Source organism: Mizuhopecten yessoensis, unplaced genomic scaffold, assembly GCF_002113885.1.
Source record: "Mizuhopecten yessoensis strain PY_sf001 unplaced genomic scaffold, ASM211388v2 scaffold4301_1, whole genome shotgun sequence".
Taxonomy (NCBI): Eukaryota; Metazoa; Mollusca; class Bivalvia; order Pectinida; family Pectinidae; genus Mizuhopecten; species Mizuhopecten yessoensis.
Window position 1 is genome coordinate 316,286 of NW_018405476.1, and position 72,089 is coordinate 388,374.

Here is a 72,089-nt window from a genome sequence, read left to right on the forward strand (position 1 = left end):
ATAGCTAGATCGTAAAAGAATATATAAGGACACCAACGTAAACAGTGTTATTAATAGCTAGATCGTTAAAGAGTATATGAGGACACCAACGTTAACAGTGTTATCAATAGCAAGATCGTTAAAGAATATATAAGGACACCAACGTTAACAGTGTTATCAATAGCAAGATCGTTAAAGAATATATAAGGACACCAACGTTAACAGTGTTATCAATAGCTAGATCGTAAAAGAATATATAAGGACACCAACGTTAACAGTGTTATTACTAGCTAGATCGTTAAAGAATATGTTAGGCCACCAACGTCAAATGTGTTATTAATAGCCAGATCGTTAAAGAATATGTTAGGACCCCAAAATTAACAGTGTTATCAATAGCTTGATCGTTAAAGAATATGTTAGGACATGAACGTTAACAGTGTTATTTATAGCTAGATCGTTAAAGAATATATTAGGACCCCAACGTTAACAGTGTTTTTAATAGCGAGATCGTTAAAGAATATGTTAGGACGCCAGCGTTATTAATAGATAGATCGTTAAAGAATATGTTAGGACGCCAACGTTATTAATAGATAGATCGTTAAAGAATATGTTAGGACACGAACGTTAACAGTGTTATTTATAGCTAGATCGTTAAAGAATATGCGAGGGCGCCATCGTTATTAATAGCTTAACCGTTAAAGAATGTAAGGACGCCATCGTTAGCAACGTTATTAATAGCTAGATCCTTAAAGAATAACGTTATTAATAGATAACCATTTAAGGATGTACTCTTCTGAGGTTTCAGTCACGTTCAAGTCTCGTTTTGATCTGGTGTCACGGGTTTTTGTAATATTTAACAAATTAAGATAGGTATAATAGCACACACACATCTGAAAAACATGTAAAAAACCTAGATGTCTGTTGTGTGTAGAACATTTTTTACAAGAATTTTTAAAAAATGACCAATTTGGCGGCCATTTTGAAAAAGTGTATTTATGTGAATTTCTTGCCTTCACAAAGGGCCAAATTTCACCGTTTTTGACACTAGACTGATCACTTAAATTGTCATTGTGTCACCATTTTTAACTGTAGCAGGTTCAATTTTGATGTACAATTTTATAATGTTCAGTATTATTAAAATAATATGCAAAAAAGTGGAAAGTTATATATTATTGATGTATTTTTTTTTACATATTAGGGTAACTGAAGCACTTTTGATTTTTGACCTCGAAAAGGTGAAAAATAACACAAATAATAATGGGACAAAAAAAGAAGCACACCGACCCCCCATTTTTGTGGCTGTTTTAGAAAGAGAAACACATTTTCTTTTGATTCATTGAATACTAAAAAAAGTTTAATACAGGAATTTTTTATATCAAGCGTTTAATCTGCAAAAAAATGGTGAAAAATGTGCATTTTTTCATAAAAAAATAAGGGGTAGGAATAACTAAAATCACATTTCTGAGTAAAATGAATAAGATTAAGAAATTTTACTTCCATAGTTTTAAAGAAAATAATATTTTTATCAATTCTACAAACATTCATACATATCTAATAACACACTTGAAAGAAATTGTATGAATTTGTTCTGCAAATGGGCAAAACCCGAAAATTCACCTAAAATCACATATTGTGTTCAATTGGTATCTTTGGCCGATCATAGCACAAAAACGAACACAAGGACATATATATTTTTTTTGCATTTTCTACTATGCCATTATCTCCTTTTTCCAAAAATCAAGATAAGAAAAAAAGTTTAATACAGGAAATTTTTGACTTCTCAGAGGTGTACATCCTTAAGAATATGTTAGGACGCCAACGTTAGCAACGTTATTAATAGATAACCATTTAAGAATGTAAGGACGCGAACGTTATCAACGTTATTAATAGAAAACCATTTAAGAATGTGTTAGGACGCCAACGTTGGCAACGTTATTAATAGATAACCATTTAAGAATATGTTAGGACGCCAACGATAGCAACGTTATTAATAGGTTAATCGTTAAAGAATATGTTAGAACGCCATCGTTAGCAACATTATTAATAGCTAAATCGTTAAAGAATATGCTAGGACGCCAACGTTATTAATAGCTAAATCGTTAAAGAATGTAAGGACGCCATCGTTAGCAACATTATTAATAGCTAGATTGTTAAGGAGCATATTAGGACAGTAACATTAGCAACGTAATTTATAGGACGCCATCGTTATTAATAGCTAAATCGTAAAAAAATGCAAGGACGCTATCGTTATTAATAGCTAAATCGTTAAAGAATGAAAGGACGCCATCGTTATTAAAAGCTAAATCGTTAAAGAATGAAAGGACGCCATCGTTATTAATAGCTAGATCGTTAAAGAATGTAAGGACGCCATCGTTATTAATAGCTAGATCGTTAAAGATTGCAAGGACGCCATCGTTATTAACAGCTAAATCGTTAACGAATGTAAGGACGCCATCGTTATTAGTAGCTAAATCGTTAAAGAATGTAAGGACGCCATCGTTATTAATAGCTAGATCGTTAAAGAATGTAAGAACGCCATCGTTAGCAACATTATTAATAGCTAACTCGTTAAAGAATGCAAGGACGCCATCGTTATTAATAGCTAAATCGTTAAAGAATGCAAGGACGCCATCGTTATTAATAGCTAAACCGTTAAAGAATGTAAGCACGCCATCGTTAGCAACATTATTAATAGCTAAATCGTTAAAGAATGCAAGGACGCCATCGTTATTAATAGCTAGATCGTTAAAGAATGTAAGGACGCCATCGTTAGCAACATTATTAATAGCTAAATCGTTAAAAGAATATGTAAGGACGCCATTGCTAGCAGCGTTTCAGAGATTATCCCACTGAAAACGGAAATTTAATATTTCATCTTGATCAAAATGGTGTACAATGCAAGGTTTCAAATTTAATACTGCAATACAAATGTGTGTCTACACATACATTAAAAATCCGTTATGCCCATATCAAACAATACGTTCGGTTCTTGTTTCAGCCATTCCATTCAGTTGATAGAAACTCGAGCCTTCCACGGGGATTTCGTTTTCGAGACAAAAAAATCCAACGTCAGAGGATGATACCAACATCAACTTTACGACAAATAAACAAGTTTCTGCTCCACATAATAATAGATAACACTTGACCTGTAATAGGTCAATCTTACTTAAACTTCATACTTTGCACATGTACGCCTCTTAGGAACCCACTTGTGTGGTGCTGGGCTTACACTTAATTATATAGTGTACATATAGTAAAGGGGGACATTTTGACCCACAAAACCGAATTCAGAATTATTATTTTACGTAACATAGTGCATAGCTGAAGTCGTTGACCTTCCTGAAATATATACCGGGAGTATTACCCTACGCAATGCCTTAGCAACGGTTTATTTTTCATGGCAAAAGGTTGGATTCTCTTATATGAGTACCATTGGGACAGTCCTATATGAAAGGTCCCTTGAGACGGTCTAATTCAATGTATGTTTGTAATGCTACGTGTGCTTTAAGGAAAGGTCGAGGTCAGTATGACGATGCATTGAAACCCAGTTTAATTTAACTCAAACTTCACATAGGGTTTCCTTGTCCAATATTTTTGCTCGATATCGTTTTTTATCATGTACCATAAAAGTCGCTATGACCAAGACGGAGAAAATGTTAGCAGTGTATCCAACTTCAAACTAAATGAAATTCATAATTGTTTAAACAATCAGCTATTACTATTAGTGATACACGTGCTCGCGCTCTGATAACGACATTTCAAAGCGCACCACTTGAACGTTTAGAGTACAAAAAGTACCAAATCCACATAAAACTTGAGGACACACTTTTCATTTTGCATGTCAACAAGATCTGCGATATAAATCGTCTCTGTCGTTATTGATAGTTGATGACAAGTTCCCACGATTAGTCAATAATGGATCCACTCGGAGTCCCACTTTAGATGTTGCGACAGATAGTAGTTAAGTAGCCTTGCGAGAGAAGCTGACTCATACGCTGGACCAATAGACCGTATTTCTTACTCGGCAAATGAAAGGGTTCTAGAAGTCCCCCGCTTGTGTATACTAGCCTACTTCCGGTAAGATCAAAGAACCAATTATGAACCGCAATTCTAGCATTCTTTATGATTTTGTTATCAATGCCGTGTAATGTATGTACATGTACACAAACAGTCCGGTTGGATTGTGTAATTCAAAATGGTCGCCATTAATTTAAAAAGTGACACTGGAAATAAATGTGCAGTATGTAATGATCGCCAAATTGGACGTCAACGGGCACAGACGAGTAGAGGCAGTAATGTTTCCAAATCTGACAGTCGATACTTAGTACCGTACACGTTTGTTAACCAGACAATGAAATAACATGTTCCTTTGGTTTGTTTTGTGTTTTACGTCCTATTAACAGCTATGTTCATTTAAGGACGTGTCAGGTTTTGGTGGTGGAGGAAAGCCGGAGTTCCCGGAGAAAAACCACCGACTTACGGCCAGTACCTATAGCGACTGCCCCTTGTTCCATATTCACATCGAAAGGCAATCCTTCTGATTGACTTGAAATTAGGCTAACTAGTAAAGTAATCCTTACTGTTAATACAGATGAATTCATGCATGACTGTTTTTTTTCGACATATATCAAAACTCCAGTTTTAACACTATCAGGTAACCCTGCAAAATGTATTTGATACAAAATAAAAAAGTTCAGCTGGAAATAATTCAGTGTTACACATTTTAGCTATATGTTGTGTGTCAGACGATGCTATATTTAAAGCGACATATCCACAAAAAATCTTACCCAATTCGCTGAATTGGTTGTATCACGTTTCCTTTCTTACCGATATTTTGTTCTATAAATAACCCACTTTTAGAAAAATCATTGATGGAAAGCCAGAGCAAATGTAAACAACAACAACACAAACCCTCTAAATATGCAAATAAGTAAGTAACATACACCCACGAGAGGCTACACAATGGGGTATCAGCAAAGCACAGGGCTGCGTTCTATACAATGATGTTTTTATGTGTAACAACAGGCGCGTCTCACGCTTCTTATTATTAGTTTGTCCTATGTATAAGAAAACATAATACATCCAATCATATGCTTTTTAAAACGGCATGCCAAGTGCCTCCGGTGTAGCCCCGATCCAATGAAGTCAGGTGTTATAGGACAAGGGGAAATGTCTCTTGAATGGCAATATGTTAAGCCTGCGAATAGATTCACTTTCAAATGTAGTGATCACGAAAAAGGAATCGTGCAGGATTTTATAGACGTAATATCCTGTTACATTTAAAATCCACAGCATTGCCAACAAAACAAGAAACGGCTTACACAAAAATAACACTGGAATCATGGAATCAATCATCTCAAAAAGCATTGGTCCTCGGCTGTACCACGGGGCTGTGGAGTATCTCCTTAGAATAAAGACAATTTAAAATTCTTAATTAGTTTTATACAGTGCAATACCTCAATTTGTTGATTCCCACCCCTGTAGGTCGGGGACAGAATATACCTGTTGTTTACCTATGTATGTTTTCAGAGACCACCAATGTGGAAACCTCCCGCAGAATCCGGGAGTTGTTAATGTGCCCTCCACTAAGGACTCAACCACGACCAAAATAAAACGGCTTCCTCTATTGCAACATTGGGGAAAACGGTTTAATTTTAAGTGAAATGTGAAAGAGTCCTTTTAATAAACAACACATCCTTTATAACATAAAATATTTCAACGTATGAAAAGTTTCCTAATTCATCAGGGTGTTCCACGTATGTAAGGCGACATCGTATCATCATTTGACATTGTAGCGTAAAATATGACAATAAACACAGACCAAAAGACTGTATCACATTTATTCCAATACAAGGAAGTACATAGATATTCAGCTAATTTCAAAGCTAAATGAAACTTTGCTAACATTAAAAATATAAAACTTTTCTATTCTGTAAATGCCAACTACAAAAGTATGTGTAAATCTAATATATTTCAAACGGTATAATATACGAAACACTCATCAACTAAAACGTCCCACAAATATTGTAGATCTACATTTAACTATAGGTTGACTAACATTTTTACAAGCACTACTATTGCCGAGACTCAATGCCATTCCATCACAACCTGCTGTATTTATTGGACATAAAACATGTATTTAATTGACACTTTACCATATGGTACTTAAAGCACTCCGGAACATAACAGCTGAAATGCATCAACGTTCGTTTTGATTACATAATGTTGCAGTAATTTTATTAGAAATACGTTTGACAACAGATGGATTTTAAAATATGCGGTCAATCAAAATGAAAGATTAGAAAAATTGCAATCTTCTTGGCAACAACATGGAAGGAACTATTAATACAAGTTCTATTGATGTTTGATATTCAACACCTCCATGTCTATCGGCACATCCTTCAAAACCTCCATGACCCACCACACAGATTTACCGCGGGTTGTTGTCTCCATATCGGGCTGCTTTAGCTACATTCCGTAAATACTCTTATGATTGTAAGGTTACTGAAGATATAAAAACATTCTTGAATAAAAGTTTAATGACCTGTAAATAATAAAATTGGAGCAATACCAGGAAAATGTCTAAACGAAAAAAAAGTCCCTTAAAATAACTTGTTTTAATTGACGTCATAAAGACATTATCAGGAAGATATCAGATATCTATTGCAAAAGTACATTGAATGCATTTTGTTTACCGGTATATCTAGTATCAACCTTTTCTGATTATGAACACAATATTATTATATATTTAAATGAGATTCAGGATAGTTCATCACTAATGTAAGGTATGTAACATAAAAGTGGACACTTTTAACTGTGGGACTCTGACTAGTACTTCTGTGGGTGTTGAACACAAGCTTTTGCAGTATCAAACAGGCTGAGAACATCAATGTTGGTGTTACTCGTTTAATGTATATCCTAGATACGCGCTATGACCCTCTTTTATATTTTCAAAAGACGGTCATCCCCTTCAGTATATCTGGGGTTGGCAGGTATGTATCTCCAATTGTTTGCTAATTCATGTTTTCTAATGGACAGAAATAAATAACAATGGACAGAAATAAATAAACAATGGCCAAATTGTTAAAAGTGTCTACTTTACATTACTTCCCCAAAACACAATCAATTTCATCAATATACGTACAATGATACGAGACACATGGTGTTTCATGCAGACATTATAACACATGTATACAGCAGAACTAATAGGTTGTAAACGTACATATACATTAAAACTGAATTATTATGAAGATGCTTATTACAAGTTTTTAAAACCACGTTGTTGTCATATGGCAAGGGATTGTAGTGTAAACAGTTTTATTTATAGGGAAACAATATTCTGTGTGGCTCTTCAAACCTGTGTTTTATTAGTGAAATAATTTCTTTGGTATAGGGTTCATTATAAGTGTGTTGTACCGTAGAGGATGTATTTTTAGATCCTCTTTGGTTTGTTTTAAACCTGTTTTACTGTAGTAGAGATGTGATGTCTGTGATGCCCACTGGTTCATGTAGAAAATAACTCAAGTGCCTGTGGTTTGTTTTAAACAAGTTTTACAGTAGAAAACTGATTTCTTAGGTCCCCCTTGAGCTTAATATAACCATATTTTACTGGTAGGAAGTAATTTATCAAGTATATATATGTAGGACCGCTGTAGTTCCTTATGAAAATGTTTACTGTAAGAAAACTAACTTCTCAAGTCCCCTTGCATTGGGTTCATTACAAACAGTTTTTTCCTTTTGAGAACTGATTTCTTTGGTCTATTTGGGTTGTGTTCTACTGTACCAGGCTTAGATATTTGTTATGTACTTTTAAAGTTAGGTGAAAAATGTTATAATGACGCTATGTTGTAATACCAGACACAAAGTTATAAATTAGATGATGTGACGTAAATATGTAGAAATTTATTTAACTAATGTGAAATACATGTTAAGAATTAAAAAAAAAAATAATGTCGATAATGGGAAGCAGAAGGGAAAACCCCAGTTAACAAAACAAATTATACAATATTGTTTGCCCATGTGACAAATATTGCACAAAATTGTATTAACATGCAGGAGAACAAACTCTAATGAGCGAAATATTTGTAGAGTTTACAAAAATAGGATGACTTGGGAAAGTGATATGAATATGTATGACTGTTGATTTTAATGCTTGTTTATATCAGCTGTACATGTAGCATTCCAGTCTACTGTTGTGATAACTGAGAAAATGTCCTAGAGGACTTGTTAGGACCTGACTCATCTATTCACAGGAAGAAGATGTCAAGTTAATTTTAATGACACAGAATTCTTCAATGAATCACTGAGTATACAATATTCACATTTCATAACTCCATAGCCTTGAGATTTTTTTTGTAATTCTAAAAACTGCATGAATGGAAAATTTGTGCAAATTCTCTGAAATAAAGATATAAATAGTCATAATTTTTCAGAAGGTTATTCACCTACTTCATAAGCCGGGAAAGAGATTATGGTTGAATAAACACACATAATGAGTACATATATCAAGATTACAAGCCTTTCACATAATAATAGCTTTACATGTGAAAAGGGTCTAGAATGCTGTAATGTATTTAGAAGGTACTAATGAAAATAACTTCCTAGTAGGAATACAACACATTAAAGGTATCTGTCAATTAACACATTTCACAAGATAAATTAGACCAGTCAGTTATATGCCTTTATAAATCATGTCTGGTTTTTTGTTACAATCATATGGGTCACTGTTGATATACCAACCTTTAACAACTTATTGTTTAAACACTTTTCCTGAAATAAATATATGGCGGAGGAGGGGTGAAAGGGTTACTTTTTGTGGGGTCCTCTCTACTCACAATTATTTTAGCCCCCACTCCCCTCATCTTTCCATATACAAAACTAAAAACATCACCAGGGTATACACAGTTTATAATTGCTAACATTTTCAAGCCTTGCAACTTTCTTCAAGCAATTGCTTTCAATATTATGATGTAATATAATCAATAATATAAGGGGGGGGGGGGGGGGGGGGGGTAATAACGTAATCAAAGTACTAGGTGTAGCGACAATGAATCATTTTGCATTTAATTCCGGTTTTGTGTTATTGCAATAACTGTTCTGCCATGTTGATATTTTCAAATCTTCATATCTGAAAATACACACGGTCTTCACAAGATTGACCTAATAATTATAAATGATTTATATCTTGAGTAGCTTTTATATTTCACCACAAGGTCTTAGGTTATTCCCCATAGAATGGCTTACTTTTCCTTTTTGTGATTCTGACCTATACTGTACTATCAGACTCTCCCACCAGGACAGGTTACTTTGGTATTAATTAAAGTTTTGTGACTTTTGACAAAGATTACAAAAACAAAAATTATATTATGTTCAAATTAATAACAGGTAAGACCAGAGACGTATATATTACGTCTCTGGATAGACATATTTGTTTAATTTTCTTTTTATACAAAATTTATCGAGCATGCATATGTATATAATTGTTATTACATCACTTAATAATTTAAACACACACTAAACTATGAGTATATAACACCGTACAATCAAATCAATAATATGAGTCAAAAAATTTCACAAAATAAATCTTATTTTTCTTTATCAACTGTACTGTAAAACCAGTGATCAAACTTGCCTACTGGTAACAGGTCTTTTCAGAGTGACTTTGATCTTGTAAAGTCAAGATCACTTGTTCAGAAAGCATTGGACGTAACTTATGCCGATAAATCCTTGCTAGATTTTTTCTGCATTTTGTGGGGAAATGTTTGGGTTGTAGTTTTATGGACCGATTTATCTGACTAAAATACCAAATGAACAAGGGAACAAGCACCCAAAAAATCACATCCAGCTTAGCTTCACAGAAATAACAACATTGAACCTCTTCTCAATCATCAACCATTCGTCTTTACATTTATGACTTTCTTCTACCTTATCATAAATTAGTGGGAAATATTTTGTTTATTGCTGGAAATACATTAAAGTATCGTAACTGTGAACTGAGACAACACTTTAATGTCACTGTACCCGAATCGGGACACTTTTTAGATAAATATCAATGTTTTTTATACCATATACTATCAGTTCAAAAAATGTTTGTTCATTTTTCAAAAAAAGATAGTATCCACTTTTTATTGCTGTCACATTTTGATATTTCAGGTGCATGGTTCTATAAAAAGAACGCAAAATACCATCAGAGTTACGTAGGCCCTTGAACCGGCATTACTGTACAATGAAAGGGACACTTCCGGTATTTTGGCGAATATTTATATTGATAAACAATCAATATTGGCAGAAAATATGCATAGTTGAAATATTTTAGAGTCAATGAGGGTTCTGAAAATATTTCTTCTCCAAACTAGCATTGGTTTTGATAAAATATACTTTTGAAAATGATATCCTAATGAATAGCGTCCCACGGCACTTAAATCAGGAAAGTCTAGTTTTGGTCATTATTCATACCTTTAAATTGTCCATGTAACGATAATCAGCAGCCAATAAAGCTTAATACAGTTTAATTGTCACGAAAAGTATTATCAAATGAAAACTGTATACATAAAAAAAAACTTCTTTGCAATGAATGACAGTTTCTTGGGCCGTTTTCCCACAAGTGTCCCGTTTTGGGCACTGTCCTGATTTGGGTACAGTGGTGGTTCCTAATTCCTTAAAGCACTGGTATTGATTGATTTTTAATATTTTCTGTTTTGAAAATTCCAAGCAGGAGAAGAAATATGCATCAATTTAAAATGAACATAAAATGATCATAATTTTCAAAAGTTAATGAATTGTCAAACAAAAGAAATATGAATACAATCAAATGATCAATATGAATATTATTGCATTTCACATAATAATAATAATAAACATTGATGGACTTGATCCAGAGACAATAACAATACAACGTGTCAGCCAAATATAGAATCTTCAAAAAGTTTGTATGATTTCAAATCATCAATTACACTTGAAGAAGAAATGCTAGTCACATTAGCTTTCTGAGACAACTTTAACTTAAACACCCCTGAAAACACATTTGAACTCTTCCAATTCAAAAGTTGGAATAGCTCATTATGAAAGTTCAAGGGTGAACATTTGCGTAAGATTTTGGGGGTACAGCAGTTACCACGGATCCCACAGAATTGAGTTAATCCTGGGCAGTCTTGCTGACAAAAGCCTGCAGAGCGGACGTCTCTGATGGGAGACTTGACGACGGTAGCTGTGTTAGCTGTACAGATTCCTCCTGACTGTTCTCATCAGCATCTGTAACGACACAGGTATGTAATTACAGTACTTAGTTTTACACTCTGAAAATTGTAAATGCTGAGTAAGTGTCATAAGAAATATAATCATATTCTAGTATGTTACTGTTTAGTGATCGCCTAACATACCAAAACTACTGTGCCACCACACAACTGGGCGATTAAACAATCGATGGTCCCATTGTGTGATTAAACACGCAAATGTGTGCAATATGGTAAATCTGCTGATCAATGATATAGAATGGAACAAATTCCAGAAGGCTTGATCGAGTAAAACAAGGAACATCAATTAAATATATAAAATATCCAATTGGAATACGTTAATGCGCAAACAAATGGACAGAAACAGTGCCACATTAGTCGAGACTTCTGCATGAAAAATGACAAATAATTTTGTTTATGTGTAGTTTATGTAATTTTCAGAGGTAACACTTACCAACTTCCACAACTGTTTTGTGAGAGGGAGCATACATGGACAGCAACCCAAAGATGTAGATGTTCCACATGCCATACACACCTACAACACACATTGTGGTCGGTTAAATATCAAAAGATTAATAATGAGGCTTTCAATTGATTTGATCCAAATTTAATATTATCGATGGTTATTGGGCCTTTACAACCAGCCAATATCTTTCTCAACTCCCTGGGGAGCATACAGCCATGCTGCCATTTAGGCGCTCACAGCTAGCATTCAACAATTCCAGCACTGCCCTACCACTTATTATTTACAGCTGAGTAGGCTGGAATAAGCAGCGTAAAGTATCTTGTTCAAGGATAAAAAGTGCCATAAGGGGATGCAAACCCACGACCCTTCGGTCATGAGCCTGGCATCTACCACGTTACTAGACTACCATGCTTCCTAAATTGATCGAATGACCGAATCTGGATACTTATTTATAATTACAACAGAATGTGGTAGATCAACTTTATCAACATACTGCATTTGCACACACGATACAGTTGTGTAGGTTGATACTGACCAGTGAAGAAACCGCTGGTGTACTGGATGTTGAGATCCTCATCCCCCCACTTCCATTGTCCCTCGCTCAACTGACTGATGATGAAGAAAATGACTGTCATGGCAGAACAAAACAGCGTGACTAACATCAGGAACTTAAATCTGTAGATCAAGCCCTGAAAAGGAAGATGTATAGAGGATATTTAATGGTTTACCAATGCAATATTGTCACTTTTGTGTTGAATACCAGATATATATCATGAGTATGGCAAAATACTGATATGATTTAGGGCGGCAAAGCACAAGGTAAAAATATTGTTATATTCTGTCAAGGGCAACACATATCTGGTATTCAACAAGAAAAACTAATACAAATTCTATTTTATTACCTTTTTTTGAAGTGTAATGATAAAAATGTTACTGCATCAACAAAGTGTGGATTTAAGTAGTGTAATGTTTGTTACCATATTATAATGCTGTCACGCCTGACAACAAGGCTGTGCATCATATTATAATGCCATCACACCTTTAAGTAGTGTAATGTTTGTTACCATATTATAATGCTGTCACGCCTGACAACAAGGCTGCCCCTCCTCCTCTAATGCTGTCACACCTGACAACAAGGCTGTGCATAATATTATAATGCTGTCACACCTGACAACAAGGCTTTGCATCATATTATAATGTCGTCACACCTGACAACAAGGCTGTGCATCATCTTATAATGCTGTCACACCTGACAACAAGGCTGTGCACAGTATTATAATGCTGTCACACCTGACAACAAGGCTCTGCATCATATTATAATGCTGTCACACCTGACAACAAGGCTTTGCATCATATTATAATGTCGTCACACCTGACAACAAGGCTGTGCATCATCTTATAATGCTGTCACACCTGACAACAAGGCTGTGCACAATATTATAATGCTGTCACACCTGACAACAAGGCTCTGCATCATATTATAATGCTGTCACACCTGACAAGACTGTGCATCATATTATAATGCTGTCACACCTGACAACAAGGCTTTGCATCATATTATAATGTCGTCACACCTGACAACAAGGCTGTGCATCATCTTATAATGCTGTCACACCTGACAACAAGGCTGTACATCATATTATAATGCTGTCACACCTGACAACAAGGTTGTGCATCATATTATAATGCTGTCCCACCTGACAACAAGGCTGTGCACAGTATTATAATGCTGTCACACCTGACAACAAGGCTGTGCGTCATATTATAATGCTGTCACACCTGACAACAAGGTTGTGCATCATATTATCACACCTGACAACAAGGCTGTGCATCATATTATACTGCTGTCACACCTGACAAGGCTGTGCATCATATTATAATGCTGTCACACATGATCACAAGGCTGTGCATCATATTATAATGCTGTCACACATGACAACAAGGCTGTGCACCATATTATAATGCTGGCACACCTGACAACAAGGCTGTGCATCATATTATTATTCTGTCACACCGGACAACAAGGCTGTGCATCATATTATAATGCTGTCACTCCTGACAAGGCTGTGCATCATATTATAATGCTGTCACGCCTGACAACAAGGCTGTGCATCATATTATAATGCCATCACACCTGACAACAAGGCTGTGCCCCATATTATAATGCTGTCACACCTGACAACAAGGTTGTGCATCATATTATCACACCTGACAACAAGGCTGTGCATCATATTATTATTCTGTCACACCGGACAACAAGGCTGTGCATCATATTATAATGCTGTCCCACCTGACAACAAGGCTGTGCATCATATTATAATGCTCTCACACATGATAACAAGGCTGTGCATCATATTATAATGCTGTCACGCCTGACAACAAGGCTGTGCATCATATTATAATGCTGTCCCACCTGACAACAAGGCTGTGCATCATATTATAATGCCATCACACCTGACAACAAGGCTGCGCACCATATTATAATGCTGTCACACCTGACAACAAGGTTGTGCATCATATTATAATGCTGTCCCACCTGACAAGGCTGTGCATCATATTATAATGCTGTCACGCCTGACAACAAGGCTGCCCCTCCTCCTCTAATGCTGTCACACCTGACAACAAGGCTGTGCATCATATTATAATGCCATCACACCTGACAACAAGGCTGTGCACCATATTATAATGCTGTCACACCTGACAACAAGGCTGTGCATCATATTATAATGCTGTCACACATGATAACAAGGCTGTGCATCATATTATAATGCTGTCACACCTGACAACAAGGCTCTGCATCATATTATAATGCTGTCGCACCTGACAACAAGGCTCTGCATCATATTATAATGCTGTCACACCTGACAACCAGGATGTGCATCATATTATAATGCTGTCACACATGATAACAAGGCTGTGCATCATATTATAATGCTGTCATACCTGACAACAAGGCTGTGCATCATATTATAATGATGTCACACCTGACAACAAGGTTGTGCATCATATTATAATGCTGTCACACCTGACAACAAGGCTGTGCACAGTATTATAATGCTGTCACGCCTGACAACAAGGCTGTGCACCATATTATAATGCTGTCACGCCTGACAACAAGGCTGTGCACCATTTTGAGTAGACTACTCCATGTACAATGTCATTCTATCATTTTCTACTGTTAACTGGCATGCTTTGCTTACAAAAATGTATTGATTATAGTCATGTTAATTAAGTAGCACATGTACCAAGGATGTTCAAAAAAGTTATTGCAACGAATATATAAGTTTTTATCAAATGGATTTCTGATATTTCACTTGTTATAATGTAATAGTCAAAGTGCCTTTGGCACTGGGGGACTGGCAGCTTGAATGTGTTGTTGATCTGGCAGTGTCAGTGTTTGCAAGGTGCCTCAAGTAGTCAGTGTTTGCAAGGTAAGTACTGAACAAAAGGCAGGTAAAGCTTGTGTCTGACAATTCAAATAGACACCATCCGTCTGCCTCCTGTCAATGACAGCATAGCAGAATGAAGCGATGTTTCAAAGAGGCTATAAGTCTTCATGTCTTCATGTCATTGGGCTGGTGTCAAATCCTTACATTATCTGCCTATGTGGGGCTCGGAATGTTACAAAAATATCCAAGTTCGTAGGATTCCCACAGATTAAATCAAGAAATATTGATTATAATAGTAAAAAAATGAATGACACCATCATTCTGATTCAGAAAAATATTAGATAAACTATTGCATCCAATTGCGGTGAATATCCTTACCATGTGAAACTACATATTTAATCATAGCAATATTTCGTGTGTTACCCGAGTCTTATCCAACTATATTAACTGTTCTTACCATGTGAAACTACACTGTACATATTCAATCATAGCAATATTCTGTGTGTTACCCGAGTCTTATCCGACTATATTAACTGTCCTTACCATGTGAAACTACATATTTAATCATAGCAACATTCTGTGTGTTACCCAAGTCTTATCCGACTATATTAACTGTTCTTACCATGTGAAACTACATATTTAATCATAGCAATATACCGTGTGTTACCCAAGTCTTATCCGACTATATTAACTGTCCTTACCATGTGAAACTTCATATTTAATCATAGCAATATTCTGTGTGTTACCAGAGTCTTATCCGACTATATTAACTGTCCTTACCATGTGAAACTTCATATTTAATCATAGCAATATTCTGTGTGTTACCTGAGTCTTATCCGACTATATTAACTGTTCTTACCATGTAGAAACGCCTCCTCAGGCTGCTCATGCTGGGCAGAGTCATCCGTTTAGCGCTGATGGTTTTAAACACACAGACGACCATATAACACAGGAAAAGGAAATAGCAACTCGCTGCAACTCCAGCCAGAATGATAAATGCGAGCTGAAGGTTTTGTTAATGAAACACTATAAACAAGGATTGGTTCATTTCTCAAACAATTTTACATAAATTTATACTAGTTTAATTGGCATTATAATCTAAATTATGATAATTTCCAGTGATATATACAAAGAATCAGTTTACCTCTGGATGCCGTGAAGAAAGTATACATATGGAGGTAAACCATGCTCTTGAAATGGTTTTTGGTTATATAAGGGAGATAATTCTTTGAAAATCTCTGACAGAAATGCAAGGATACAGCCAGATTGGTGCCAGTAGGTGTGGTCCAAACACTGAAGAAGGGGTTCTTTAACTGGATTCCTCTGGAAAAACAGGTTAAACATGGTTATCTGTTATCGAAATCACACATACCCTAATTTCTAAATAAATCTCATACTGTTAAAAACCAATTTGATTAATAATAGTTAGTACGGGTGGGGCAAAAAAAAACCACATACATATGTATTAAATTTCTCAAGATATTTTGACATACAGACCATGTTAAACAGTAATAACAGTAATTTCAGTTATTATAATTACATTTTCTTTAGTTTCTAGTACAAATCCTGAGTAAAATTACGGTACCTTTCACACATTTCGAAGACGAACATGCAGATGCAGCCAAACACCACAGCTGTCAAGTGTTTCCAGTAGAGAGACAGACGGTTCCTCTCTGTCTGGTCCTGTTGGAAGAATGTCTTACAGATAAACATGTCACAGACAATCATTTTGAAAACTTGTCATGTATGCTAAGTTTTATTCTATACTTCAAACAAGATTTCTATTTCATTTTTTTTTTACAAAGTGGGACATTACTAATAACAATTGTGTACTTTTATTGTCATTGGCATTTTTCTACAAAATTTTAACAAAGAGTTCCAAGTATCCAAAGATGAAGGAATACAATATGGTTTATGTGCCATTGGATTATTATTATTATTGATCAGATCACAGTAGCCTTATAAGATATTCAATATTTGGTCTAGCATTGTGTTTGAGCAAGAAATTTGGGCAGTAAGTGTACTATAGGTTGTGCATCAAACACGAGCTAGGGACTTTGGTAGACATGATACAAGGCAAGTTTTCTGAAAATCTGATAGTTGTTTAAAAAGAAATTCAGATCCCATCAACAAATCACACTGCAGCAGTCTCATTAGAATTTGAGTGCAGGTCAGAATCAAACTTGAGAAGGTACTTGATACTAGAAGTTACTTGTTTATGGTAAATTTCATGAAAATGTGTCATGCTTTACGTTGGATTAAAAAAAGATTCTTTAAGAAATACTCAGCTGTGAGCTAGTCCGTACCATGATGTGTTCTCCCGTGAAAATGATCCAGAAGGAGAGGAGCATTGCGTAGAATACTCCCTGTCGTATGTCATTGAGTAGGAGCATGAAGGGGATATCAAACGCCAGTGTAAACCACTCAATGGGACCTGGGTAGGAAACAGAACGGTATCTTACTAGCGGGATTCTGTATTTATAAGAGCAGTATTATAGGCCAACTGTCCTTTATATTATCATTACAAGTTCAAATGTCTACAACTTTTATAACTGGACACCGTTTATCATAGCCTACCTGTACGTCTATTGCTAATCTCATTCTGACACCGTACTGAGTTCCCGTAGGTATCTTACTAATTTAATATTTTAGCTTCTGTTAATATGGTGTTTATGTGTCGGGTCGAAGAATTCTCACACAGATAAACACATGACATTGCATCTACTTCCCAACATTTCACTGAAAAAGAGCCATGGTAGGAGTCCTAATGACATATACTTAACACTGCAGTAGAACCACTTTCCTGGACAGAGAGGATAAACAAGATGAACATTTAGTTGAGATGAAGGATTTTTCTAAGCATGAGCTTGTTTTAGAATTAAATGCTTTGTAATTAAAATTAAATGGTCCTGATGAAGCCTCGAACATTGAGGCGAAACTAGTTGGCCAATAAGTAAGTACCAACTGGTAAGGCTTGAGCATGTTGTGATTGATACACCCTTCTAACTTTATTGTCATATTTCATCAATCACCCTGCATATCTGGGGTATCCAATACTCAAGTGCAGCACCCCACTGAACAACCAACCTACTTTTGGACTGACGTTGGCTCTGATTATTTTTTAATCTTTTTTAATCGAAAATTAAAAATGTATCCATGAGTCAAATGTTATTGCAATTTTTTTTAAGCATTGGCTTGTTTGAGAATTAAATGCTTTGTTATTAAGATTTAAATGCTTTGTAATTAAGATTAAAAGTGTATCTGAGTCATTTTTTTAAATTTAAAACGAAAATCTGTTTTAAATGAAATTACTATTGCGCAGACATGCTGAATATACTCACAATTAAGGATGGTCATCACAATACCAAGGGCAAACAAGGTTCTGAAATTGAAAAAAGATCACATTGTAACCACTCTACACAGATCTACCCCCAGGGTTAGTGCCACTCTACACAGATCTACCCCCAGGGTTAGTGCCACTCTACACAGATCTACCCCCAGGGTTAGTGCCACTCTACACAGATCTACCCCCAGGGTTAGTGCCACTCTACACAGATCTACCCCCAGGGTTAGTGCCACTCTACACAGATCTACCCCCAGGGTTAGTGCCACTCTACACAGATCTACCCCCAGGGTTAGTGCCACTCTACACAGATCTACCCCCAGGGTTAGTGCCACTCTACACAGATCTACCCCCAGGGTTAGTGCCACTCTACACAGATCTACCCCCAGGGTTAGTGCCACTCTACACAGATCTACCCCCAGGGTTAGTGCCACTCTACACAGATCTACCCCCAGGGTTAGTGCCACTCTACACAGATCTACCCCCAGGGTTAGTGCTCACTTTTGAAGGAAGATACACCTATTTGCTCTAAAGCAGGCAATACATTGTAGAAACAAAGGATTTCTTTGTTTAAACACTTGTAATTCCCAGTATATGTATCTGCTTGACATCAGTATAAAGTAGAGGTTGTGTTGCTATGAAAATTGTGTTTTTCAACATTAAAATTTATAATATTGTTTTGCTTTCAGTCCAAACAAATTAAAGCTTAACTTGCTTCTGGAATTTGTCTTTATTCTATTTGGTGGAAAAATTCTTGAATTTAAAATGAAAGTTACACTTTAAAGTACACACTGAGGGATAATGAAAAAAAAGTTTTTGCTCAAAGAAAAAGCCAGTGGGCCTTCATGGTCACCTTAGTATGTTACTATTGAATGTTTCCTTTCATCATCAGATATACATAGCTCTCTAAACTGTTTGCATCCTCAATACTTCATGTGTCACGCTCACTTACGCTCTCTGCATCTCTGCAATATATGTCATAGCAAAACTGAAAGCATGCGGCTAGCTATAGCTATTTGATTGGTCTCAGGTAAAATAAACCTGACCAATCACTAGACTGATACACTGTCCTTTGAAGATCACAGAGACCAACACCTTTAAAGCCCTTCAATTTTACCTTTACCAGCCGAGATTCTTTTGATGTACATCAAAGGATCACACAGTCTTCTTGCCTCCTTCAATTTTCATATGCTATGACATATTCCAGGGTGCAGAGAGCGAAAGTGCTCTACATGTATATCAAAATGTTGGGAGAAATATCTCTCTATAATATTTGGCTGTGTAATACATTAACAGGAGAGAGACATACCTCTCTATAATATCTGGTGTTGTTGTAGTTAACATAATTAAGACATACCTCTCAAGAAGATTTGCAGGTCGACACATCTGTGTGATTCTTCTCCAGAACCAGATCAGAACACCAAGAACCATGGGAAACATGGCTGTCTTCAAACTGAACCACACAAAACTAAAACCTCCATTCTGGTGAATACCCTGCAGAAAAATGTTTACCACTAGAAAATTCTTCACAATTAACAATGTAAGGGAGATAATCTATCTATATATATATATAATATCATTTAAACTATGTCAGATGTTGTAGGTTATAATGTAATGTAAGCTATATCTCGGGGTTCAACACAAACGCTGGTCTGTAGTCCTGTAGTCAGTCAGAGAGTATAGTAGATACTAGTCAGGGCCAGTGGTTCATCTAACTTAACTGGTCCTTTGGACTAGCAAAAAGTGTTATCACAATATCATTGATAGAAAGATTAAAATAATAAGAATATTCCTTTCGGGAAACTGCTAAAATACAGATATTGTCAATTTTTCTCTCTAAAACTTCACTATACCTTTATATCAGTATTCTATTTCCTACAGTCGATTCAGACTTTTATGTTTCATGCCCGAAATGTTCCCTGAAGGAAATCTTGGACTAGTATAGATGTTAATTCATTGATGTATAGAACTGGCAAATAATCTATTCAACTAGTCCTGTGGACTACTAAGTAGAAATAGTTAGTCTTACCCTGTATCTGACGTGCAATGAAGTATCTTATACGTTAGGACCTTTTCTCCTTGACTTTGAATTTGTCTCGAGTCAAATGAAGACATCAGGGTGTGCAACACATTTTTTTTCCAGAAAATGAACCTATTTTGAAATACTTATATCACATACAGTCAAACTCTGATGTATCGAACATTATGGGACCATCTTGAAAAATTTGAATCATGGGGACTTTGATTCACAAATATTGAACATCAAACATAATGTCTTGTTGTAGTGATTTGGAGAGATGAAAAACAATTATAGAGCTAACAACCATATCTTTAAAGAAACTCACAAGTTCCTTTGTCTGTTCACAACAGGGTGTACCACAAACATTCAGTTGTACATGACATTTTCTGTTACATATGTCTATGGTCACATTTCACTGAATGTACAAATAAGTTTTCTTCATTTCTATTTATAAGTTGTAATTTTCAAAGTTTTCATAATGAGCAGACCTTGGTTACTTCGAAACAGCAAGAAATTTGACTGCTAAAAGCTCGACTCATAAAAGTTTGATTCATGAATAGGATTTTAATAGTGTTATATAAAGAAAACTCTCCAGACTTAGCTGAAAGTTTGACACATTGAGAATCTTCGTCGACGCTCAATTTTTGAAAGTTTGACTGTATCATTTTAGAATATCTTTAATACTTATAAACAAACATGACTATCTTAAGACTTACGTGCATGTGCATGTCTCCGATTTTGCCAATATCCATGTTAACGCCCTTTAGTGGGAATGTTGGCAGGCGGATGTTGACAAGATAGTAGTGGTAGAAAACACTGCCAAGCTCGAACAGCTGAAGTAGGTCACAGTCGTAGATGTCACCCTTATCCAGCTGAAACAATGAGTCACCAACACGATTTCTACACCAGTATTGTGTAATGTATTAAACCTGCTTACCAATACTCCTTTTATCAATTCTTTAGTTATTTCAATCTCTGGGGCATTTGAATCAGAGCTTCAATTTAAACTTATGTCATCCTCAACAGGAAACAGCATACAAATTTCAACTTAGAAATCTATTTTTTGTTTCATAAATGAAGCAAGAAAGACTGTTATCTGTATAATAAGTTTATGTAAAAAATATTTCAGCATCTTTGAAAAAATAAATTTCCATTTCATATATATGAGAATTATGAAACAAGTCTTTGCTGATAAAATCGCTAGTATTACATTAGTAGAAAGACAGAAAATAACAGAACATGAAATATAGATTGATACAACGGGTCTAGAAATGTTTGTCAATGACGTATGAAGAAATTCACCGTTTTAGTGAGGTCACATTCAATATTTCTGTCCTCAATTGAAGATGCCAACAGTGTCCAGTTTCCATTGTCCATCGTGTTGCCAGCTCCAAGGCGAATGTCCAACTGTAACTTGGCTTTATCCACTGTCAACAGAAATCCATGATATATCAAGTGAGGTGTATGCTTCATTTTAGATCAGGGTTTTTGCCAGGTGTTTGTAGGGTCCGGTACGTACAGGGACCCATTCCCAATTGAAATATTACCAAGCATTTCCCAAATTTAGCCTTTATTTTCCCAATCAGATTAAAAACAATGTTTACACAAGTTTCCAGTCATTCTATGTGCAACACTCTTAGTATTACCATCCGTGAAGGAACATTCAAAATACATAAACAAGGAAAATTTGAATAAACCAAAACACTGAAAATTGAAGTGTTTATTTATTGCTAAATATGTTTCACTGTAAGAATCAGCTAGAGGAAAACTTTTTGCTTATCACATTGCAGGTTTTTTTTTCCAAACTTATGATATTTTCTCAAACCTGTACATGTGGAAACACTGATAATATTTCCCAAATTTTGCCAAATGCTGATGATATTTTCCCAATTCCTTCTCAGGGCCCTTTGATACATAAAAAGGGAAAGATAAATTGAGCAAATCAGTTTCAGTTGCATTTTACACACTTTCTCCCTCATTGGAAATGGGGAATGAGGGAGATCTCCCTCACTGGAGGTTTCAGAGGTTGACACCTATGGTACTGGTATATTCTGTTCTGGACAAGTAGCACGCTTCTGATGGATGATGAAGACAGTGCTAATGCTATGGATTAAGAAAATTCGGTTTTATTATTCTATTATTCTATTTAGTTTCTGTTGGCTCATGATACACCATTAAACACCATATTTACCAAATGGTGGAACAGTCATACTTGTGGAAATAAGGTCAATTTTTCCCAGGGTCATCATTTCCATCTGGCTAGACAAACATCAATCAGAAACCATTTGGGTATTTCCAGAAAAAAATATGATATTATGACATGATTGGTTTCTGATTATTCTCACTCTATTATAGAAAGACCTGAACAGTATGCAATGAAAAAATATTCCTTTCTAACAGTTCTTTGTATATATATATTATACACTGTACCTTCAATTTCAGAGAAAATCCACGAATTTAAGAGCAATTGAGCATTTCAGCAATTTTTAGTCAAAACATGTATCAAAATTAAGTGGTGCCATTCTAATAATTTCTTTGTAAAATTAAAAGAAAATTGGAACATGGAGGGGTCAATTTCAGTTTTAGGGGTCAGTGGCCCCATCTAGCATTCTCCCTGCTTAACTAAAACATTATGAGTTGGTTGGTTTGGTTTATCTCAAACACATATAGCTGATATGTAAATATCAAATTTTGCCAGCATGTATATATATATATATATGTACCTAGAGGGACCTGAGGGTCGTATTCAATGTCTAGCTGCAGGACAGCAAGAAGGAACTGGAAATAGCGATGCATTTTCAGTTGATGTCCATCTCTTGGCCATGGGATCCAAAACGAGAAGACGACTTGTTCTGCTGTAATCCCCTCATCTTGAATCCTTTTGTCACTTGGATCCAAGCTGTAGAGACTTTCACAAGCGTCTTTCCCACGGGGAGGAAACCATTTGTTTTTATCTCTATAAGCATTTCTATCATAACATCTAGTGCCAGTCATAGATATCACATGAGTTGGTGCAGGTGCTGTAATGATACAAACAAACACAGATTTATTACACATTCAGCACTAAAATGCATGCAAATAACTAGATTTCTATACATACCAAATTTGAGTGAAATTGGTCAAAATTTAAATCACAAGTAATTATAACTAAATAAGGCACAGGAAGATACAGCTGTCAAAAACAACAAATCTGGCCAAAGCAATATGCACCTTGTAGTGGAACTTTACTGGGTCATTCACAGGCGACCTGATAGCTCAATTGGCAGAGGGTCTGTCTAGAGTTCGGAGGGTCTGGATGGATGCTTGGTAATACATAAGGGGATACGCAAACCTGGGTTGTAAATAGTGTTGTCTTCCAGGGCACAGAATAAGAAAAAGGAGGGATGAATGTAGTGGAACTTGACAGGGTTGTTCGCTATATTCTATTGACCAGATAGCTCAATTGGTAGAGTGTGAGTCTATAGATCGGAAGGTTTTAATTCCGGTCTAGCCATGCATTTTTCTGCTCCTACTATACATGTATCTCCTGTGATCAAGTTACTCACCTTCCTCCAACCACTATCAACATTCAAATATTAATAAGCATACAAAACACATGTACATTAGAAATAGTATTAACTATCATGAATTGAGCATAATTCCTTTTGATGTGTGCACACTTCTGATTTAGTACTCTGGCTCTGCATACATCAGTATTGTACCTTAATTGCATCTGAACAGGCCCCTATGGACACTAGAGGCACATAAAGCCATGTAGTTATACATGAATATATGTCTCTTTGAACACTACACCCCTAACATGATCAAATTTTCACATTTGCATGCATATCGTTCATTCTCACATATCATGCGCCAATAGATATACAGTAAAAGTGGAAAATGAACTTTGCATTGCGAACATTTTGTTATCTTTTCTCAAAAGAGTAACATATGTAGGATAATAAACCGAAAGGGTTCTGTTTACTATTCACCAGTTTTGAAAACAGAAGTGTCCATTTCCCAACAGGTCATTGTCAGTAAATCAAAACGGATACGGGATCCAGTACGATATACGTACATCTTCGAAACAAAATGATTTTCTTCTTCAAATTTACCACATTCGCGAATCCAAGATAGACTGTGTCATAAAAACAGACATTTCTGCAACAAATGCTAACACCATTTAAAGTTTTTGCTGAACGTGTATATGAAAATAGGCATTTGGTTTCAAATGGAAATCATTCAAAAACAATATTTATTTCATTCTTTGAACTTCAAACTTTTGAACATTTTTCATGGGTTTAGTTTTGGAAAAGTATTTTTTCATCGACTAATGCATATCTACAGTACAAAACATTTGTTCTTCAGCAACACAACAAAGATACTACCTCTTAAAGTTGAGTATTATATTGTAAGGTATATATGTTACTTTGCCAAATTTTACATCATCTCCAATCAAAATGGTATGTTATTTTTACTTGTTTTGACTAACTACTTTTAATTTTATCTATATTTCAGAAGAAAAACCCCATTATAATATGTTGCATTAAAACAAGGATAGAATTTGTTCTTGTAACATATCTGTTCACATAATTTCAACAAGTAACTTTATAACAAACTTTTATATTGAAAACAACTTCACAAAAGATCCAGACATAATTATACATCAATGCAAGCTTAAGTCGGCTTATACTGCAAAAAGTTGTTTTTTTCAATCGTTACTCCCATTCAAAACTTAAACAGATATGTTACAATACCATTCCAACAGATACATTACATTACCATTCCAACAGATACATTACACATTATACTGGTCAAGTGTTACTTAACATTATCACTAAAACAAACTTTAAATTGATGTAATGGTCACTCGTGATCAAATATATACATTTATCTCAAATTTTATCTGGGAAAATAATGCACCAAAACAGAAACGTGACCAAAGTGAACATATAGGTAACATGTTTTCCAAGTGATCATGATGTATCCCACCCTTTCCTTTCATAGCTTTTCACTAATTAATCCGTTAAAATCAAATTATAGAAGATAAATCTAATTGAACATCTACAATAGCGTACACAAATTGACAATTATTAACCACTCATGCCTTAGGATTTCCTAAGATTTGAAGATATTCCCCTTGAAAACTCAGCCAGCTGATGCAAGTACAGTTTGTAAAAGGTCTAATTACATTGTTCCCATCAAAATCTCACGAAACAAAACTAGAATCTACAGTATCTATGTTTTAGAAGCTACGATTATAGAACCATTCACTCAGTATTCTTTTTAGATTTACGCATTGTACAACAATGGAATACTTCAGTTTTATCGTGTAAACTATACAAATTTTCCCACAACAATGAGTACAGTTTTATTAGACAAATACAGGTCACATATCTGTTGAAATTTTAACGGACAAAACCACGATTACTGAGTTTCATGCAGGATACTTGATATATGCTTACCGAATTAATGTTGATGGATTTATATGCAATATAAGACTTACCTTTAGTCAATATACCAAGATATTTTAAACTTGTATTCACCGTTAATAAAGGCTTGTATTATGGGTGTTTTGTTAAGTAACGTATCTGGCAAGACATTTTGCGACAGTAGATAATCGCGAGTGGCACGATTTAACCAAAAAGACCTAAACAGACCCCAAAACACCAAAAAAACATCCAGATAAAACCACAGACGACACTTAAATAGTATTCAGTTAATATTATAATGTAGTAACCTAATTTTTTGCAAACGCAAAATAGATTGAAATCAGAAACTTAAAAAAAACAAGTACAAATTTAACACATCAAACAATATCCTCTTTAGAGCAAATGCACTTATCAAATACAAAATAAACATAGGCTACCTATGTCACATATAAATGTGGAAAGAGGGAAAAAGACAACATTTTATATGAAAAATATTGATCTTCTGTGAAAAGGCAAAGGTAAACTTGTTTGCAGGGGAAGTAACTCAAATTTGTATAGTTAATATTACTCGTGTCACTATAACTATCCAATTAACGGGAAACATCATCGGTCCCAAACATCATTATGTTACATAATGTCAGGTAGAAGAAATATAAATATCTATATATATTTAATGTTTTTGTGTGTTTTTGGGGTAAATCGTGCTGCCGGTAATCGCCAACAAAATCATATATTACCTTCAATTATTGATATTGAATTAATTAAGTCTTGTTTAGACATAAGTAAACTTAAACTATGAAAGAAAACGAATTTGAACTAAACTGAAAAAAATGCAAAGCTTTTTTGTATCAGAAAAAGTGACACAACAACGGTTATTCAAGTATATTGGCATGTTCATGTACAATTCATGATTATTTTTTTTCACGTTTTCATTAAGTTTTTTGTTTGTTTTGGGAAAATATATCAATGTTGAAACAGTGAACTAAAGATTTGACGTAAAGGCTATATTATCAGGTTGAGAAAGGATCATGCGACATGGTTTTCAGTTAATGGCGCATAATAAGTGAGAATGTGCGATATATGGACCTTACAAAATAGATCCAGTATGTATTGTGACACATTTCTTGATGTCTTGAGTTTTATTCCTGTACATCTGAATGTCCAGGTCCCTGTGCATGTCTGTGTATCCAAAGTATTCCTATGAAACCAGGACTAAACGCGGTGTTGTATAAAATAACATTCACATACAAGCCTGTAAGTGAATGGGTAAATGTTGTGTGTAATGTTATGCCGGTAGAAACATACAGCAGATATAAGTCAAAGAGTGCGAACAGGAGTCTGGGATCGGCAGACCTATGTTATTGATGTAGCTGATGCGACATAACTGTCTGGCTGTAACGTAAACGTTACTTACCGATTACAGCACCGATCAGAAAGAAGACGATCTGAAGGACCAAAAGAAAAACTCCCAATGTTATGAGTTTTCTCCAACTCAATGTCTCCAAAACGACACCCGCCATGTCTTTGAATATATTCTTTGTCAATTAATAACTCGTCGACCCTCTGAAGTCTGAATCACAACTCTTCTGTGTCAGGAGGGCAATTAACCGATCTTGACTAACGTTCTCTAGGTTTTAGCTGGTGATTGAAGCATACGTCTAGAAATGTATCGAGTGGATATTGTGCGCCCTCTGGCAATGTTTATCGAGACCATTCCATAAAACAAGACAGGGTATATAAGGATATGAATGACTGGCAAGGTTGATATATATAGTAACAAAACTGGCATTAACGATATTCTTTTGCATTAGAAACAAAATGTTTATTGTAGTATTTCTGTCTTTATGTAAGTTAGAAATAAATGATTGTCAGAAACTGCGATAAAACAGACGTGTATAAAAATAGATTCCCTTTGGACGGGTTCAAGGTATGTCAGTCAGGCGGTAATTTCCGATTTATGCAGCGACACATTCTTCAATTTACTGTTAACAAAGGGTAAATGGTTTTATACACCACGCGGTGGATACAGAATTTAAAGCATTTGATAATAATATATGTGAAAGCATTTCATTGGAATTTACAGCCATTTGGAAATTAACCGGCCGGATATGAGATGTCATGATATTTTTACTTATTTGCATCGTCTGCTAAGAGCACAGTACCCAGCTATTGCACTAAGAAAGTTTTTGGCCTGTTTGTTACGGTTATTCGAATGATGATCTCAAATGTTAACCACAAGACTTAGTGTTATATTTCAAACAAACAGGATTCGTTTTATTATTCAATTCGGTTTTGGGGTTTTACTTCAACTCGTTATTTAACAGCTGTAGTACGGTAAGATACCGTAAACGTTATAAGATTTTATTTGATATTGTAATTCATAATCAAAAACACATGTTTATGATTTAGACATACGCTACATAGCTTATAACATACTAATGAAGCATAGAGCATAGTTTCTTTAACAAATTATGTCTTTAAATTTGATTAAAAAATCATTTGAAGGTACTGAAACGTTTCCTGTCCATTAAATTCTTCATATTAACATCACCAAGACCGAAAGTGAATGACACTCGTATCGCTTTTTGTTGTAATTTTTGTTTGTTTCTGATTTAGAACTTCCTTACCGATAAAATGTTTTCACCGGATGGAAATTCAATTCACACACAAAGTATTTCCGAAAATGCTGAAACTCCGGAATGTATAAACCAAGAACTCCTGAAGCAAAGGTAATCTTTAACAGCGACTCGAGTTTCCGTTAATTTGTATAGATTTCTTCCCTATTGGTGTTTTGTTCAGAATGGTGTTTGTGGTTTTTTTCTTGAAAACATTTCCAATTGATGTTCGTTTGATTGGGACTAGGTATGCATGTTACTGTAGATTAATCTAGTTGTCTAATTTAATATCGCAGCCATATATTAAAAGAACACATGCAATGTAATATTTCAGCAACGACATCGAAGGAGCAACGATGGTGTCGGTGAATGAAATTAGTGAACAAGGAAGCTCATCTGTATACAGCCACACACCTATTGGAGCATCAAATGAAATGACACGAGAGGATATCACATCGGCAGCGAATGCACTCATAGACGACCTCAACCAAAAAAGGAAACAAGACACACAACTCATAGAAGACTTTAAAAAGGCTCTGGAATTACAGGTAATGCACTTATTGGTCTAACACCTGTCGATGAAAGGAAATGCGAGACCTTGTTGTACCCATATGTTGGTTTGGTTTTAATTTGTTTTACGTCCTATTAACAGTCAGAGAAGGTCATTTTAGGACGTGTCCCCATGTGTGTAATATATGCGTGTTTACGTGTGTGTGTGTGTGTGTGTGTGTGTGCAGGATACATCTAGTATGTTGGTGTGCTTGCCTCCATGTGATAGCGCGGATCTGATGCCGACTGTATAGTGCTATTTCACTGAAATGCCATGCCGAAGGCACCAAGCACAGCATTTCGCCCGGTCACATTATACTGACAACGTGTGAACCAGTTGTTGCCATTCCCCTAAATGCTGAGCGTTAAGCAGGAAATAACAACTACCATTATGAAATTGGTAAGAGGTGCCCATTGTGTATAATAAAATAAAATTAAGCTCAACTTTCTCCATTCAATTTAACTTGGTAAGCTGTTTATAGAGCATTGTTTTAGATTGTATTCTGAATGCAAGGAAAATAATAAACTTGTGTTCTAGGTTTGAGGATTCAGTGGGTTTGTGGAGTGATTGTGTGGACTATATCTAAACGTGTTTTGGTTTGTTTGTTTTTTACGTCCTATTAACAGTTATGGTAATTTAAAAACGTGTCATGTTTTGACGGTGGAGGAAAGCCGGTCGTACCCGGAGAAAAAACCTCACCGATCACCTGGTGACTGCCTCATGTAGGCCTCGAACTCGCGACCCAGTGGTGGAGGGCTAGTGTACATGTTTTCATGTAGTTTTCATATAGTGTCGACGTCGATGTAAGCTGGTCCAGCTTCTTGGGACGCATCTATATACTGTTCTCTAACCCTGTTCGGTTGTGAATAACATGTTGGTACACAGTTTTGGTGATGATGACGCCAGTGATTGTTTAACCGAGATTTAAAACTATTTAGGGAGGGGGCTTCTACAACTTTATTTGGGAGAGAGTTCCACACCTCCACGACCCTACTACTGTACAGGTTCTTGGTGACCTTGAGCCTCATCCTTCTCTTGAAAAGCTTTTTGGAATTTCCTCTTGTTGTAACCAATGTTGCCATTTTAATAATTTTGTCCTTGTCCAAAATGTCAAGGTAATATTTGATTTAAAAAAATTGTACGACGTCTCCTCTCAATCTTCTATATTCTAAACTGGAGAGGCACAGCGTACAAAGTCTCTTACTGTAGGATTTTCCTTTTAGGAATGGTAGGCGTCTTGTTGCTCTGCGTTGGACATCTCAATGGCAAATTTATGTTTTTTGAACATTGGAGACCATATGTTTGAACATTGGAGACCATATGTTCCTATCATCGGCGTTCGAAATTCTGGAGTATAGCTTTGTATCATCAGCAAATAATTTAATTATGGATTGTAAGACTTCTGGCATATCGTTTACAAATATCAGGAATAAAAGAGGTCCTAGGACACTCCCTTGTGGGACCCCACTAGTTACATTCCTGGTATTGGATATCTTACCATTGATCACCACCTTTTGCTTCATCCCGCTTAGATTTATCTTTATCCATTGGAGTAGCTTCCCCTGGATCCCATATTGTTCCAATTTAAACAGCAGGCGCTTTTGAGGGACAATGTCAAATGCCTTGCTAAAGTCAATGCATATAGCATTTATCTGATGTCCATTGTTATTTGTTCTGACTAATCTTCAAGAACCTCTAGCAGCTGGGTAACACAAGATTTTTCCTTGGTGAATCCATGTTGACACTCGGAGAAAAGATTGTTGGTGTCCATATGATCCACAATGGCATCCTTGAAATTCTTTACATTAATTTTTGCAAGAACTGATGTTAAACTGATTGGTCTGTAGTTTTCTGGACTAGTTTTTGATCCGGATTTATGTATGGGGGTCACAATGGCATTTTTCCAATCCTGGGGTAGTTTTCCCTCATTTAAAGATTTTTTAAGAAGATGATGAATTGGTGTGACAAGCTCGTTAGCCGACTCTTATAGTAGTTTCGGATGGAATAGGTCGGGACCTCCTGACTTATTTGGATTTAGTAGCCTTATTGCCGATCGATAGTATTTTGTCTTCCGTAATGTCAATGTCGTTGATTGGTTCCCGATAGTTTCTTGTATTGAATACTGGTAGTGGGACATTTGTTTCGACAGTGAAAACACTTGTGAAGTAGTCGTTCATGATCTCAGCTTTGTCTTTATTGTTAGATGTCAAGTCACCATTGCGTCTTTAATATTTCCAATTGTACTTTTAGTCTTGGTCTTTGACCTAATGTATTTCCAGAATGTCTTACTATTTGATTTGATGTCCATGGCCATGCTCCTTTCATAATTGTATTTTGATGTTCTAATTGGTTTCTAGCTTTTTTGTACCCATTCCAGTTCTTTTCGTCATTACAATGAAGATACTGTTTCCATCTGGTTTTCTTGTGCCTTATAGCATGGACTGCCTCCCTGTCAAGTGGTGTTCTATGAGTAAACTTGTCGTTTTTGATATTGCTCACTGGTATGTGTTCTTTTACGATCATTGATATAGTCTCTGCAAAGACCTTCCATGACTCATCTATATTTTTGACAGACAGCAGATCTGTCCAGTTGACATATTTTATTTTCTCTCTGATCTTTGTGTAGTTGCCTTTATGGTAATTCAATCTCTCTACTTTGCTGGTAACATTTTCAGTATAAAGTACAAAGCTCGGTGTTCAGAGAGAGATGATCGCTTAGTCCAAGTCCGGGTTCATAGTTTATTTCATCTAGCATTCCCTCCTCATTGGTAAAAACAAGATCTAAGGTGGTGGGTTGATTACCTTCTCTAAATCTGGTAGGTTTGGTAACATGTTGGTAGAGGAATTCATTTCTTATGCATTCAATTTTTTTTAGTCAGGTGTTGATCCGATACTGATGTTGTATTTGTTGTCCAATTGATGTCCTTATAGTTGAAGTCCCCCATGATGACTATGTGACTATGACGTTGACGGCTCATACTGGCAATCACATCGTGTAAAGCAATCGAGTTATCAATGTCACTGTTTGGACTTCTATAGGTGGTTCCAATTAGGAGCTTGTCGCTTTTCTCGAGATCAATACTGTACCAAACTTGTTCTGAAACCTTTGGTTGGACTGTTATTGCTCGGAGTTTAGATTTGGTGAATATGATCACACCTCTCTTGTTGTTAGGACATGTCCAGGTGGGTGTCGTATCCTGGTATATTGTAGAAGTCTGAATTATTTGTCATACCTTGATTTTCATAATGGATCTCTGTCAAGGCTATGATGTCAGGGTTGTTGTTAGTGACGAATTCCTCAAGTTCAGATATCTTGTTCTGTGTCAATGCATCAACATTTGAATACAAAATATGGAGGTAATTCTGTGTTTCAAGATGGCTAAAATTTCCGCTATTTACAGTTTTAAAATCCTCGTTAAAACAAGTATCCTAGCCTCTGTTAATGTCAGGAGATGTAGGAGGACTGTCAACAACAGTGCGATGGCTGTAAACCAGAGTAGTATCCTCCCCATGTTCGTATATCGACTCACTCATCAAATGGGACAGTTCTTGAGATAGTGGTATGGGACCAGGAGGTACTTGGTTGGTTGTTTCCATTTCCTCATCTACGGATCTCTTACTTTTAGGTCCGTTTTTTTTTTACTTCTACCTTGTTACTTATGGAGGGGATTGTCAGGCCTCTTTTTTTCCTCCTTTCCTCTCGCTGGTGATCTGTAAGATCCATGGTGAGGATAACAGATTTGAATCTGGGATTGACCTTTGTTTTTATTGATGGTGCTTTTTCTAGTAATGTTTTACGTTGGCTTTTGCTACCTAGAACGAACTTTAGTGGACGATCTTTTCCTGTGGATTGTTTGCCAATTCGGAATTGAGTCGCAATTTCTAGATCTTCAACACCAAATTGTGATGCCAGCCTTCTAAGGTGATTGTCGTCCTCTAATTTTCATTCTAATCCTATTTCTTTCTTCGATTCTGGGAAGTTAAAAAGAACTATATTTGTCTCTCTTTGCTTACGATTATGCAGCTCTTTGGTTCTGTTATCAACCAGGTCCTTTTTGAGTTCTTCCATAACAGATTATCTCATGTCAGTTAGGCGTTCTTTAATTTTAGTATCTTGAGATTCTTCTACTTCGCTGATTTTGTTTCTATTCTGATCATTCTAGTCTCTGTTTGTATCTTCTGAAGGGAGGTTTCAATCCGAGCCAGTATGGGTTCCGTCTGGTTACAACATTTACATAACCACTAGTGGCAGGATGATGTCAGACGCCTTAACCAATCGGCCAATGCTGCCTCTATATCTAATCAATATTTTGTTCTATGAATACATATTTTAGTTACTGAGATTGATGCGCATACAGACCGGATAGTCTGTGTGATGTAGAGATTTACATGTACATGTATGATTGGTCCAAAAATTGATTGAAACGTATAAATTTACTTCTTCCTAGTCCGGATATCCTGTATGAAAGTATAGATATTACCTGTGTGATAGGTATACAGATCATTTTGATTTTTTTCTTGTTCTAATTCCGGCTATTCCACGTTTTGTAAAGTTTGCTTGTATGATAGGGCCGGTGTTTATGTTGAAAGAAGAGATTAACGAGTTCTAGGTCCACAGTGTCATAGTTTTATTAACCTGCTCTGGGTCCGACTATTGGGTGAGTGTAAGAGAACTAGAGATCGATCTGTTAGAGATTCCGTGTTGACTTGTTGAACGTTCAAAATGCTAAGCGTGTCCACATGTAAGAGTTTTACCAGTGTTTAAGGCTGACAAAAAATGGGACATTATATTTTGTTAAAAGAATCACACGTTGAAAAATACAGGAAACCCCTATATCAGAAGTTCAGAGATTATTTTGTGTTGTAGAAACATACGTACATGTAGATCCAAAGACCGTGGTGTATAAATGTAGAACTGCTAATATTCATTCTTGTTCCGGAGAGTAGGTGCTATTTAGAATTATATTTGTATTCTAGGTCCGTTGGTTATGTGCGATGTAGATATTCTGTATGATGTAGACATTTACAATGCATCTGTGTTTGAGGTCCGAAGATTATGAAAATTTTGTGTACATATGCATGGGATCTGGATACAGAGACTCTGTATTATGGAGATATGTACATGTGTTCTAGGTTCGGAGGACATGTGCTATGGTCGAAGAGAGAATGTTTCATGTTTACGAAAAGCAAGGAAAAGAGGTTCAAGAAAAACTCCAGGAACTCTTCGCTGGTATAGAAAGGATTGCGAAAACAGAAGCAGAGCTGGGAGAATTCAGGGAGGCCCTAAGGCTGTTGTACACCGATATAAACACTGTTCAAGAATAATGTTTATTACATTTGTGAAACTTTGATGTCAAGCTACACTTATTCCGAATATCACAGTCGTTATAAACATACTGATAATATTACATTAATGGTTAATTATCTGTATATCACATGCATCTTCTGATACAAACCAGAAAATTCTGTGCGAAACGAAGGCACAACGAATCAAACTAATTCTATTTTGGACACGGGTTCTACTGTTTGACAGTATTTAATGTCACACGTTTGATACAGTTAAATAAACATTCTCGTGTTATTTTTTATCATTAGTTCTTTTTATTTAGACAATGTGTGTACGAAACTGTTTCACACACGACTTTCTTTTAATATGCAGTTCCAACTACATGCATATCGACCACTAGAATAAGTTTACTATACATCTGTACCTTATACATTTATTCAAACAAATTGGACACATGACCATGAATAATAAATTGTGATTATTTGATAATATAGTATAACGCAGAAAATGAAATATAAATCCTATCTGCAATATCGTCAAAGAACCAGACATATACCATGTCGTGGTTGTAGTGTAGGTTATTAATAAGTAACACGATTTAATCATTTTTATTCTGAAAACACATACAGGCAGACTTAACGCTTTTGGTTTTAACCTGCAAAAATGTTATTTATAGACATACTAAAACTGAAACGATATTATTGGTAGTTTTGATTGTGAACTCCGAGACGAAAGAGGCTTATCGACCAAAGGATACATTTCCCAGATATTGTACATTAATCGAGATATTGCACTTCTATTAACTAGTTGTTTCCGAGACTGGACACCATGATTTCACTCTCCGTATTACGACCCTAGTAGCAAATACACGACGATTCTGGTCGAACTGACTGTCGATGTGTCGTCTTAAACCTTGTCTAGGTCATATATTAATGTACTCTCATGTCACCAGATCTGTTTTATCGCTTCCATTATATTATGGATGTTGTTCTATTGTTCATGTTTCAAGTAATGTGATTGGAACTATGATGAAATGTTAGGACATTGTAATGAACCCCAGCATTAAAACCGACAAACAGTTGTACAAGGATTTTATGTTCACACCTCAACTATTTTGCTGTTTAAGGTTCCTTTGATGTATGTAATTAAAATCACAATAATTCAAAATGCGGATGATATTTTAATATGTACACATCGTTTAAAAGTATTAGCCAAACATCCAGCCAGAGAGATTGTTATGTTACACTTTGGATAGTATTTACCAAAGATGGGCAATTTAAAATAAATTTAATGATAATAGGTTAGGTGAAGTGAAACGTAGTAGCGTTCTCTCAACTAAAGATGATTGAAACACCATTGACAAATGTGCTATCGTAATGTACACTAAAGATGATTGAAACACCATTGACCAATGTGCTATCGTAATGTACACTTTTGGTTTTAAGCCATACACATATTATAGTTTCGTGCATAATATAAAAAATATTGCGAATACTCTAACGGGACATATTAAAGTAATTTAACAAGCTGATTTTATTACTTTCTAAATATCGTAAATGGTAGTAATTAGAAGAATTAAGTTTTGCTGAAAGATGTTGGTCTGAAGGTGCGACATTACTTTCTTTGGGGTTTTTTGTCGGAAAACAAGCCGGGTGGTTCATTCTTAAAACTCAGTTGTCTCCTACACGTTTTATCGAATATGATTTACCTTCGGACATGTTTTGAAAGTTGGTATAGTACACGTAAGACGCATCAGCGTGCTTTTCTATGTTTTGAGGGCAAATGTCAAGTTTGGGCTAGTGCCGACTGTCAAATGTTCAACATATACTTATATATATGTGTATTTCACTTTTATGATCTTATATGGAGCAACATGTGTCACATACAAATGTACACGTAGTTGATATTTCATATTTAGCATGACTGAACGATGCTTTAGCATGACCGAGCGATGCTTTAAACTTTGCTTCTTTTGACTTATAAAAGGCGCTATTTCCAGGGGTCATAGTTCAAAATCGGCTGATATTGGTATTGGACTTAAACAATTACATGTGTCTTCTTCTCTAATTTGTCCTTCTTTTCACAGTCGATATTGCGTGAATGATCAGATCCGTAGGGTAATGAAAGTGGCAATGCCAAGGGCTAATGTGGGTACTGGGTTCATCAGTCTAATGCGGTTACACAAGTGTCACAAAGTTTAATTCATATTAAGCATGATAAGATGACGTACTTTTATATTCCTTTAGGGCTAATGATAAGGGAAACACTCAGCTATAAGTTCTAGAGAGGCTATTATAAGTACTTGGCTTACCTGTCATTTCTAGTCTGGCGTGTCAAAAAGTTCATCTTCAATGATTCCATATTTGGAAGTGGGGGACAGTATTTTTTTCTGTATTATTCAGAGTTGAAATATCAAGTTTGGGAGCTCACCAGAGGTCAACGTTCAGTAAGAGCTGATAAGAATGCTGCTATCTAAGATAAATATCAATCATCTCTACCAAGAAAGATTTTACTAAATGGGGTCTAAACCGAAAGTAGGACAAATGATCATCTCTTGAATCTTTAAACGCGTCATTCTTAGAGCCATCTGAATTCCAAGATAGCCGCAATGATAAGTGATCAGCTAAGTCATATTCAACTTTTCCAATTTCACTACACAGATTTCAATCAATCAATCAAATAAGCAAGACTCGTATGACTGGATATTTTTTTAATAATCCGTGATCTAAAATGTCAAAGAAATTTCTAGATTTTAATATTTAAAAGGGAAACATTTCGAACCATCATTATTGACACAAATGTGATTGTGGATCAGGAAACGATTGCGGTCGAATAAAAGATCTTTTCATAACGTTTGTTAAACAAACTGAACATTACATTTTTACGCGGGGAAATTAATTCAATCAGAGAATGCAGGATATACCTATTGAGTTTATTTAAATCATATATTGGACTTACCCGATATTTCCGTTATGCATTTAACTTTTGAAAATACAACAAAAAAACATGTAATGACCGGAAAGTGCTGAATATCCCCGTATTATTTAATATTTTATCAGAGGAAAAACAAATACATACAAAAATGGTGTGAAATCCTCTAATATTGACATACATTATAATAATTATATCTTTCACTTCGATCAACCCCATACTATCTTTCATTTAGGTTTGTGATAAAGGTATACTTTACATTGACGTTAAATTTGTGTTGTGTTACTCTTGATCGAGCTGAAATACGACAGTAAGTGTATTATTCCTATATATCAGTTACATGTGTGCAAAATATCAAACATGGCGTTATTTTGACCTTTATTTTATGTCTACCAAACACATTATCAGCGTTTTAAAACTTGTTTGTTTTTGGTTATGAGTTAACTACAAACATTGTTGCTAAGAACTGTTATGACATATGGGGTCACAGTGCCCATCATACCACTTCATCGTGATGGAAATGTACCAATCTACTAATTCCAGGACTAAGCTAGATAAGTACTACTCTTTTCTTTACCGTGGGAAATTGTGAATATCTCTGTAAACATATTCTACGTTATATATATCAGGACTAGCTACAGTGAATAGTGCCTAAATCAAGTCGGACTGTTCATCATGTTCCGATTTCTGTTGCTGGCGGTGGCCCTGGGGCTGTCTGGTAAGTTTGCTGGTTTATTTCAATTATTCTATAGAACATATCAAAACGATATCAGCGCTAAATACTTTTTCGTATATTTTGTTTTTTATGTTTAAATAGGAACACGGAACTCAAATTAATTGCACTTATTTTAGCTATTCAATTTGTAACTAATTCTCATCGACTGTAAAAAATGTGTTCTATGCAATGTTTTGTGGGAATATATATCGCCGGATTACAGAAATCAATATTTCACAAATTTCACATTTCTGAAATGTTTTATAAAGCAAATTTTTGTTTCGGTTGACGCATATTGTTTTTTAAATTTTGTATTATACTAGCTCACAGAATTATAAATAAGCGTTTGGTGTCTAGATTTTGATAAATTGTTATTCAGTGCTTTGGACGGCATGTCTTATATCGTTTATTCTGCAAAAGAAAATTAAACGTTTCTTCATAATGGATACCAAGATAAATTTAATAATTTCATCTCCATGTATCATTATCTGACACATTCATGTTATTGTTATTTTCAGCTGGTGTTCAACGACAAAAATCTGGTCTGTTTTATTTTACTTATTTCTGTTCTTCTTATCTCCATATATGTGCTAAATCATCCATTTACTTCAATGCTACGATTAGCTTCGAGTTCCAATTTGTCCTCTTGTGTTGACGCTGTCATGTGTCCCTATTTTACCTCCATTAATATCATTGTGCTAGCTTAATTAGGCATTATCAAAATTTTAATTGATTGTAATATAAAAATAATATTTTGATATATGAAGCTAAAATATATTACATATGATCACTGATAAATTGCCTTTTTCTCAGGCATTGCAAAATAAAAAACAATGTAAAAATCGATTTCCAACAAAGCGTAAAATATATTTTGCTATCAAGCAAAACGTTTTATAAGCATTTTTTATAGATACGTTCTATCCTTCCTTTATAATGAATGTGTTTTGGCCAACTTTGCCTGATATCTGTATATTTATCCTGTTAGCCTACTCCCCAAACAAAGAGTACTGGTACGACTATGAGACGCAGGTGGTAACCGGCATTCCAAGGGGCAGCAAAATTTATTCCGGGCTGAAATTTAAAGCGACTGCCAAGTTACAGTTTGAAACAGCTGCCAAGGTTATGGTCAGAGTAAGTATCATATTTATTATGCTATTTCTTTAAATGAACAATTCCAGGGTCTTAACCGAATCTAAATTATCCTACATTCTAGATAGCGTATAGACATGTTTAAATTATCAGTCTAGAGAATTTCTCCGTATTAAAACTGAAATAGATACCTATTTCTTTTTTCTTGTAATCAACTATTTAACTAGATTTATAACATAATACAAAATTGGTCATGTAAATAGTAATATCTGCAAATTTAATACCGACTTATTTTCCAATTGTTATCAGGCGATAATCATATGTTTTAATACTCATATCTTTGAAATAAATGCCAATTTAACACATCGAGAATGTAAATCGAAAATAACAAACTATAACTTGTCTATTGAAAGTGGGAAAATGTGGAGATGTACAAGATCAACGATATCATCGATGGTCTCGATCCCACGAGGCAGCAGATTCCGGAAGACCTGTTTCAACAACTCACAGGACCGGAAACAGCAGACATGGCGGAAAAACTTGCGATGCCGGTGAAATTCAGGTTGGCACTTATTTCAGTGAAGTTTGTGTAGGAAGTTGTTTCTTCGTAAGCGGGTATCTTCCCAATATCAAATGAAATTAATGTTATAATCGCACTAGTTAGTTTCCTGTAAATTTAGGTGTCCAATCGTTGTTTTTTAGCTACATTCGTGGCCACATCAGCGATCTGCAGAGTGACCCAAATGACCCGTACTGGTCTATGGATATCAAACGTGGGTTTATCAGTTTACTGGAAGTGAACCTCGACGAGCGCCAGAGCCTCGACACTCCATCCCCAATAAGCTACGACAATCAAATTACACCTGGTCAGAGCGAGTTCTACACTGTTCTTGAAGTAAGCTATTATATACCACACAATATCAAGCTAATGATGTAGTAATTGGCTTTATAGGTAATACATGTTGTATGTCGACTAATAAGTACGAAAAGCATTGGTATTGATCATATTACACATTGGGAATTCGATGTTCTTATCTAAAATAATTCGTAAACAGAACTTGTTTTCGTTTAAAAGGCCACATAGGCGCATGGACCACTCAGACCAGTTAATACAATGAAACACTCAGACCAGTTAATACAATGGAAATAGACATACGCAGTTCATTTTCTACATTTTTTCAAAGTTCTATATGCATTGTTTATTACGTTTTTGCTTTTATATAAAACGGATATATGCAAGACACGGCAAATATTAAATATCATGTTAAAATGTAAAAGTTTTTCTTTTACTAATATTATTTAAGTGTATCTTTATTACATGTAGGCCAGTGTTGCTGGTGAATGTGAAACGTTCTACAGACGGATGCCGTTGATGACGTCGGAGGGAGGCCCTTCTATGCGACTCAATAAGATTAGGAACTACAACAAATGTGTGAACCGGCCTGCCTTCACCACCAGCATGTTCAACGAGTACATATGCGCAGAGTGTGAGAAAGATAGGGTAGGTTTTTAAGAGCGTTACCGCTATTCGGGAACTGTTTTGAACCTAATACTACAGTATGTCTTCAAAACGGGGTCTTTTCCAAATTTATACCGTAGCTATTGTTGTATAATCGTTATTTCATTGATAAAATAAGACTATCTTGTTGATTTTCTAGAACGATATGAGATAGTAAGGCAAAGCAAATATCTTTTAATCTAACCATACTTATAATGAAACAAAAGCAATTTGATATATTGAATATATAAACAAGAGTATATTTTTTTTTTTATATTTAATTCCAACACAAGGACTTCTCAATATTTTCTTTAAACAAGAGTATATATGTATGACTTCATTGTTTTCATTGATCAGACGGAACCTTTAAGATCCACATCAGAGGTATACTACTACCTGAGAGGAATGGATAGGAGCTTCATAATCGAAAGTGCTATAGCAGAAAGCCAACATATCTATACACAATACACAGAAGAGGGAGGCAGTGTCGCAACATTTATTAAGTAATATTTCTTACTATATTTATTGCCTACCTTGGGGTAGGTTTGGTTATCCAAGATGCATGGATACCTTGATACAAACGAAAAACAAGCATTTATGATAAAATCGTTTAACAATGAGGGGGAAATCCCTGTGAAGAAAAATTATTTGTGCATAACTTAATAATATTTACAACGATACTAAATACAAATATACATTGTGTACTTTCATTCTTGTAGCCAAACTTTGATGCTGACCAATACAAAAATGATCTCTGAACCAATGGCGCCACTACAGAACCCGAAGAGCTACACATACAGTTTACGGTCTGAGGCTGTTGACATGAATGATCCACGTGAACAGCAGTGGTCATTGCCACAAGATGATTCTCACACTCAGCCTGACGCCAATACATGTGAACCAACGGCGTGCACATCGGAGGGCACGGAATGTAGATTGTCTGTTGAACAGGAAAGAACAGAAGTGAAGGTAAGAGTGAGTTCGACAATGGTTCTTTTTAACAGTATCAGTTCTCTGATATATGAACTAAACTAAGACTAGACTTATGATCAATAAAAAAGATAAACAAGTACATATACATTGGTAAAACAATAAATCTGAATGATTAAATAATGGTATTTTTGTGAATGGGAAATAAATATGACATACGATTATCAGGAACAATGTATAAATTAGTAGTGTAGGTTACCAGTCCCATTGATACCCTGGTTTGACGAATATATTTAATGCTCACCATGGTGATTATGTAACAATAAGCTGAACGGATTAGTTATGTTTTGGCATATCTGACTGACCTTAATGCAAAATTATAATTAGAAAAGGATTCTCATCATTTAGTAGTTACCTGGATGTTCAACTTTTTCCAAATACCTCCTGAATAACAACCATTTATAATATACCATCATTTTTCTGTGATTTGCCATATTTTACACTTAAGGCTTGTTTCACAACGAATTAATTTAGCTTTTGTTTTCCAAAAATTGTTAAATTCTTCCATTAGTTCAAATATAGGCAAACTATTGACAGAACGAAAAATATCAAATTAAAATTTGGACTCTGATTTCGACATCTTTTGATCTATTTTGAAAACCAATGTCTAAATTGTTGATTTAGACTCTACACTAACTAAGATTTTTAATTTTATTTTTGTTGGTTTGTTTGTACTTCAGTTCAATTTATTTACTTAATCTTTGTAGATGTTTGGATTTCATTTAAATATTTTACGTAAACACCTTCCAGGTAGCGTTCATTATTTACAGGAACAGGTTTTTGTCAATTTCTTTAAAAAATGTTACAATGTCATTTCCAGAGATAAGAAACGTATGAAAAAAAATGATAAATTATTTCTTGAGTAATTAGAATATGCGGTATCTGCTTTTATAATCATATGAAATTTATTTCTTTTCAGATTCAAAAGTTACTGAATTCACTATCAGCATTTACAGAGCATGAAATCAAAGAGGAGGCTACGTCTCTTCTTGTCAACATCATGGTAGAGTTCCGTCGCGCTGACTACAAAGTTTTAATAAAGTTTTGGACACGCTATGGCAAACCTAACACAGATCCAGGCATGATTCGCATCAGGTAAGTGTTATCCCGCATAGTAGGATATTTCCGCGGAGATGATATTTTAGCAATTTCGCGGGTCAATAACGTGATCGCGAAAATATGATTCGTAGAAAAATATAGCAAGCGTAAAAATGAGCCACGATAATAAACTTTTGGATATTTGACACTTTTTATGCCGAGATTCTCGTTTATGTACTAAACACCGCGAAAATTAAGTTTCTTCAAATGTCTAGATCGCGATATTATAATCCGTAATTTTTTTCTTTCTAATTTTGAAAATCGCGAAAATTTAAGCCCAGGTAAATATATAAAGTATTTAATCACTTTGCAATCAAACAGATTCTTCTTCATGCTTGTAACAACATTGCTTTGAATTATCTTCGCTGAATATTTTGATTTAATTCGCTAAACCCGGCAATCTTTTTTAACATTATGATGAATTATCATGACTGAATCGCCATTATGGTTGTGACTAGACATACTGTTTTACCTTTTTAATTGATTATGATGGTTGAACTTTTCTTTAGAAAAATTCTGATTGACATGCTGCCAGCTGCCGGTACTCCAGCTGCCGCCTATGTTTTGGCAACTGCAATTGAAGGCACAGAAATGACCCAAGACGAAGCAGCTATTGTTCTCAAAACTCTAACCATATCCTCTATGCCGGACATTTGCGTCGCTAAGTGGGTTCAGGTAATACTGCACTATCTGGAAGTACGATGATACAAAAGCATCATGGTATTATTAAGAAATTAATACGGATCAAACTTTTGATGATGAGCTCTACAATTCGCCGAAAGTTCGTTTATACTTATCACGTTGATACGCCTTCGATATTTTATTGGGTTGCATAATGTTTTTTCGTTTGTGTTGGTGTCTTCTAAGATCGTGTTAGTATATTTTTATCGACTATGATTTCGGATTTGCCTATGAACTGACGATTATATTAGCTTGGTTTTCTATTTTACATGTAAACTTACTGAAACCGATTTGTTTCAGATACTAATAATGATAATTTAATATTATAATAGTTCACACGATACTTTATTTACTTAATTTATTTGAACCTGCAGGTAGGGCGTAAGAATTGTACCTGCTGACCCCATTGCATGATCGTAAGAGGCGACTTAATTTGGGATCTTATCTTTTTTCTTCTTTCTAAACATTTTTCTTCTTCCTAATGTCTCCCTTGACAATGCCTAACTTTTGGCCTTTAGTTGAGCGTTGGCCCATGTGAGGAGACATACGAGAGTCTGTACAAATGGTAGTTTCTACTCCTGCTTAACGCTCAGCAATTTAGGAGTGGGACGACTGGTTCGCCCGTTGTCAGTATAATGTTGCCGGGTGGGTGTCCTGCTGGGTGTCTTCGGCAGTATGTTTCAGTGAGGTAGCACCATAAAGTCGGCATCAGTCGCGCTATCACAAGGAGACAAACACGAACATATAGCAGCCCCCAAAACACACACGCATACACTACACGCATGCATCTTGCACACAGGGGAGGCCGTCCTTAAATGACCATAGCTGTTGATAGGACGTTAAACAATTCTAAACCAAACCAAACCAAACTTACTTCAATAGCGGTGTTCTTGAAAGAATCATATCTTAAACAAATTACAGCATGATGTACATTACAGACATATGTCTATATTTACAATAATTTTACATCACAAGGTTTGCAAAGATGCAGATTGAAGAAGGCTATGGACAAGTTTCATGGTCATTGGCAAGTTTTATCATGATCTTGCATATATCTTTTTCTTTGTGAAGGTCAAAGCCTTTGAGTATGCTCAATAGCGTGCCTTGTGGTTTATTTTTTCACTAGCCGAGTTTTCGATGTGAAGACGTGGCATTACTTTGATTTCACTTATATTTACATGGCGGGTATCATCTATGGTGTCTCCATGTAAATCTTTCCTTTGTTCTTAGTTTGAACTAGTTTTATCGTTTGAATTAGGGTTTTGTTGACACTTCGATATGCTCTTTTTTATTTGATTTAATAAAACCAAAATGATTAATCTGGTATATTAAAACATTACAGAAAATCGTAGAGTTACCATGGATTGAACAACACAGACCGGCAAAGATAGCAGCGTGGCTTTGTATGGGCTCTGTTGTGAACAAAATCAATACCGACCATGGAAAAAAGATGGCTGAGATCTGGGAAGAAAAACATCTTTTGCAGAAAGTAGAACAGGCCGAAAAGCCAGGCCCAATCAAAAGGGAGCTGAGACAGAAACTGGCGAAATACGAGTCAAAAATGGAAAAGAAAACAAAAATCATAAGTCGTTTAAAAGAAGAGTTCGTCCAGGTAACGTATGTGAGGTGTATAACATGTAAAACTTGCGAAGACTTAAACTTTCAAAAGGGAAATACACTCCTACTGCAATGGAAAAGTACTCGTCAATGAGAGTTACTCAGTCTGATTTCTCCTTCAAATTTGTAGCTGAGGCATTTTGTAACACTGGTCAAACGCCATATACTTAAGAATATATCAACATTATTAGGTGTTACTTTAAGGCTTCCAGAGTTATTTTGTAAAGAAAGAATGTCGGAATCTAGCTCTTAGAGTACCGTTTATATTTTTATTGACCTATTGTTTTGAATTTTTCCGTATGCTATGATTCCATTTTCACACTTTAAAGGCGTTTTCTGTTGCAGATGCTTCAAACGCTTCTTCGATCCACTGCCGAAGAAGATAATATAATGGCTTTGAAAACGATTGGAAACGCCGGTTTTGTTGAATTGATTCCGGATTTAAAGAACATCATCTACGACAAGTCGAAGTCCTATATTCTCAGATCACAAGCGATGTTTGCGTTTAGAAAAATGATTCCGTTCGAACCAGAAGTTGTAAGTAAGGTCTCCGAAGATAAGGTTTATTTAACTTTGCAGCCATCTCCATATGATCATCGCTTTGGCGAGGACGATACATTCCTCTTTTTAAAAATCAGTCGCATAAATCAATCTAAAAACAAAACCTTGGGTATTTTTTATTAACACTTCAGAAAGTAATATTTTAGCATGGATATATTAATACAAGCATCATGCAGAATATGCCTTCTATTGTACTGTAAATAAAAAACGCATTATTAAAGACTATAGGAACTTAAAAGTATAGCCATATTTTTGTTCCTTTTAATACAGGTCAGAAATATTCTGCTCCCGAAATACTTCGACAGAACTGAACCAGAACCTATCAGAATAGTAGCGTTCTTGATGTTTTTCACCGCTAGTCCTCCTAGGCCGATGCTCGAAATGGCCGTACAACACCTTGACTATGAAACTAACCCAAATATTGGAACTTTCGTGTACAGTCTACTTGAGCAGTACTCTAACAGCTCTAACCCCTGTATGATGTCAATGTGAGTTGATAGCAAGTGCAATGCTAATGATTTACAATAAAGGTTATGCTTTTATTCTTCCTATTAGAATTATCACCTAATATCAAGTGTAGAGCTCGCCCTGATATGTATTATCAACAAAACATATTCTTCGAAGTTTTCATCACTTATTAAAAATACACTTTGTTTGTAACTGACGACGCATATTTAATGGTTTAAAAACAAGCATGCATTTCGCTATGTTGCAAATGCATGACAGTTTTATGCATCTTTAACAAATTTGGGTTTTGTTTAAAGTATTACCTTTAGCCATTATAAAAGTAAACGTCAACAAAATAGTATAACAGATAACATATAAGTTTGTATGTACATATACATGTACATGTTTCCTATATCCACAGGGTGAAGAACTCAACATGGGCTATGCGATTTGCCAAGAAATATGATTCTAAATATCATTACTCAAGATATATGCACTCTTCCATGTATGATGGTAAGTTCTTTCTAAACTGTTAATTATACACGTCTCTAACACTTTTACAAAAGTGAAAAACACTTATATTATTTAATTCCGAAAAAGTCATGACCGCCCTGATGTTTAGAAAGTTTCTCGGCGCTTTGAACTCGTGTGCGATAAGCGTGCGTGTGACTGGGTATCCGGCGACACTTTATCGGACCTTCAAACTGTGTTTTAAAAACCTTTTGTTTGTTTAATAATCCTTGAAACAAGTTTTGAATTTGCACCAATCACTCTTTTAAGGATGGTTAGAAGTGCACATGGGTCTAAATATTGGAGGAAACAAGAGTACTTTGAAACGTCCGATTGGAGAATAGAACCCGGCTGATCTTTATAAATAATATTGATTGTCAGCATTATTTAGCATTTGAGGAGATGTTTTCGAGGAGTTGTCACTGTTCTGAAAGGTGTATAATCGAGAAGGTGTATATTAATACTTAAAATCACTGAAACTAAAACAACATTATTATGCATTATCTAAAACCACATGACTCATTTATCTTTCAGACACAAGGAAACTTGGTATGATGATGGACTTAACTTTTCTTTCATCGTCAAAGGAATTTATACCCACTTCTATGGCTGCTGAATTCCGTGCAAACGTTCTTGGGCGCCAAATTAATTTCATGGAGGTAAAGTTAACCGTTTTATATAGTTTGTGCTTTCTGTTTTGCACAGAACTGTTTTGAGCTTATATGGACGAAATAGTATGTTGCGGTCATTTGTTCTAGTCAAGTGTTCTATTAAGTCAAAGCAAAAATAGCATTTTATAAAAAATGGTTATGACGATTAATACTTGTTGTATTCATGACCAGGTCGGCTACAACTCTGAAGGAATTCAGCAGTTACTGAGTAAAATAATGGGGCCATACAGTTTATGGAAGAAGGGAAAATCTCCATTGGACATTTTGGAACCACAGCCACAGTCGGGGTCACGTGACGATTCGTTCAGTGTAGATAACAACAATGAACAGTCGAACCCAATACTGGATATACACAGACAGGTAAAACAATTACAATTATACAGTTTATAACTGCAAATGCATGCAAGACTTTGGTGCGTGCACTTGTTACCTCTCGGTTGGTTTATGATAAAGTCCTGCTCTGTGGTATATATGGCAACCTAACTAGTCATCTACAGAGGGTCCAGAACACTGCATCACGTCTGGTTACTCGCACTCGAAAGAGAGAGCACATCACACCTGTGCTATATTCATTGCACTGGTAACCTGTGCAATACAGGTCGCAGTACAAAAATGAAGTGTACACATACAAGGCACTGAATGGAACAGCTCCTCAGTACCTACATGAGCTTATAACACTGAATCAGCCGTCACGATCACTGCGGTCGGAGACAGAATCATTGTTGTGTGTCCCAAAATCTCGAACTGTGACCTTTGAAAACCGGTGCTTTGGGAGGTGTTCGACCACGTTGTGGAATAGCTTACCATCTGCTATTATAAAGTCAAATACCCTGGCCAAATTCAAGAAGGACATAAAGACTCACCTCTTCACGTCTGCATTTTAGGCTATTTGCACAGACGTCATTTACATACAACCCTTTATTAATTTATTTATGTGCACATTGAGATGATTATCTTCTTGCTTATTGTATAATGGTGATTCTAAGTCTTTTTTGATTTTGTTTAACAATTATAACTAATACTATAATCCATATGTTATAAAGCGCTTTAGAGTAATTTTACAAATTATATAGGGCGCTATAGAAATGTTGTATATAATTATTATTATTATAAAAATGAAATGAAAACAATTGATTACAGCACTATTAATTGAGATTTGCACTTAAAAATGTGCCATTGATTATAGTGGACAACACGATGACGATGACAATTGTTCATGTGTTTTACTTCTATTTTCGTTGTTCTTATGGTTTCAGTTGAATGTTTCCCCCCGCCAGACACCAGAGACAGAAGGGCACATTTACATTAAAGCTTTTGGAAATGAAATAAATTACATTCCCTTCGACAACAAGTTTATCGAAAGGTTACTCAGACAAGGTGTGTGACCACAACAAAACGATATTATACATTGTTATATAGCATTAATTTTGTATACGATATCTGATTGTTTCTTTAAACGTCATATATTGTGATGTTATGTAGTAACTTTAATTTCTGAGACACCCGTATAATGAATTCTTTGAAATAAACCAATATCGAATTCATATTGCAGGCAAAATCCATGTACCAGTTAGTGAAGAGGATCTTAGAGTGGGAACCAAACTTAAACTCTACAAGTCGATGGTTTTGTCCGATGTTACGCATATGTTTGCATCAGAAGCAGGTTTCCCAATAAGGATGGACTTACATGGCTCTACCTTCATGAAAGTACAAGGGTCACTTTCTGTCATGGCTACGCCTGCCTTATTCAAGAAGAACAGATATGAAAATAAACTGGGAAAGCTTGATGCTGCGTTCAACATTCACCCGAGGTACACTATTTTATAATAGCGACACTCAAAACTCCAATTTTGTTTGCATTGAATCTGATCCTAGTTCTTTCTTTAATATTTGCTTTTTAACTATCATACTGTAAAAAGATACAATTTTAATATTTGCTTTTTAACTATCATACTGTAAAAAGATACAATTTTAATATTTGCTTTTTAACTATCATACTGTAAAAAGATACAATTTTAATATTTGCTTTTTAACTATCATACTGTAAAAAGATACAATTTTAATATTTGCTTTTTAACTATCATACTGTAAAAAGATACAATTTTAATATTTGCTTTTTAACTATCATACTGTAAAAAGATACAATTTTAATATTTGCTTTTTAACTATCATACTGTAAAAAGATACAATTTTAATATTTGCTTTTTAACTATCATACTGTAAAAAGATACAATTTTAATATTTGCTTTTTAACTATCATACTGTAAAAAGATACAATTTTAATATTTGCTTTTTAACTATCATACTGTAAAAAGATACAATTTTAATTTGTTAGCTATGAATCACAAGTGGTTACTGATTTAATTTCAATAAAAAAAATCGTAACTGCTAGAAATTGCTTGACATATTTTCAAAGCATGAAGCATATTTATATGAATATTTACAGTGCTGTCATAGAGATGGAAGGGAACATGATGGTCGATGCATTTTACTTCAAGAGTGGAGCTTCTGTACGAGGTGTAATACAAGCGGAATCACCACTACTCTTCAACTACGGTTATGACGCTGCGAAAAACAAGTTTTATTCTAACTTTGACGTTTCAAACTTAGTAAGCTCTACTTTCTATTAACTTGTTTGATGTTCAGAATTCCACAGTAACTAAATCGACGTTGTTGCAGTGGTATTTGTTTCTCGTGAATGACTAGAACAGTGTTGATATCCGTACACCGTATACCATTAGGTTTTTTCGACGGCTATTTTTATTGAATGCACATACAATATATGACGTTATATAAATCATAAATGAGTGTTTCAATCAGGCCAAACTGAAAATGATACAAATGCCAATGTGAGAAAAAACGTCTTTTGATTGTTACCACTGTGTTTTGTACTAGTCTGCAATGAGATATATAAATAACTGAAGCGCAAACTCTCTTCATTAAAAAACATCTTTTGATGCGAATGTATCTAGATAGTATACGTTGATGGTCAGCTGCTGAATCAAATATGCAGTTTGATTGATTTACCAAGTCTGCAAGGTAAATAACACAGCAAACAAAAGCGAATTCATTTAATAAAGCATACTTTATTCAAGCATGAAGATAATTCATAAAATGTTCTTTATTTGATACAGAAAGAAAAGTTTATGAAGTTAGAAATGAAGCCGTTTACATTTGTAAGAAAAGAACCGTTTGATATACGCTATTGGCCGACTTTACCAGAAACAAAAGATATCGACGTTGCTGAGAATGCTATCCTGGAAACGGTAAGAATAATATATATTGATAAAAACTCAGTCTATTTAGTAATTAAATGATTTGAACCTGGTAATAATTACATCAAAATATTTATTTCTGAATCACAATATATAACGGGCTTCTTGTATTTTTCTAAACATTTTCTTCAGGTTGGTAAGTATGGATTTTGAGGAGTTCTTTTTACACAACCAATACGGTTTTCTATGTGACGTTACGACGATTAGTACGATATGTACACTGTCACCTTCATCAGACAAATGACCAGTGAAGCGTATTGCACACAAAGGTGTAAAATGTTGTTATCAATATTTATTGTTTTGTGAAAATCTGATTGCTTTATATAATTATTGAAAGTGAAAACGGCGCTTTTACCACTGGTGAATATGTATGTTCTCGCTCATTGGATACCTTTTAACGGTATTTGAATTCAGATGTTTCATGTGTTCATCTCATGCAGGTATCGAAAGAATATGGAAATCATGAGCTCGGACTGAAGTTCACAATGAGTGGACAAAGAGTAACAAGAAACTTCTTTCCTACCATTCCATACTGTCCATTTTCTGGAAAGCAAATGCTTTACTTCACAGTCGTTCCAGGATTGAGTCCCCCGACAAAATACCAGTTGGATTTTATGGTTATTAAAAACCGCGACACAGACGCGCCGTTTCCTGACCAAACTAGAGAGCAAGATCAACAAGACGAGAGCTATCTAAGCTATCTTAACGTATTCAATGTGTTTGGGGTCAATGACAGCCCAGCATCTTCAAGTGAAGAAAATACACCCAACATATATTTGCAACACTTGATTGAGAAATTGAGAGGTAAAGTGCCAATATGGCAGGATGGAAAGAAGTACGCTTATTCACTTAAACTGACTGGTATAGGAAGTCGTCCACTGCGATACTGTAATATAGAAGCACTGTTCCAGAAAAGCCTTGATGAATATGAGAGACGACTAAGCTTTTTAGTCAAGAGATCACCATTTCCACAGTGGGAAACCGAGCCTTCAGAATGGGATATGGACTTTAAGATGACTTTTCCAAGAGTTCATATAAAGCCGTCGAAACTGATTGATCCCTCGTACTTGGAAGAGCTGGAAAAACAAATTCAGTTGTATGTTAAAGAAGATGGCAAATTTTATATGACACACAGAATTCATGATATCCTTCCTGCGTATCAAGACATGATGGTGACAAGGATGCAAAGCCTAACCAGTTCTATGACATTGGTTGATGATTTGGTACAGGACATGGTCAAGAAAACGGAGGAATCAGCTGATCCTATTTTGAAGAAATTAATCAAATTAGCTGAAGAAGAGAGAAACATACTTCTTATGCTGAAACAGTTAAAACATGAGATGTACGATAAGAAGAGTCTCAAGCAGAATGAAATCAAATATATGTCTTTGATTCACAGAGCCAAGCTAGCTGCTGATATCTTAAATCAAGAATTAGGCAAGGTTCAAGGAGATAACAATGATATAAGAAAACCCTTGCTAGTTAAATATTCGGTTTATAAACAGCAAGAGGTGTTAAGAAATATGTTGAATATGTACGCAGTTTTGAAAGACATGTTACCAGATTCGATGCAGGCGGATATGAAAGATCATTTGAAAGTTGCTGAAATCCAATTGTATGAGATGGTAAAGAAACAAGGCCAAGTGTTATTACCAGAGTCACAAAACCCACCAATGCCTGACTTTAAACAAAAGGAATTGAAAGTGAAACAAGAACGTGTCTTACTGAATTTGCTGTCTCCAAGTACGGCTCCAAGACTCGAAGACGTGACAATGTCAGATGTTCTAGAGGTAATTAGTAAAGCAAGTACTGTAGAAAGAAAAATAAAGGATGCCATCGTCGGGAAAATAGATATACCTAAACCAGTATTATATGAGGTTCTTGAAGCTGTTATTCTTCAAAAACAGGTTATAGAGAGTATAAAAATAAAGATGGAACTTGTTAAACAGCAAGTGATGGATGGTAATGTTCAAGTGATGCAACCTGACATAAAACAAGCATGCGTCGCACATAGAGAAGCCATGAAAGCACAAGTATCTAGTTTGACAAATATCTTGGATCATCTGATATCAAAAGAGGAGGAATATAACATACTTGCGCAAGCCATACCCAGCAGTGAGCATCAGAAACTCCAGAAACTTCTTCAGATAAAACTTCTTCAACCACTAGTCACTGAAAATCTAGAAAAAATCAAGAGCAAGAAAGTTCGTTCAGGACCACGTCAAGACGACGAGAGACTTCTACTTCTTCAGGACAGCATGAAACACATTCAAGAAATAAAAAGAAAATTACAACATCTAATTGACGAACCACAAAGGTCATCCCCGCAGTTAATTCATATGACTGCAAAGCTGATGCAAACGCAGGTGAAACTGCTGGAACAACTTAAAGAAAATGTTTACAAATTGTCACTTTACCATTACCAATCGGTAATGTCAAGAGATCGTCGACCATTGACCACTCTGAAAGATAACATAGAAGATGCATATCTTGACCAACTGAAACAAATGAAAAAGGCGCTGTCTCTGTTTGGAGAGATGGATTTGTCGGACACATATCATGACTCCATGCTGCCTAGTCAAAAAGTTTCTAGGGTAGTCAAAAGCAAGACACTTTCAAGAGATATGGAATACCCACAGAGATTGTATTGGGAGATGACTGCTCACGTAGGACCAGATCATGCACGTACCAAAGCGATATCGATCGAGGTGAGTTATTTAATTCTTACGATGAGACAGCATTATCTAAATATCTTAGAAACGATTATTGTTTCTATTTTACCTATATCAATATATCAAAAGATATATAAAAGAATTAGGTTTGCATGATGTTTATTCCCTGGATTAATATTTCATTGCATTGTGTTACATTTTTTAAAGATTCTGTTGTTTTCAATTTTTGTATAGATGATTGGTAAGAAATCACTGGCGCAAATATTTTGGGAAAAGGATCAGTCATTACCTTCAGTTAGAGACAAAGTTGTAAAGCAGTACCTGAGCGTCAAGGAAAGTGGAGTAGAAGACATGACGAAGTCGTCGGAAATACTGGATGAGGAACTGAACACATTCCGCCACTTCCACTTTAGCATCAACTACTACAAGGTATTAAGTTAGTTTCAAAACATGTTTGATTCATGTTAATTTGCACGTACAATGTATGTCAAAATACATAAATATTACTTTAGAATTTTTTTAAACAGTATATAAAAATACTTTATTCTTTCCTTCAATTTTATTGTTACATTATCACATCCTTGAACATGTACAAGATGGTCCTCACAGTTAAAGACACCAGAATAGATACTTATTAAAAAAGGTTTGAGAACAAAATAATGATATGACATATACAAATATTTCATTTATTTTCATCTTTGTCCAATATTTACCTTCCGCCGTACATTTATTGATAGAATTTGTGATATTATCTTAATTACCACCTAAGGATGCGATCCCCGAGTACCTACAGCTATACTTTTGGCGCTACAGAGAATTCTTGAAGTTCGAGATGTTCCATCACATGAGACAAAATTTCCCAGAGAAGTCATACAAACCAAATTACATGGAGCTCGTCATGGATATCGAAAGGAACAACTACCAGGTTTGTTCATAAACACAAAATTTAGCAAGGTTGAAATTCCAATGTGTGTGTGGGGGGCGGGGGGCATGGCTAAACTATATTATAGGGTGATAAAATAATTAACTCCTTGAAAAACGAAGCACTGCATCCCGAGTATGATCAATGCGCGTCGGCAACTTCTTAACATATCAATGTTGCAAAAATATGCCATATTTAAGAAAAAAAACACATTTATGTGTTAAGTTATAGAAAATAAAACAATAGTGAGAAAGCATAATAAACAAATGCATCTTCAGCCGGAGTTAATTATCTCCCCAACTTTTGCGAGTCCCGAATGATACAATACACCATAGCATACGAACAAATATATATTGGGGAATCTATTCTATAATGTCAACATATAATTTGCATTTATTTCTAAATAAGTGTCTATCGGGTTTTGTGACCTAGATGATAAAATCGTTTACATTTTGTTGTTATTTAGCACTTGTCACGATATGCTTATTTTAATTTCACGAACAACTTTTCTCGAGGCTACTTGTTGTCCTTTTTGCCATTTTTAACGTGGGTGTATCTAATAGACGATTTAATTTTCTACTTATATATGTTTCTTCACTCGACAAAAAAACCCGTCCTAGACAAGCCGCTGACGGTTCATTTTTACTTTTGCAATGCAGGGAAGCTTTCGGAAGAGAGTAACGCGTGCATGGTACTTAATTGCAATTGGAGCATGCCCGCGCGTGTCTATCAATAACACTTGCTGCCGTTTAAAAATGTAAGATTGTCGACACGGTAGAATATAATTTATTTTCATGAGTTCTGAACCCAGCATTTTTATTTTAGATGAATATGGATATGTTAACTCAATATGAAGTCGACAGATTTCGGGGAATCCTGATGCCGTTTTCGTGGAAATCATTCGTATCATCCATGCAACCAAAGCCATTCCGAAACAGTATTCTTCCCTCACCTTTGAGAATCAAGAATAAACTTCCAGGTACATTGTTATTATTTAACAAGTCTTTTCAATAATTTATACATAAAATATTAGTGTTCGACGAATGTAAACAAATCAAATGTCATAAAATCGAGATGATAGTTTTTCATTAAAAAATATTATTATTTTTGTTTTCAATTTCATATAGGTATTTGCAAGATTAGAGGGAATGTGTTGACAACTTTGGATGCAAAGGAATACACGATTCCGGACTCAAAAGGATGCGATGTTGTTTTTGCTATGGATTGTTCCTCTTCATCTGAATTTGCTTTCAAAGCCAGGAAAGTTAATGCCGATCCTGTTAAAAAGGTAAAGATAGCTATTTAAATGATCAAATTGCTACCGCACCTATAATTGAAAAAAAAAAAATCTTAACCAAGGTCCTGAATTTTGATATGTCGAACAACTCCCAACTAATCTCAAGTTTAAAAAGTATCCAATAAGTTGATTCATAAAAATTCAGAATTCAGTTTGTCTAGCATTGCATCTAGCATTTACAGATTAAAAGTGAGCTTTTTAGTTGTTATAAATGATTGTTTTATGTATATTTCTCTTTGAAGGCTGTTGAAATCATGATCAAAAATAAGAAAATTGAAGTGATCCCGAGAAACAACAATTTAGTAGTAAAAGTAGATGATGTCGAGCGGAATGTTACAGACAATTCCCCTTATGTGATTAAGAAAGACGAACAGGAAGGAAGGTCAGTCGTAGTCCTAATTCAAAAACAAACAATGAATAGTAATATCGGAAAAAAAATGTAATAAAATCAAAACTGGATATTATGTATTTATTGATTCATTGGTGTTGCAAGTTGATATTTTAAAGTTTTAAAATATTAAGTTTTGTAAAATGATATGTTGCAGACATCAACCCATTCTGATTGAAATATTGAAGAGAGGACCCCGTGTTTATGTGCATGTACCTATTCAGGGAACGGAAGTTGTCACTGACGGAGAGCTGATATCAATTAAAGTATGCAGGCTTACTTTCATTACTTATTGTTAAACATACAATGCATATCTTCAAAGTAATTGAATAAACACGTCAAGGTATTTTATCCTAACGAAGTTTTCAAATGACTATTTTCATAAATAGTATTTCAATATTTTATCTGTGACCGTAAAATACATAATTACATCACTGATAATTGTGAAATGTTTTAGCAAAGACACATATTTTTTTCCCGCACAGGTGTCGCCATTCTATTATTCTAAAGTATGTGGACTATGTGGTGACTACGATGGTAACCCAAGCAACGATAACAAGGACCCCCAGAAACAGACTCGCAAGGACCCGGCTTGTCTGTTAGCTAGCTACGTTACTTCAAATGATCAGTGTGAGGCTGCGGATGTCAGACGCGAGTGCAGCCAGGCCTTACCTAACTCGATAGCAAAACCAGGTAATGATTATCTGCTAATATTCTGTTTCAGAATTATTATTTACTAAACTGTTTTAGTAACAACGAATAATTACTGGAATAACGCTATGCTCAGAAACCCGACAAACAGTATTTCAAAAAGCAAGGGTTCAATAAAAAAAAAAGATTTTCGTTTAATGGTCTGGCTCATCGACGATCAATATCGCGAGTGCTATATGCTATCGATACATAAACATATAATATTTTCATTTTTTAAAATTTAAATTTCAAATTTCATGATTCACCAAGACTGACAATGATGTATTTAGCTTAATTAGTGTTCACTTTTGTACTATAGTATTTAATGAAGTACAGTTCCATCACTAGCAATGACGATATATAGTGGATGCAATCAATTTGTATATTCGTCATTATTTTCGTCTTTATTTTAGCAGTATGTCGACTGGAAAAGAAAACAGAGGTCAGGACCAAATTGGACAACATGTGTTTCTCGCTACGTCCCGTGGATAAATGTATTTCCGGTTGTCGACCACAACAGCAAAAGCCGATACGTATGCCAATGATCTGCAAGGACAGGCGTGATCCACAGTCTGAGGTCTTAAGGCAGGCGAGTCACCAACGGGTGCTCACAGAGTTACGGGACCAGGCACCTACCGAATATCTACGAATATTGCAGGATGAGAGCTGTTTGTAAACATCTCAAAGTACCCCCGAACGAACTTGCTTGAATAACGGACATACCTGTATATACACTTACATTTTTAAGCTAATGCGCTTTCACATTATATTTTACTTTCACATGCCTCCTGTGATTCAGAAACCTGGACAGGATTTTTTTTTATTCAGCAAAATTCTTAAATATATAGTAATCTTATTTTAGTTTATCCTTCACATATACTTAGTAGCATATGTTTCCTTATCGTTACCAGCATTTCATTTCATAAGGTATGAAGCTGTATATTGCGACAATACATAGGGCGCAAACATAGCTATTGACAGCATTTTTTTAAATCAGTCTATAATGTGATACACTGTAAAAAGCAGTAAGCAATAGCGGAATAATCGCTGATTGTCTTAATTTTTCTTCTTAAACGATTGTTACGGATGTGTCCAATGACATTTTTTCCATGATGCATTTATATTATTTGCTTTTTGTTATCGAGTTCATGCGGTATATGATAATCAAACCATGTTATAAGATTTTATATTTATTGCAAAATAACATAATGCATTATATCCTGACAAAGACTTTTGCTCCAATCAATCAATATGCATATCAGTGAGACAGACGATTTCTATTTAATAGGTTACAGTGTAAATATATCCTCTGGTATTTGTATTCATGTATTGTTGGAAAACAAGTGAATCTCAGGTTATGTACGTTGACGTTAATGTTCAACTATTTCTATGCTTACGCAAATAAAGCTTGCATGCAGCAGTGAAAACAAAAACGTTGTTGTTCTCGATACAGGAAAGTGTGATTTAGTTCGTGTTCATTTAAAGGTACAGAGACAATCCATATATGAAGGGAAAATCTAAAATCAAGCTATCATTCGAATAGAATCAGGAAAAATACGTTGTTTCATGTCTTTTAACAGTTTATTGAAATACTTCAATAATGGTGTCATAACGAAGGCGGAGATCGAGGAATTGAAAGTTTTAAAATATCAGTGTTATTTTAAAATAACCATATTTTAAAGGTAGTATCAATTGTTTGAACGTTACGTTTATCCCTTCATTATGGTTCCAGCCAGATGGCGACACTGCTACGTAAAGCCTCAAAGAGCCATTTTACAGAGGATGTAATAACAAAAATTAACATTGACACACCTAACTCTATATGTTCTCTTACTGCACCACGTTTAGTAAAATACATTTTAGATTATAAATTTACCGATAGTGTGTACAACGACAGTATTTACAAAACACCTGCAGCATGGATTAAGGAGGAAGTCATTTCTTATGCAAGACCGCCACTCTTACCCACTTGAAATTGCATATAGACATATTTACAACTAATTACAATATATAAAATACATGTCTTTTTTTTTACCTATGTTATGAGTGTTAACATAGTGAACGTCATCTTAAAAACACTTCTTAAAACGCTATTTAATGAATTTAATTTTTTCTTAGATAATTCGGCATGTACAGACAGACAGAGAGACAATGTTTCCTCCGAATAGAGATTTCATGAGTATGTTAGCGTGTATTAACTATTATGAAAACAGTTGATTGTTTGTACAACATAAGTAGAGTTCAGCACGAATTAGACCATATTGCATTGTTGAGAAATACTTTGTATGTGTTTTCGCTGTCAAGGATAAAGCGACGCGACAGCTTTCAAAATAGGTTGCATATTCTTGTCATAATCTCAAAATTGAAAACGCAAATTAATTGAGATAGATTATTACATGATTTACGTCAGAAGGTCTTTATTTGACATTCGAACATAATGGGACATATATTTCTCTGGTCGAACATTTAGAGAAAACTAACCTCGTTTTATCTTTGAGTATTTTATTCGACTTTTTTCAAAGAGAGTGGCAATGAAAGACCTTCATTTTGAAGTGTATCCTACATGATATTGCTCTTTATTTCTTATTTTAATTCATTTAATGTTTTGGGTAATTACTCTACGAGATACATTTTGAACAAATCATAGAATATTCTATGATAACTGTTTTAAAACGGTCGTTTGGAATGACTAGTTAGTCATCTGACAATACAAATATTGTAAAACAAATCACGAAAAGATTTTTTGTTTAATCTCCTTTTTGTTGGGTGTTTAAAAACATTTAAATTTCTTCAACACATTGTTTAAAAACATGGCTAGAGGAAGGACGATCAGTGAAAGTTTCATTTTATTCGTCAATCCGATTGTAAAACCATGAAACGACCGTCATGTACATTAAAATGTATATTAAATGCAATAAATTAAGAGTAAACATGAAATATTGAAACAAATTATGTACAAATGAGTATTACATATCATTTGTTTGACCCGATAAAGTTCATAATATAATAACCGATGTATTTTCTAAAACAAAATTTATAAAAATAAAAATTCTAGTGTTGTAAACGAAAAACTATTATTATGCAAAAGAACGTCCAAAATACATACGGTATATAAACTTGTAACTAATACTGCAAATGTCGATTTTTTGTGTCCATAAAACAATATAGAAATGTTGCTTTGTTCCTGTTTCGTCAGTTGAGGTGATACTTATTCTTTACATAAATCGCTTAGGAAGTTCGGTTGGAATACTTTCGTTATACCAATACATGAACAGTATATCTTTATTTGCACTCATACATATATATTGTAGATGTCTACTTGATAATGCTGTTTTCGATATACGTTTCTTTTGTACAAATTTGCCCAATGATATCTTAACAGACAATCTTCCTTATAACAACTTAATTTATTGTTTTATTTTATGGCAAAACCATTTTGATCTATGACTGGAAAAGCAAGTTTTCAATACATCCGGGGAACTTCAGAAGCACTACATAAAGAGTTCATGAATAACGTGGTTAAAATTTACCGTAAACCAACTAATTATATCATCAAACAGAAGAGCTTTACCCGTATCAAAGACAAAAAGTGGTGTAATTCACCATCTTTAATGGGAAACATGTAGGTGTACACAGGTCTAGGTGGAAGAAACAAACATACCCTAGGCAATCGGAAGAGGGAACACCTAACCAGAGAACCATCAGCTATCAAAGAAAACTCCACTGACACTGCGTACCATCTATTTTAAAAGTTGTAAGATACTTTAATATGAATATCACACTATTGTGAAGAGAAACAGTATATTAAAAAGGGGACAGGGGAAAGGAGCTTTTCAAAGAAAGTGTGTCGGAGTTAATCTTGTAACAATTACGAGAGATAACTCGGGGTATGAAGAAGATAAGATACAAATTATATCTATAAATATACAGTAGTGATCAAGATGCATACATTCATTCAAAAAGAGTTTAAGTATCAATTAATACAAAAAAAGTATTGAAAGTTTGTCATAAAAAGTTGTATAGGGGTGTTGCAGGCAAACATTATGTCACATGACCGTACGCTTTCATAATTCTTCCAAACAGTAACATCTTATTGTCAAATGTTTAAAGTGACCTAACATCAATATAACTGGAGTGCTTGGATCATTTACATTATATAGTAATAACTTGATCAGAACTGATTCGAAATTAGGGGTAAATGTATTGCATTATGAACTTATATTAGAACAGAATTATAAAATTTATCATTGGACATTGTTATAAGCGTAACTTTGAAATGATTAACTATTACTAAAACTTCACTCAAAGTTTATCAAGTATCTAATAGAATGTTACTTGTTGTACGTCTGACCTTTAAGGAAAACAAAGACGGCAAAGATTGCATCCTAACACGACGAAAGGTTATCACTAATCACTAGAATTAGAAAGAAAGGAAATACCTATTTAAAAAAGTAAGTCGACTCAGAAAACCAAAGAATTAGTGTTCTCTGTCCATATTGCCATTTCATCCATTTAAGACACATCAGTAATGCTAAAAGGGGTCAAAAGAATTAAAGTATATATCTAAATTATTCCAAAACATGTGAAAATAAATCAAACGAAGGAAGGTGCCCATAAAACCGTTCCTTTTGGATAATGATGACAGGAATTTAAACCTTTTTTCATATGAACCGTTCCACAATAAATTCCAGACTTTTCCCGTTTACTTTAATGAAGATAGTTTGATTAAGTAATAATAAATTTCTATTCATTTATTAATTCAATTATATATCAATTTATTTAAAATTCATTTCTTTATTTAAGATGTCAAGAATAATTACATTGTAGAAAGAATGAATAAACAGTGCAATTATTAACTACTTTAATTAAATTTAGAATTAACCTTTGTATCATGAAGTATCTCTCAAGACACATTTAATAACCCTGTATTTTGAAGTGATCAATTTGTCTGATATTGTTACGGTCGAAATACACTGTTCCTGCTAAACCAACAAATAACAACGACAACATCAAACAATGAAAATATGTACTATATGCTAAAGCTATATACATCACTTATAAGTATATTTACATAGTCAAACAACCCATTTACCTGACGACAGACTACCGTGTCAATCGCCATTTGCCGTACGCTTGAAAGAAAACTAAATTTTCGTCCGGTGGTGAAGACTCCGGACACCGGACTATAATGTAAAAAACGAAATACGGAATATTTTTAAAATAAAAATAACAAACTTCAAAGGCTGATAGTTCTCTGTCACGCTTTGTGAGCGGAACTTGCCAAGTAGCCTTTCAGTAGATCAAACTTAGTCACGAACTTGGCTTTACCGATTTTGTCGATGCAGTCGTCAATTCGTGGAATAGGGTACGAATCTGTTTTCGTAACTGAGTTGACTTTCTGGAAATCTGTATAAAAACAATAAAGGCTATCGGGCTTCGGAATGAGCACACAACGGGAGCTCCGCTCACTACTGCTTCGCTAAATGATGTCATTCTTCAGCAAGCAGTCGATTTCAGCTTGTGCGTGTTCTGCTATGATAGGGTTCAGGCGGTAATGATGTTGCTTAATAAGAGTAACATCATTAACATCGATGTCACGGTACACAGCGGTTGTTTTGTTGGGAACATCCGGAAACAAGTGTTTAAAGTCATGAATTAAACGTTTTATGTCCTCCTTCTCCTCGGCGTTCAAGTGGTTCAACTTCTCATCAAAGTTGGCGAGCACATCAGAATTGTTCAAGCGAAGTTTGCATTCGACGGTAGAGTCACTTACACATCAACATTATCACTGGAAAAGCCGCAGTGGCTCAGGTGGCGATTGGTTTAAAAGGCTACCTTCATCTCTGTCTATGTACTCTTTCATCATATTGATATGACATAGTTGGGTATGTTTCCGTCTATCAGGCGTTCTCACCACATAGTTTACCTCTCTGACCTGTGACTCGACTACATACGGACCGTGGTACCTTGCTTGCAACGGATGACCTGACACTTGCAAGAGTACCAGCACATTGTCACCCGTGTGAAACTCTCTCAACCTAGCATATATGTCAAACCAGCGTTTCATTAAAATTGAACAACTGTTTTTCGATTAATCGCATTACGGACGACTGTGCCATATTATATTGATAATACATTCTTTTACATCAGAGTAGAATACTCAACTGGTTTCATGTGGCCTCGAGTTACCAGACCTGTTCAATTTGGCGCTTCTCGAGTTTAACACGGGGGACGAAGCGTAACATCTAAACGATGGCGACATTGGAATATTACCACAATAACTATATAATTAAAGGGGCTGGTCGGGGAAAAAATGTCATATTTGCTAAAATGGCATACACATGTTTAAAATACCTTCTTATGAAATATACCGATACAAATGTTGCTGAAATCCCCTCCCTAAGAGTAAAAACTATAATTATATTAAAGAAATCCTAAATCGTCACCTGACAGTCTAAAACTCTCAATTGACCCAGATCAGTGATGTAGTTTTACCGCACGCGCGTCATCAACAAGGCCAAATGTAAACATCGCGCCAAAAGAAAAAGATGCATGCAAAAGTCATGACAGGCACGAGATATCAATACCGTTATATATAACAACAACATATAGGTAGGAATACTACACTTACATCATACATGACCTTTGAAAACAATTATTTACGTATAGTATTGCTGTCTTGTCCGATAGTTGAGTCCGACATGGCACATGACGGCGTGCTATTGTTGTTATCTTCACTGCCTCACTTTCGAAACAACCACGTGACATATATAAATAGATCTGTGCTAAATTTACTCGGGGCTTCCCCGAGATTTCAGAGGTCAAAACTGGACATTGCAAGCAGAACTCGACCATTATATTGCCGTGGTATAACTTTTGGAAGGCCAGAGAACGGATTCAGACCCATTTATTTTGATTTTTTTTCCCCGACCAGCCCCTTTAAATTAGTATTATGTTTTTTTCAATTCTTCAATATGTTACATAATAATTTTATCTAACATCTTTAACCGATAGTGTCAGAGTTTTGCAGGCTGGCAAAGTCTTTTTACACAGGTGCTACTTAACTGATCCATGTTTACGTTTTCGCTGATAAACTTGAACAAGACGCGCAACTAAAGGACCAATGGAATCGTCCAGGTTCTACAACGTGAAGTGAAACACAATTGAAGATATATGGCAGTCCATTTCAATGATAACGATGTCAATGTACGTATTGACATCAAGGACATGCCGATTGTGATAAACACCGTCTGTCAGTTTTCCATGAGTCATGTCACTTCCTTGGTAGTCATAAACCGAATCAATGATTATAAAATGAGCTCGGTGATAAAGAATACAAGGTACAACGGGGAATACAGTGATTGTTAAAATACCTATTAGCGTTGTATTCGTTCCAAGTTACTTTCGCATTGAAGGGAAATGTTTTGATATCCGGCCATGTCAAGCATTAACAGAGGTCAACATAAAGGACAAGGTAGGTAACTGTGTTGTTCTTACAGCCCTACACGGATCTTACCTGTCTGCGATGTAAGGTGTACGGCGTTCTCGGATCGATATCGTAACATTTACAACAACCATATTTCTCGGGGTGTACAGTACAGTTAAAGATCAAAAGACATAGTGTATCATATTTCTAAAGTATATCAGTGATGATAACATTAGTGTTGATTTTAATCTTCCATGATTAGACATTTCGTATCATAATGATTTATACATAATAGATCATACCCTTTCCTCATCACAAATTATATCAACCAAGAATCCGAATAAACGCCAAATAGCCGAAGTCCCGAGAACACGTTATCGATGTATACTGTAATGATACTGTGTGATTTGAATTTGCTTTGTATTGTTTAATACATACCTACTATGAAAATACAGAATATTTTACTGAAATTTCAAATAACTTTCAAAGTAAGGAAGACAAAAAATCGACAAACCCAAACGCATATGCTTTATTTTATAAAGTAGAGAAATATTCAATCAAATCTACAATACTATTACGAAATGTTTCAGGACAAATGTTTGATTAGTAACATTTCTGGTGATTTAAATGTCCCAGTTTTCCTGACGCGATCAAAACAAGTTCTAATTGTAATGGTAACCATTAACGAAGTCCCCCAAATTGCCCGAATCGTCACCATGATGCATCAGAACAAGATTGCAATACCTTGATAAACCTCAAGCAAAGTTGAATTGGAATCCGACTTCTCGTTTGTGAGAAAGTATTCGGACTTATTTACGGGGAAGAAGAAGAACAATGACCAAATTTACAATTTCGAGAAATTGCAGAGGTGGCCCTCGAATTTGAGTGATATTGGACACTATCTTTATACATTTAAACCAATTAGAAACGACGGCGGCCATATTTGAAGTCGGATTGAAAAAAGAAGACCATTTATGGAAGTATGATCCACCAATGAACATAAATACTAATTTTAATTACGTTCCTACAAGTTTAAAATTTAGACCAAAAAGATGCTTGCACATGGCAGCCATTTTTTCGAAAACATGTCATGCTTGTTGTAGCTGAAATGTTCGTGTTATTGAAATGGCTTGTCAAAACATCCCATACATCCAAGAATTGCTTGACAGAATATGTTTATCCATCGGGATCCTCCGCTTCGTACTCTTCTACAACGATACGTTGATACTTGACAGAATATGTTTATCCATCGATGTCCTCCGCTTCTTACTCTTCTACAACGATACAATGATACTTGAAAAGATCCATCTTTGGTAGAAATGAGACGGAAGTAATTTTTATCGCGACCATGATGCATCAGAACAAGATTGCAATACTTTGATAAACCTTACGCAAAGTTGAATTGGAATCCGACTTCTCGTTTGTGAGAGAGTATTCGGACTTATTCCATACATCCAAGAATTGCTTGACAGAATATTTTTATCCATCTGGATCCTCCGCTTCGTATCCTTCTACAACGATGCGTTGCTACTTGGCAGAAGATGTTTATCCATCGATATCCTCCGCTTCGTATTCTTCTACAACGATGCGTTGATACTTGATAAAAGCTGTTTATCCATCGAGATCCTCCGCTTCGTATTCTTCTACAACGATAAAATGATACTTGAAAAGAACCATCTTTGGTAGAAATGAGACGGAAGTAATTTTTTATCGCGACACGAGACAAGTGACATGTTGTGTTTTGACATTGAAATATTTCTGTCATAGCTTTTGCTTGTCAAAACATCGCCTACATCCCAGAATTGCTTGACAGTACATGTTTATCTTGTACGTAACTTCATCTAAATAATCATCTAAGTCCCCCGCTTTGTGTCCTTCAAGAACGCTACGTTGATACCTGAAAAGATCCATCGTGGGCAGAAAATGAGACCGAAGCGAGTTTTGTATTGCAGCACTTGATAAGTAGCGGAATATCACAATGACAACATTAGCTAGATGTTGTGTTTTGTCGAAAGAGGTTTTGCTGCCACGTGTGAAGATGGCCTCCTCGTCCGAAGAGAGTGATCTTTACATCTGAAGAGAGGATATAAAACGGACAATTTGTAAATAAATATGATTTTATAAAGTCCTTTGCTAACGAGAGGAACAATCGCTCTATAAATTTTGTATTAGTCCCCTCTTCAAAATAAATGTCTGGACAAATTCTTTTTGTAAGAATTTTGGCTAGCATGTAGCCGTTCTTGACTGGCTGACGTAAACGTCTGATCGCGTAGCTTTTCGCAAAGCGAGCGAGATATCCTGAAGTCAGGGGCTCCTTCTGACAGCTTTTCTATAGTAGGATTATCATGATGTGTTTCTTCTTGTTCCGTTTCTATCTTCATAATAAGATCGTTAATGTCAATAAAGGCACTGACGAGTTCGGTGCGTTTTGCAAATGTATCGTCTTCAACAGTCGTTGGATTTGCTAGACCATCACACGCCTGTTCATCTTCTCTCAGCGAAACAACATTGATAATTTTGCTACGGTTTTATTTATCTCCAGGGACTTGGACTATGAGGAGATATCCCATCATCTTAACCGTATCACCCGCTAGAGGAATGGCATCCATGTTGATGTACGACGGCCATCATCCAGGCTTTCTAATGCCTAGCGCTACATCGATACTTATTTCGAGGTTACTGTATTCCATGTCTATGAAGGATACTTTGAAATTGACAGGCTTTTCTGCAAGAGTATCCTTTTCACATGATAACGCCAGTCCACCAATTTTGATATTGTCAATGTCCCATGTGCCTTTAGTTCTGATTACTCTCTGGATCAAACCCTTCAGTTCATTTCTCACTTTGTACGCGGAAAGGTAGCCATAATCGTCAAATAAATGGGCAACCTGTTTTGAAGGCAGATCTGATTTTGTCTAACTAAACCGAAAGACATATCTGAGCTGGACTCAACTACTTCACATGATTCCGCGAAGAAAGGTAGGCAGTATACAAAATCAAATGTATCAGGCTTTTCAGCTTTAGTCCCTTCAGCTGAACTTCCACTCGGACAAACGTCAATGGCAAAAGAGCGATCTAATTCACTTTTGAAACTTTGCTCTGGTTTCGCCATCTTTGACCAGTTCATCGCATACTCGTTGCACCTCTTTAAATACACAAAGCAGTTGAGAACTTGCAAGCAATGCTTCATCTGCACAATGTGTCAGGTCCATTTTCTTATCGTATACTTATATTTTATACAGAATACCTCAGCTTCTTTGTTGCAATGACGGGCAACGTCCAATGGCACACGTCCGTGAGCATCCGTAATGTGTTGATCTGCACCCATATCCAGAAGATACGTGATTAACTCATAGTTTCCGAAAGCTGCGAGATGCAGCGCTGTTGATCCAAACATGTATTGCTGGTTTATGCAGGTACCTTTTGCCAACAGAAGTTTCTGTACATCTTCTGTGGTGTTGAGATGTGATCCTGACAATATGCTCTGTTGAAATGGTTGTCGATTCCACTTGTCACATACATTATTGTATATTAATATCCGCACCCGATTCCAGCAAATACGATGCAAGTTTGTAATCTTTTGCAAGATGTAGAGTAGTTTGCGTGTATTGAGGTCAGCACCACTCTCGATGAGTGCCCTGGTTGTTCCAAAACTAAATGTGCACGCCCTCATCAAGGTTGTCACTCCTAGTAAATTCGGACCAATTAGTATCCGTCCCCAGTTCAAGCATTTTACAAATGACAGATTCCTGATATAATTACAGATCCAGATAGACGAAGAACGGTGTTTGCCCACATAGGTTTTTCGAATTTCAGAGAGTTCTCCAGCTTTGGAATCAAAGAACATTCAAACAACCCAAACCAGTATTCTTCCGAGATAAATGTGTCTCCAGCTTTATCCATCAACTAGTACTTTACAGTTGGTCTCTCTGCTAACAACAAATCAGTTAGTGGTGCCAATTTGTCTGAAAGATGATGCAGTACATTTCTCCGTCGACTGTCCTGTATGCCTTGGTGATCAGCCCCTGCTAAACATTGCAGTGTTGATGCACATTATTGGTGGTTATGATCTTCGTTGTATATGCACAAATGCAGTGCAGTGTTCCCAAAGAAATCAAATTCATTTAGTAAGGCGTATTCATCAACAAAAGAGAGAGTATTTTTATTTTGAAGAAAAAACGACATATAATGTATAGTAGTCCGGTCGAATGAATCCTTTGTGTCATTTTTGGCTCCAGCGACAAGGAGTATCTGTGTTATTTCGGTACTGACTTGTGGATCAGAACTGATAGATAATGGTGTTTGACCGGTGTTGTCGGGCACATTGACATCTTCAATGTGGTCAACCAGAAGTCTGGCGTCCATTCGGAGATCGCCCGTCACCAAGCAGACATTCAACAGTTGTGTCATCCTTAATGTGGACAGTAAAGGTTAGTTGGTCTTTCAAAGGCATCCTGTTGGTTGTTCAAACTTTGAATATGAAATCATTCTATAAAACAAAACAAAAACTACCACGTCATTCCACATAAAAAAAGTAGTTCACAAGGTGATGAATGCTTTAGTATATCTTTTGATTTATTGCATTGATGTAACAAAGTTCCACACAGTTATAAAGGGTAAGGGAATATAGAAAACAACACATTTTTGAACCCGAGATTACGTTGCATAAACTTGCACCTGATGTAAACATTTCTATTTTGCTCCTGGAATCATCAACAAAACGTTGTCGACATACGCATAGCGGTGGATTAGATGTGCAAGGATAGATAACTCCGCATCGAAAATTTGCAAAAAGTATTTTGTTCAATTCGTGTGAAGAATATTTAACGAGTGCTGAATTCGGCAAAAGTGACTGCTATTTCTCGTTGATTAACCAAGCGCAGAAATACAGTTTTAATGAAAAAGTCGAAATCCCAACTTCGCAACTTTTGAGATGTTTTTATTATATTTTCTTATCATTTCAGAGCTGACTGTCAGGAGGACTGTACAATCCTAATTTTGTCAGAACAATTATATGTATTTGTCTATGTATCTGATTTCCCTTCGTAAATGTAATTTACAGAATTGTTTGTAGAGTTTACATGTCAACTTTTCGCCTGCCTGTCTGGATTTTATCAACAGATGAATTATTTCTTCCAGTACACTAGTCGGCCAGGGTTTTCTTCCACCGAGGCCTCCGTTTCGTGGAATAGTTTAACTGATCACACAAGTAAACGGGACTACCAGAAGGCAAAACAAACATTCCAAATAGTTTTGAGTTTATAAGCGGCATATTTCCGCGTCATTTAAAAAATAGTTTTTAAGTCAATCTGGAATGTGTTCGTGTGATATATATGCCATTTATATTTTCAAACTTTATTGTCATTCGATTATCATTCATGATAAACCAGACTATAATTCATTCAAATCTTGATCAAGACTTATAGTAGTCGAATTCAATTTGATACACATTAAAAATATACACTTGGGAGTAAAAAGGATGAAAACGATTGGTAAAGATTGATTTTTATTATTCAATATTTGGATATAATTAATTGTACAATTCATCACAATAAAAAATACATTTTCCTCCTGGATACAATATATTATCGATGTCCTTGATTATTTCTTATACATGTTATATCATCCATATCGTCAAAGAAAAACAAACTAGACGCCATTGTAAAATATTAAACTGCTTATAACTTATATTATTCTGATATTTATTTTATTTCTCGTACAACGAACAATATTTGGTCTAAAGCGTTTTGACAAATGATTAAAATTTGACACGTACTTGTGAAAAGTCTGCCTTCAATTATCCAACACCCAAAACAGAAAAATGACATCCACAAGATTGTCACAACTGAACAAAATGCATAAATCAACAAGCTTACTTAAACATCAATAAAGCATAGGAGCCTTCATCAGGTTAGCGTCGGTAAACGGATATAGATTTTCGCATTCCACGGTCTACGTTACGTATCACTCCATACATACTACACGAGCTATTGTCATACCAATTGTATAGCAGTGTGCCTGTTACATAGCACAACACTGCAAGGTAACATTACCTATGTTTTAATTATGATGCATCAACACGCGATTGTATTCTATACATGATCTCACATCCTCAGGTTAAACACTACCTAGACTGTATCTTATCAGATGTTTTTGGTACATTGTATCACAGACATGCTGGTACACTCATCACGTCGACACGTAACACACATTTCACAACGACAACTCATCAAGGCTTCATTATTGCATATTCAACAGTGTATATTCATTTGATTATTGTTTACATGTAATTGTGTCAAGTCAGTCGATACCACGTGGTTTCCACCTGAACGAGGTTAGTCTTGGAATTGTTAACGTTATTTAATGGTAGTTAAATACAATCTTCTTTAATACCTCACTTTACAACATGTTTACCTTGACAACAGACTACTGTGAAGGTTCCGAGCCTTACTGTTGTCCTCAATAGGCGTTACAACGGCCTAAATAAATCATTTCTTCAACAGAATTTTATATTTTGAAGAACTTTTATAACAAATAATAAAGATGGTTTAAAAATTGGACCAGATCGGGATTCGAATCCAGAACCTTCGATCACAATACAGTAACTCTAAGCCTCTGAGCTAACTTACATTGTATCAGCTGTTGTTCCTTTCAGATGAAGTTCGTTCTTGGTTAACGTTTAGAAAGTCCTAGAATCCTTCTCTATTACATTTTTGAGGAGTTTTGTGACATTAAGGCCCGAGTCAAGATACTTATGTTAGGTGCAAGTAAAGATATATGTGAACCGTAGCTTTGGCATGTCAAACTTGGCTTAATTATTAATCTATTATGTTACTGCTGTATGCTTGTTTTAAGTAGTTTTGTGTTTTATTCACTTAATTGTTAAACAAATTATTGAATATTTCGTTAATTTCATTGTATGTTTGATATCACTATTATATACATGTATATGACATTCTTATTTAATGATTCATTATTCTTTAATATTTAACTTGTCATTCTTATTATAAATTATCATGTTTGTCTTTCTTGCCATGTTACATGAACAAGAATAACAAGATTAAGTATAACTTTTCCAAAGCAATAACGAATCATTAGATAAGAATAAAGAACATACAAACCCAATTATATATACAATACAAAATATGTGACATGAAAGACAGACAAGTTCCGCAACAATACGGAAAATTGAATGGGAATATCGAACAAATAATCACAATAATTTGAAGTAAATGACCTTTTAACACGAAAATATTACGGACTCGGAGACTCGGAGATGTCTGTGAGGAAGTTATGGATAATGTCAATTAACTGAGTCTAAAAACTGTTGAGGGAGTTAGTATGTAAAGGTGTTTTAGTTTTCGGACTAACACACGGTTGATAGTGGACCAACTCACTGAAGAGCTTTGTGTCAGAGGAAATATATATTCATTTAACTTTGACATAGCGTGAACAATGAAGAGGTATATTAAATATATATATATATATATAGTATAATCATTAATGTGAGCTTCCGTTTATGGAATCGGCATGTATATATAGATATACAAACATCAGGTAATTGAATAGCGATATGCTTTGTCATGCATATAAACATGTACATGTATCTATCCCGTAATGGAACAATCAAACACTGTCATGGATTTGTGTCAATCACGATCATTGTATAATGATAAGTGTTTACACAGTCTGATCACAGACTAAATATAAAGTCTTGTGTTCAGGCATGATCATTCATGAACAATGTACAGGGAGAAATAAAAACTGGCATCCTGTGGTTTTGGAACATGGCTTCGCTATCCCTGGAGTATTACTGTGTAGTACAACACCAATATCACTGGCTCTCTCAATGTTAGGCACTGTCTGAGGTTTTCTTTGTGTTTGGATGAACATGGTCAATATTAAACATCCCACAGCACCGACGAGCGATTTCCTTCGAAATTTCGGCAACACTTCTGTTATGTAAATGTGTGGAAAGTATAAACAGTTTTACAACATAAAAGGCAATCGTTTCTTAGAACTGGAAACAGCACTTTTGTCGCGAAAATGTCTTAATATAGGATTGTTGATGCCAATTGTTTCTAGTTCCGAATCTGTGAACTTTGAGAATCTCTTTCCACTCACTGATTTTTTGTTTAAATGATTTACTACTCTGTCTGATAGTCCCATGTGTTTTAAAAATGTCGTCATGTCTTCAACGGAAAATCCAGATATGTTCCCATCGCTTGGAATCGTGATTTCCTTTTCTGGGATAAATTTGGGCCCTAAAATAACAACAGAAATATAGGCTTAAGTATCGTGGACATAAAACGGCATATAG

General features: G+C 35.3%; 4 protein-coding genes across 7 annotated transcripts in view; 2 read left to right on the top strand and 2 right to left on the bottom strand.

Moving 5' to 3' along the window:
* Positions 1-10,518: 10,518 nt before the first annotated feature.
* On the bottom strand, positions 10,519-27,469 carry LOC110448783 (protein wntless homolog). Its single transcript, XM_021495215.1, has 13 exons — positions 27,254-27,469; positions 23,152-23,448; positions 21,731-21,855; positions 21,145-21,300; positions 19,766-19,902; positions 18,407-18,447; positions 17,372-17,499; positions 16,651-16,748; positions 16,325-16,388; positions 15,925-16,068; positions 12,212-12,365; positions 11,665-11,745; positions 10,519-11,229 (listed from the first exon to the last, which is right to left on the bottom strand). The coding sequence occupies exons 1-13, from the start codon at positions 27,357-27,359 to the stop codon at positions 11,114-11,116; spliced, it is 1,647 nt and encodes a 548-aa protein (XP_021350890.1). The 5' UTR covers positions 27,360-27,469; the 3' UTR covers positions 10,519-11,113.
* A 41-nt stretch (positions 27,470-27,510) lies between these two features.
* Positions 27,511-34,412, top strand: LOC110448789 (synaptonemal complex central element protein 2-like). 2 transcript variants are annotated; one of them, XM_021495228.1, is made up of 4 exons: positions 27,511-27,599; positions 28,456-28,568; positions 28,789-29,002; positions 34,138-34,412. In XM_021495228.1, exons 1-4 carry the CDS (start codon positions 27,588-27,590, stop codon positions 34,327-34,329), a joined length of 531 nt encoding a protein of 176 aa, XP_021350903.1. In that variant the 5' UTR covers positions 27,511-27,587; the 3' UTR covers positions 34,330-34,412. The 2 variants fall into 2 exon arrangements, with proteins under 2 accessions (XP_021350903.1, XP_021350904.1); XM_021495229.1 differs by lacking the exon at positions 27,511-27,599 and adding an exon at positions 27,748-27,834.
* A 3,442-nt stretch (positions 34,413-37,854) lies between these two features.
* On the top strand, positions 37,855-57,776 carry LOC110448784. Of its 2 annotated transcripts, none has more exons than XM_021495217.1 (29): positions 37,855-37,940; positions 38,456-38,479; positions 38,923-39,068; positions 39,440-39,588; positions 39,729-39,921; positions 40,351-40,527; positions 40,882-41,027; positions 41,244-41,493; positions 42,434-42,609; positions 43,122-43,287; positions 44,636-44,905; positions 45,256-45,447; positions 45,742-45,959; positions 46,340-46,431; positions 46,963-47,087; positions 47,271-47,459; positions 48,356-48,476; positions 48,652-48,910; positions 49,546-49,708; positions 50,234-50,365; positions 50,815-53,082; positions 53,281-53,475; positions 53,816-53,971; positions 54,794-54,947; positions 55,096-55,256; positions 55,508-55,647; positions 55,811-55,919; positions 56,139-56,346; positions 56,760-57,776. In XM_021495217.1, the coding sequence occupies exons 1-29, from the start codon at positions 37,898-37,900 to the stop codon at positions 57,017-57,019; spliced, it is 6,882 nt and encodes a 2,293-aa protein (XP_021350892.1). In that variant the 5' UTR covers positions 37,855-37,897; the 3' UTR covers positions 57,020-57,776. The 2 variants fall into 2 exon arrangements, with proteins under 2 accessions (XP_021350892.1, XP_021350891.1); XM_021495216.1 differs by having other exon boundaries at positions 37,856-37,940; positions 56,757-57,776.
* Positions 57,777-69,264: 11,488 nt separating this feature from the next.
* LOC110448785 overlaps positions 69,265-72,089 on the bottom strand; it is a 22,454-nt gene continuing 19,629 nt past the window's right edge. For both annotated transcript variants that reach the window (XM_021495218.1, XM_021495219.1), the window contains one exon: positions 69,265-72,033. In XM_021495218.1, the coding sequence (XP_021350893.1) occupies positions 71,759-72,033 (275 nt within the window). In that variant the 3' untranslated portion in view covers positions 69,265-71,758. The remainder of the gene's footprint in view (positions 72,034-72,089) is intronic.

Coding starts and splice junctions, on each gene's coding strand:
- LOC110448783 (XM_021495215.1), bottom strand. CDS start 27,359: ATGGCGGGTGTCGTTTTGGAGACATTGAGTTGGAGAAAACTCATAACA. Junction 23,449..27,253: donor TCTGATCGGTGCTGTAATCG/GTAAGTAACGTT, acceptor GTATCATTACAG/CACCTGCACCAACTCATGTG. Junction 16,749..17,371: donor TCACGGGAGAACACATCATG/GTACGGACTAGC, acceptor TTCTTCCAACAG/GACCAGACAGAGAGGAACCG.
- LOC110448789 (XM_021495228.1), top strand. Junction 28,569..28,788: donor CAAGAACTCCTGAAGCAAAG/GTAATCTTTAAC, acceptor GTAATATTTCAG/CAACGACATCGAAGGAGCAA. Junction 29,003..34,137: donor AAAAGGCTCTGGAATTACAG/GTAATGCACTTA, acceptor CATGTGTTCTAG/GTTCGGAGGACATGTGCTAT.
- LOC110448784 (XM_021495216.1), top strand. CDS start 37,898: ATGTTCCGATTTCTGTTGCTGGCGGTGGCCCTGGGGCTGTCTG. Junction 38,480..38,922: donor TGTTCAACGACAAAAATCTG/GTCTGTTTTATT, acceptor TTATCCTGTTAG/CCTACTCCCCAAACAAAGAG. Junction 55,257..55,507: donor ATGCCGATCCTGTTAAAAAG/GTAAAGATAGCT, acceptor TTCTCTTTGAAG/GCTGTTGAAATCATGATCAA.